Genomic DNA, 71367 nt, shown 5'->3' with positions numbered 1-71367 from the left:
TTGTGGTGGACGTAATACACTGCTGGGTCCAAAAGCTCTTTATTTCAAGATCGAGAAGACTAAGAGAAATTACAATCAGAATAAATCCGGAAAACTGGAAGGGGTGGGTACTCTTAATGAGTTGGCAGATAGACCGTGAAATCCCACCCTGAACAGCAGGAACAACTTGGCTTCGCAGTGTTACCTTCATTTGGATTCATGGAAGAATAAATCAACAGGGTTTGAAGTGCCTCAGAGCAAGAATGAATGTGACAAGCACAGAAAGGATTACTGAAAGCATGAATCCAGCTTTGTGTGGCAGGGTGACTGAAATCTACTTTATTCACTTTTGAAGCATTCATGGGGGAAAAAAAGAAAAAATATATAGTATAAGCAGATGTTTCTTTTTCAGTGTTTTTAGCAAACAGTCTGGGCAATTGGACACAGTTGCTTCCCTTGGTGTGTACAAGCCATCATTGTACTGCGGTTGATGGACTGTTGGATCACAATGTGGGAACTTGCCTCAGTGTACTTCCTCCATCGCACTCCATGGGCTGAATTCAGGATTTAGACATTTTGTGAATCCTGATGTTGCTGGGGAGAAGAAACCTTCTGGCCCCAGTTTAGAGAGATGAAGTTACGGTCCCATGACCTTGGTCAAGGGATCAAATTGTCTTCCCAGCTGTAGTGGGCTGAGTGGTGTCCATGCCCAACCTACTTCCGTCCTGTGTTAAAGCCCTGACCCCCAGTACTTCAGAATGTGACTATATTTGCAAATAACGCTTTCAAAGAGGTGATTAAGTTAAAATGAGACCCACCTAAATGTTCAGCACTAACCTGCAATTGAGCAGACTTCCTGTGTCTACTCATACAATAGGAGATCAAAAATATTTGCTGAATGAATGAACGAATGAATGAAGTAATGGACATCCCTCTTCTTCAATTTCTTTATTTCTCTAAAACACACATAGTTATAGGGACTCCATCACAGGGTTGTGGTTGGACGTGCCTGTCAGGGGCTTAGAACATTGTGGCTCATCCCCGGTTAACCCCATAAAAGCATTTACTGTTATGACATTTACTATTAAGCTTTGTATCAGTTTTCATCTTTTGGTGGCTTTCTAGACAATGATCCTTAAAGTGGGCAGTGAGATCCAGCGTTGAGCATCATGAGTATACTGCATGCATTTCCCATAGAACTTGGGCTGTTTCTCTCTGTTAGACCCAATTTGTCTGCAGTCCAGAAAGTCACACAACTTAAAAATTGGTGAGACAGGTCCCATCACATCTGGCTCATCCTTTAATGGTTGGATTAGGTTGTTTTATGACTGGTGTTTTATATCAGGGGTGGGAATGGAGGGTGGCAGGAATAAACCGATATTCTTTACTTCCCCCACTGTCTATCCCCAGAGTCCCAGTGAGTGCATCAGACCCAAAGAGACAGGACTCAGCCTGGACCGTGCACTGGGGGTGGGGGGTGGGAAAGGCCAAGTCCTTGAATGCTTCAAGTACAAAGAGTGGTAGAACTTTCACGATTTTTATCCTGACAGCTCTTCTACCACGGGCTAGATCTGACTTCTCCTGGCTCAAAAAATTTCCTCAGCTTCACATAGTGACCCTTATTTATTCCCCCTTCCTAGGAAATCATATTCCACAGGAAGAGCCCCAAGTGAAACTCGCTGAGCCAACCTCTGTGCTGTCTATATTTCATGATTATGGAGCCAGCCTGCTGCATGCTCCATTAATCTCTCCAACCAGCCTCAGACTTGGACTGCACTGAAAGTGTTTCCAATTTTAACCTGTCTGCCTTCCATGAGGCTTTGTTTATGCAACTGGCACTGTCTTGGGGACCCCCATGCCCCTTTGGTGTCCCCATGTCATTTCCAGTTCATCATTACATTATTATTCATTTGCAACTTCTCATTGTTGATTACCTCTACATTTGCCCACATCCCGCACCCCCTTTAGGTCAGGAGCTTGTGGATGGCACACCTGGCATTGTTTGCATGGTCTGTAACCTGTCCCCAGGTGTGAGCAGAGAGTGCTTAAGTAACTAAGTGATGGGCTGGGAGGGGCTTCTCCATGTCCATCTTCACGTTTGGTCCTTCTGTCCATCCGTAGCACCTCTATTCTTGATGTTTTTCCCCCCTCCATGATTTTTTCTGAGTTGTCAGTGTAGTCGAGCACAATGAAATGGACAAGTATGCCATTGAGAGGGAAGGCAGACAGGGGGAGTGTTTGATGTTTTTAACTTTGAAATGCTCTGTGCCACCAGGAAAAGCAAACAGGGCAACTTTAGCTATTAGGTGGGTGGGGAACACACCCCACAAAGGACGTGTGAGCTCACAGCAGCAGGCATTATAAGAAGAACTGAGACAGGTGCCAACAAGGGAGAGAAAAAGGGGCATTTCTCCCAGCCAACTGTCAGCCCTGAAAACTGGGGGTGCCAGGTGGGACAGCCGCTGACAAGGTAAGGGAGACAGAGACTGATGGAAGAGAGGAGGAGGAGGACATCTAGAAAGTGCCGCTGGAGTGAGCCTCCCAGCCTCTTGCTTCTTCTGTTGAGGATGCTCCGCACAGCGGCGCATGGATGGCTCCCAGGACTTGGGACATCCCACAGTGGGCTCAGGCACAGAGGATGGCTGGCCCCAGGGCTCCTCCCTGCCAATTGGAATTTCCTTCTGTGACCTAGAGTCAAAGAACTTTTCTTCTAGTCTTTTTCCAATGGGCTCCTGATAGAATCATAGAACCATAGGATGTTAGAGCTATAAGCAAGTTAGGAGGTTTTCTGATAAACCCCTCCTTCTGTGGTGCCCAGTAGCAGCACATGCACAGGTTGGGACGGGTGACTACCTACCGTATCCCACGGCTTGTCACTTCTGGGTTTGTTTTCTAGTCTGCTTTTACTGAGATGTGACATAGATGAAAATGCACAAACCTTGGGCACACAGCTCAGCTTGTGTTTCATCGTACCTATGTCGTCAGCACCCAGACTAGGAAACATAACATTCCCAGCACCCTCAAAACCCTCCCTGAGCCCCTTCCCATAGGCGACCCCTTCCCACTCCAAGTAACCTCTATCCTGATTTCTAATAAGATAGATTCGTTTGCCGGTTTTTGAAATGTATGTAAATGAAACCAAACAGTGAGGCTTCTTTTATCCTTGGCTTCTCTCACTCAACATTATGTTTATAAGATTTATACATGTTGTTGCATGTAGCGATAGTTTGTTCATTTGTGTCATCACGTACTATTCCATTGTGTAAAATTTACATTTTATTCAATGTCTTTACCCATTATACTGTTGAAAGCCATATGGGTAGTTTCTCATTTGGGGCTATTACAAATAGCACTCTAAACATTCTACTGCATGTTTGTTGTGTTGCTATTGTTGCTGATTTTGCATGTAGACAGGTGTAGTTGCTGGGTCATAAAATATGCCTATGTTCAACTTTAGTTGGTCCAGTCAAACAGTTTTCCGAAGTGGCTATACTAATTTGCACTCCCACCAACAATATTTGAGCATTCCAGTGATCTCACCCATGGTATTGTCTGTCTTTTCCATTCTAGCTCTTCTGGAATGTGTGTTACAGTTTGCTTTTGTGACTCAAAGATTTGTTGGAGTAAGGGGGTGCCTGGCTGGCTCAGTTGGTAGAACATGGTGCCTCTTGATCTCAGGGTCATGAGTTTGAACCCCATGTTGGGCATAGAGTTTAATTAAAAAAAAAGATTTTAGAGTAAGATTTTTTTTCCTTAGTTGAAACATTCCATTACCCGGTTAGTATATACTCCTTTGGTTTCTGATGCCTAGTACCAGAGCAATCTACAGGACTCTATCAATTAGGAAGTATTTAATGCCTAAAATGGAATGATACGAAACAAGTATGAGGCCCTCAACGAGCTCACACTCAACCTGGGGAGATAAGAATCCTACGTATGACACTAACTGGCCACATCAAAGTCCCAAATTGTTTGGGACTCATGTTAGATATTCTCTTAATGTTGGTTAAATGTTGGGTACTAATTGTTAAATACAAACAGTAGAATCAGTCCCTGAATACAGAGAGGGGAGACATGATAGAGCACACGTGCTAGGATAAGCTTCAGGAATGAAATGGGACATCAGCTGGGCCTTTAAGTGTAAGATGTTTACAGGTAGAGAAGCTAGGAAAATACTTCCTGACATTTTCTGGGTGGATGGGCATGCACATTCATATGTATGTAACACTGAGCAAATGTCTTAATAGCAACAATTACCTAAATTGCCAGAACCTCGAGGAGAGTCTTAGGGATCAGCTCATTGAGTGCTTCAGAGTCAGTGCCATCCTTTAAGGTTCAGATTGTCCTCTTATATCCTGCATTAGCTGTGACTTCAGTCATTTAGACCAAAAGGGCAAATTGGGGAAGTGGCAGTGGGGGGGGGGCATTTGAAAACATGATTTGTATACTGTCATCAGCAGTTCAGAGTGGAAATAGATTCCACAAAATCTATTTCCCATCTCACATCTTAAAATATTGAATTAAATCTCTCCTTTCTTGAAGGCACTCAAAAAGAAGAAATGTTAGCACAATTACCTGTGACTAGAAATGTCTCTATGATTCATTTAACTGGGTGGGTATCTTTTCTTATCCCTTAAGTTGAAATTTGACAGATAAGGCAAATACTAATTTTCACTTTTGTCTTTAAGAAACAAGACCTCAGACTATCTCCCGCAGAGAAACTACATTTCCCAGGCTTGCTTGTATCTAGGTGAACACATAAAACTAAGTTCTGTTCAAAGTGATATAGAAAGAAATATAGTTTGAGACTTCTGAGAAGCCTACTTAAAAGACAGTGAGATATGCTTCCTCCTCCTTCCTTCCTGCTGCCAGGAATGTGGATATAATAGTTGGAACTCCAGCAGCTACCTTGAACCATGAGGTGATTTTTTGAATGGAAATGGAAAAATAGAGCAAGAAAATAGAGCAAAACAATAGAGGGAAGATTGACCCATGAAGACTTTGTGGAGCTGCCCTAGCCAGCTGATTTTCAGTTGTGTTTTATATAACAAACCTTTGTGAGTTCAAGCTACTGCAAATGAATCTCTGCTGTTAGCAGTTGACCCTGATTCCCCACTGATGCAGATTGATAGAAATGTACACTCCGTCTTTCCCAACCTATAGATTAAGACTAATCAGTGGGTCCTGATGGTGTCTCCCTCTCCAAAGGAATCACAGTGGAGAGGGATATGCACCTAGCCCCATGTCTGGCTCCCTGCACTACTCATGAATGTTACTATCTCGTCAGTCCCGTTTATTCCCCTTTCTTCAGTTCTGGGTTGATCTCAGGAACTGGGGAAAATAAGAAGTATTCTCTCCTCACATAAAGACTGCAGACCTCTGTGATGACCTTTATATTAGAGACATCCCTGGCCCCAGAAGCTTGAGGCACCTTGAGAGCGTTACAACTATGTCACCTTGACATCCCACCAAGAAATGTGAGAAAACTCTTCCCCTAGAAAGTTCAGGGGGCTGTTTGTATTTTCCAAAGTGAACACAAGAATACCTCTGGTCCTGGGGCTCCTGGGTGGCTCTGTCAGTTAAGTGTCCATCTCTTGATTTGGGCTCAGGTCATGATCTCAGGGTCATAGGTTTGAGCTCCACATTGGGCTCTGCACTCAGCACAGAGTCTGCTTGTCCCTCTCCCTTTGCTCCTCCCCCTGCTCATGCACTCTCTCTCTCTCTCTCAAATAAATAAATAAATTCTTTTTTAAAAAAAGGAATTTTCCACTCTCTTTTCAAGAGTAGAGTCTACATCCTCTTCCTTTGAAACTGGTCAGGTCTTTGTGACTGTCTCAATTAACAGAGGATAGCAGAAGGGATTCTACGTGACTTTGGAGACTGAATCATGATGGTAGCATAACTTCTGCCTGGCACACGTGCACGAGTGCGCGCACTCTCTCTCAATCCTTTTCCTGACACGTGCATTTCTAGTTCTGAGCCGCCATGTAAGAGGTCCACTCCCCTGAAGTCACAGTGCTGAACTGACCACACAGAAGGGGAGAGAGAGCGATGCGCAAGAATGCCCGGCACTCCAGTCCTGTGGCTGATCAAGTCTTGCCAACCCAGGTCACGGACATAGGAGTGAGGAGTCTTCGAGATGAACCCAACCCCAGCCACTGTCTGACATGAGATACCCTGGCAAGAGCTGTCTAGCTGAGCCTAGTCAACCCCCAGAGCTGTGAGAAAGAATAATCAAATGATTATTGCAGTCTCAACTAAGTTTTAAGCTGATTTGTTCACTACTACAGAAAACCAGAGCAGCCCAACAAGTTGAATGTCAGGCTCCGAGCTGCCATTCATTCATGCCCCACATGCCAGGCTTAGATACTCCCCAGAAGCATCTCTGGTAGGTGGTCCTTCCTATTTCACCTGAACTCCTCCAGGGACAGGGACTCAGCACCCAGGGACAGCCTGCCTGATTCCCACTGCGCTCTACAAGATGAAATGTGTCTCCCTATGACTTCTACCTCTTGGTCTCAACTGAGAGCTCTGGGACTGTTCAGAGCAAGCCAGATTCCTCCTCTACAAGCTAACCTTCAACTATATAAAGACCTCTTTCTTGATACTTATGAATTTTTGTTTCTCTAAATATTGCTCTTTTTTCCCCCCTTTTTGGTGTGTGTTTAACCACTTGCTGGAAACCCCCAGAGGCGCTAGGAGTGAGAAGAAGTGATGTGAGGCTGTAGAGAAATCTTCAGAGGGCAATGATGTAATAGAAGATAAAAACGAAGATTTTATATGAATATTATGTATTCACCAGAATTATAATTATGCAGGGGCGCCTGGGTGGCTCAGATGGTTAAGCGTCTGCCTTCGGCTCAGGTCATGATCCCAGGGTCCTGGGATCGAGCCCCACATCTGGCTCCTGGCTCGGTGGGGAGCCTGCTTCTCCCTCTCCCTCTGCCTCTCCCCTGCTCATGCTCTCTCTCTGTCTGTATCTCTCTGTCTCAAATGAATAAATAAAATCTTAAAAAAAAAAAAAGAATTATAATTATGCAAAATAAGCACATGAAATAGACCATGAAGTAATACCCCCCGATAGAAAAATCGTATTAAAAGGGTGATTTTTCTGCCCGATTTTCAGTTTCCTATACTGTCACTAAATCACCTCCAAAGAGGGACATAGTATGTTGTGGCCTAAGGAAGGTGGAGATGCTAATGAAGGAGCTATGCAGAGACGTGTGTGCGCCACACTTAAGCTCTCAAGGGCTTTCCGCACATCCACAAAGAAATAAAATGATGGTATTCAGTGCCCCGTTGGTCTGCTCAAGGTCAGATGGTCCAGCTGACCTTTTAGCCAGCTGCCAGCAAATCACCCCAAACAGGTAACCCAAGGTTCGCTGTTCCAGACCATCCACAGTTTTTCTCTTTTCTTTCTCCTTTCTTTCATAAATCCTCTTTTTTTGCCTTGGCTCATTAACAGCCTTTGGATCATCTCCCTGGCAAAGGGTCAATTTGCATGCCAGAAACCTAAAAAAATCTCTGAGTAACTTTTTTGACTTATTTTAGCATTAAAAGAAAGCAAATCTTCAATGGAACTTCACTTTCTAACATCAAAGATAGAAAGAAGTTGATCAGCACTGTTTATTCCAGTTTATTTAGCATTGCTTTCCAACTCTTAACATTCTGCTATAGTCCGCTCATTGTTCCTGAATACAACCTATGAATGCGTTGTCTGTCTGTTCCCAGAGCTGCTTCTGTGTGCTTTTCTTTGAGCTTCCAGGCTCAAATTCCCCCCAGTTCTCTGCATTCCACAGAGCCAGGGCGTGTACCATTTTGTACATTTCATAAAGTGCCTTTTGGATCAGTTACACTTTTGAAGTGTCTCCTTTCCTCAACAAGTTTGTCCTGCCTATGAGAGAAGAGATAGTGTATTACACACGCCTGGTGTCTGCCCTTAATACATATATTTGATTCCTATAGAAAGAACCCCTTTCGGTCAAATACCACCATGAGAAGAAATGGAATCCACCATTTTTAGCACCTACTATGTGTCAAACATGTAGTAGGTTATTTCGTATTACTTTATTTCATATACTCCATGTGTTTTGACAGCATCCTCCTTAGGTGGGAGGGGCAAGAGAAGTCCCTCCCAGTTTACGGGGCCAAGTTGGTCATAACCACCAGAACCTACGTCCCTTTCCTTACTAGATAATGCTCTGGGTGCAGGGGCCTCAGAATCCTCTGTCTAAATGGCCCGGGTCCTTGGGGCACCTGGGTGGCTCAGTCGTTAAGCGTCTGCCTTCGGCTCAGGTCATGATCCCAGGGTCCTGGGATCGAGCCCCACATCGGGCTCCCTGCTCAGCGGGAAGCCTGCTTCTCCCTCCCCCACTCCCCCTGCTTGTGTTCCCTCTCTCGCTGTGTCTCTCTCTGTCAAATAAATAAAAAACAAAATCTTTAAAAAGATAAAAAAATAAAAAATAAATGGCCTGGGTCCTCTTTTAGGGCTTCCACGGACCTCTTCACATCCAAGCGCAGACTTTGTCCAAGGTGACTTCTTGGGGCGAGGGCAGGGGCAAATTAAGGAGAGACGAATAGAGCTTAAACTTGCCAACAGGACTCTATAGAGAGTGAGAGAGTAGTTTCCAGTCTTCCTCCTTTATGTGTGTGCGTGTACATCTGAAAGCCAGGAGCTGACAGGCGCAGGATAGGAGTGTCACGACTTAGGCCTCACCCGTTCAGCTCTTTAATTGGAAAATACCACATACTCTGCCCATACACATGGGCCTGAAAGGCCCATGACCATCAAAATTGAACCAAGTTTTACTGTTGGGGTTTATGCTATGTGAGAGCAGGAAGGGGCTCTGAAGAAACCATTAGGAGCAGCCATTCATTTCATAGATAAAGATACTAAGGCCCTGAAAGGATAAGCTGACTGTTCAGCTTACACAACTAGTAGCATGAACCAGGGCCTTGACTTCAGGGATGTGCTGGAGCCAGCTTGTTCCAGCTTGTAAGCAATCAATTTTTTAATTTTCAGGAATTTTTCAAGCCTGTGATCATGGTAGGAGTATTTATACCACAGGAATCGGCCAACTCTATAAATCAGGGCTTTCCTTTTCTCTCCTCCCCCTAGAGAGCTAGTTTTAAACATTTAGTAGCACAACACTGGCCTTGATTTTCTCTCCTATGTCTTGAGACCTTGAATGGAGGTCCTCTGGGCTCTAGGCTTTTCTCTCTGTTCTCACCAGCCAGTTCTCCTGTATTCCCTTCCTTGTCCCTCAGCAGGGTACAGTTCCCTCAGCATAGGGCTTCCTGTCCAGATTTCCCTTCAGAAATCTCTAAGCTTGTCTGTCCAGCTACCTGCTTGACCTCCCCACCTGGGCATCTCACTGTCATGTGAAATTTAACCTATTTAAAATAAACACTGGATTCCCCAGCTGCTTTTGCCTCAACACCATTCACTACTACTCCCCCAAGGATGCACACTGGAATCGAGAGGTATCTCTGGTTATTCCTTTCTTCTCTTTATTGTGGATTCAATTATGGCCCCCAAAAAGGTGAGCTGAAGTCCTTACCCCTGGTATCTGTGAATGTGACCTTGTTTGGAACTAGGGTCTTTGCAGATGTAATTAGTTCAGGTGAGGTCACACTGGAGCAGGGTAGGCCCTTTATCTGACATGACTGGCATCCTTATAAGAAGAGACACAGAGACGGACACACAGAAGTCCCCTTTGTGCTGACTGAGGCAAAGTGATGTGTCTAGGGGCGCCTGGGTGGCTCAGTCGTTAAGCGTCTGCCTTCAGCTCAGGTCATGATCCCAGGGTCCTGGGATCGAGCACCGCATCGGGCTCCCTGCTCGGCGGAGAGCCTGCTTCTCCCTCTCCCACTCCCCCTGCTTGTGTTCCCTCTCTCGCTGTGTCTCTCTCTGTCAAATAAATAAATAAAATCTTTAAAAAAAAAAAAAGTGATGTGTCTACAAGCTAAGGGACACCAAGGATTGCTGGTAACACCAGAAGCCAAGAGAAAGACATGGAATAGATTCTCCTCTAGAACATTCAGAGAAAGTATGGCTCTCTGACATCTTGATTTCAGACGTTTAGCCTCCAAAACTATGAGAGAATAAGTTTCTGTTATTTTAAGCCACTTAATTTATGGTAGTTTGTGTCAACCAAGAGAAGAGGCTGAGCTGAAATAAAACAGAGGCATTTATTTGGGTCTCAGAATTATAGTTTGGGGAGCAGAGATTCAGGTAGTAACCCACATTGTGTCCCACTAGAGAACAAAAGCCAGGAGTTTTTAAAGACAAAATGGAATGCTTCTATAGATTCTTTATAAAGATTTTGATTGGTGTTGGTGGCACAAAACATCTTGGTAGACATAAATAGTTGCTAAGGCCGTCACTAAGCAAAAGTCTGTTACTGTAGCAAGTTGCAGAGTCCTTGGAATATTTGGGATTTGGACCAGTTCAAAAGTTCATGGTTCTACCCAATGAGAACGTACAAAGGGCCCATTTCCTTAATGGCCTCCTGGCTCCTAAGACCCCTTGACATAACTGACTCCATTTTATTTCAATTTCCACATTTGTTACAGCAGCTGTAGGAAACCAATATATCTCACAATCCTTACCCTCTCCATGTTCAATTCACAGCAAGATCTCTCAATTACATCCCTAAATGAAACTCAAATCTGTCTACTTCTTTGCTGCCATATTAATTCAGGCCACCCTCATCATCAGCATGGACACTGCAACCATTTCCTAACTGGCCCAGACTTGACCCCTCCAACTCATTCAGAAAGATCCATTCAAGGCCTCCGATCATGTTACTCTCTGCTTAAACATCTTGTTCCCACTGCTCTTAGAGCATTTGGATGACTTAACATGGCTTGCAAGATACTACCTTTGAAACTCAAAGATACTATCTTTGAAACTCACCCTTTCCCTCACTCTGCACACTTCAGCTCCAGCTGTTTTTTGTTTTGTTTTGTTCCTCAAACTTGGCAAATTCCTCTTCACCATAGGGCCTTTGCAAAAGTATTTACTCTGCCTACAGAGGTCTCCATTGTCTTCCTCCTACTTGCTCCCTTCTGCCTGTCTTTCTTACCTTTAGTTCTATAAAGTCTTTCCCTCCACCTCTGTGTTTTTTCTTTCTTTTTCTAGAAAATTGTATTTTTGAAGATAGTCATAAAGAAGATCTTCATATCACCCATCTTTTGACGGCCTAAGACACTGTGGCTCTGAACGCAGCCCAAGTATCCTCAGAAGAGCGCTCCCAGGAGAAATGAGTTTGACCCCCATGCCATCATCAAGCCCTCTGACCACCAAGTCGGCCATGAAGAAGACAGAAGACAATGACACACTTCTATTCGTTGTAGATGTCAAAACCAACAAGCGCCACATCAAACAGGCTATGAAGAAGCTCTATGACATTGATGTGGTCAAGATCAACACCCTGATCAAGCCTGATGAAGAGAATAAGGCATATTTTCAACTAGCTCCTGACTATGGTGCTTTGGATGTTGCCAACAAAAGTGGGATCATCTAAACTGAGTCCAGCTGGCTAATTCTAAGTACAAATTTTTTCACCATTAAAAAAAAAATGGCTATAATAGTATCTCCCTTCCCACTAGCTTTCTACTATGTGAATTTGCTATTCCCACACCAAGAAATAGAATCCAATTTCTTTCTCCTTGTATCTAGGCTGGCCTTATGACTCCCTTGTTAACCAACAAGAAATTGCTGAAGGTTTTGTTGTGTGACTTTCCTGGCTAGGTCCAAAAATGTCATGAAGTTTCCTCCTAATTTCCTTGAGACATATGGTCTGGGGGAACCTGGCCCCTAAGTAAGAAATCCAACTACCTGGAGACCACCAGGCTGGAAGCACCATGCATGGATGCTCCAGGTGCCAGTCCATGTGAGCTCAGTCCTTTGGCCCCTCGTACCACCAAAAATGTGAGCGAAGCTGTTTGGATCCTCTAGATCAGTCCATCCATCAGCTGAGTCCCCCTAAGTGACTGCAGTCGCTCCAGGAATAGAAGAATCACCCAGCCATACTCTGACTGAATTCTTGACCCACAGAGTCCATGAGCATAGTCTCATGTAGTTTGTTATGCAGCAAGAGTAATGGGAACATCTCCACAGTAGCTGTTCACAAGCATTTACTTATTGGTCTGACACCTCCAAGAGATGGGAAGCTCCACGAGACCAACTAATATGTCTGTGCTGCTTACAATCACATCTTTGGAAGCTAGCACGGGATTTTCTAGGTGTTCAATAAAGATAAGAGTGTCCCAAAGTCTTAGTCCTGTTTTAAGCTATTTAAAGCTTAACACTGCACAAAGACTTCTGGGATACCCTCTGCTGAATGAAGCGGGGAAGGAGCTCTTCTACTCTTAGCCACCTATAATGGAATTTGACATTTGCAATTTCAGTCACGAGGAAATAACTTAGAACTAATTTCTTTCAGACATTTCAACTGACCGGTCTTATTCAGAATCTTCTACTGAATCGACAAAATGTATTATGTTATATTAATATCTCTCAGGAGCTGAAGTAATTTGGTAACATTAATGTCAGAAAGTAGCTTCATATTAAAACTGGAAAAATAAAAGACTGATAAAGGAGAGACTATCCCCTATCAACAAGAGATAAATATTCTTATTTTTTCACCATCCATTTTAATAAACTCATTAACCTATGTGATGTTTCTGCCAGTGGATATTAAGGAAATTTATAATAGTTGAATTGATCCCCATTCACCTTAAACAAAATAGGAAGTACTAGCCTCATTTACATAATTGTTTTGGATTCTTTGGACAGAAATAATTTCCAGGGTTGTCTTGTCCAAAAATAATCTGCAGTTCAAACTAGAGACTTCATTTTTTTTTTCTTTCAACTTCTTTGTGATAAGAATCCAAACTGTCTCATGATGTTAAAGCTTACCTGAAATATTTTATACATATCTTGGTCTCCTGTTGCAAGATGATTCTGACCACTCTAAAATTAGACTGTGAGCATGACATCTCTTTATTTCTTTAGAACCCTTCTCTGAAGGTCTGTGAAAATGCTATCAACCACAGATTCTTCTCTCAGCTAGGCTTCAAGATATTTTCTTATATAGTCATCCAACATATGCGGCCAATAGATCTAGGATTAAATTATTATAGAAAGGTCACTCAAAACGTGGATCATATACATTTGACCCTAATGTGGAGGTTAGGGGTGCTGAACCCCCATGCAGTTGAAAATGCACATACAACTTTAAATTCACCCTAAATTTAACTACTACTGTTGATCAGAAGCCTTACTGATAACGTAGTTGATTAACAGATATTTTGTATGTTATATGTATGATATACTGTATTTTTAATAAAGTAAGTTAGAGAAAAGAGAATGCTAAGAAAATCATAAGGAAGGGGCACCTGGGTGCCTCAGTTGGTTGAGTGTCTGACTTTTGGTTTCAGCTCTGGTCTTGATCTCAGCGTCCTGGGATCGAGCCCTGCGTCAGGCTCTGCGCTCAGTGTGGAGCCTGCTTGAGATTCTCTCTCTCCCTCTGCCCCTTCCTCCCTCCACCCCCTATGCTCTCTCTCTCTCTAAAATAAATAAATAAATCTTTAAAAAATCATAAGGAAGAGAAAATACATTTACAGTACTGTACTGAATTTATTAAAAATTATCTGCAAAGTGGACCCACGCAGTATAAACTTGCATTGTTCAAGGGCCAACTGCAGTTATAAATTAATTACTTTGATTTTCCTTCAAAAGAAATGAGCCACCTCAGCTACATAACCTCTTACGCACTCAAAAACAGTCCATAATTGTGAAACTACTTGTGTAAAACTCTTGAACTTTCTTTTATTTTTTAAGATTTTATTTTTTTAAGTAATCTCTCCGCCAACATTGGGCTCAAACTCACAACCCTGAGATCAAGAGTTGCACGCTCCACTGACTGAGCCAGCCGGGCTCCCCAAACTCTTGAACTTTCTAAGAATTATTTCTCAGAGATGTTTTCAATTAGTATATAAGTCAGGATTGGTTAGGCTATGCCACCTTAACAAATACCCCCTAAATCTCAGTTAATTATGTCTTGCTTATGTTACATGATCAATTGGAAGCGGCATATGTGTGTGTAGGGGAGGTGTCTAATCAATGAAATCCCTCAGGGACCTAAGCTTGACAGAGGTTCCATCTTGGGATATGTTTCCAAGATCACAAAGCCAGGAAAGAGGGCACTTGGCAAATCGTGAACTACCTTGCTGCCTCCTCATGTCCTCAGACTCCTTTAGCCAAAACAAGTTACACTACTATGACGATTTTCAAAGGGTGTGGAGAAGTTCAAGCCCGCCATGAGCCTGGAAGGAGATAAGAACCAGAACGTTTGTGCACAGGTATAATGAGTACCACGAATTAGTAGGTGACCCTGGGCCTAAGGAACAATGAAGCGATCTCGTCATAAGGAATATAAATTCCAGACTTTGTCACTCTCACCTAAGATTTATTTCCAAATGCCCAGTAGAAGGCAGTTAAAATAAAGCTTCAGATAAATAGACCACCTTTGAAAGAAAGAGTTGATTTCCTAAACAGTATCAAGACATCTTGACTGTCTTGTTTGCCTAAGAAGATAGTAGTCTGTATCTGATAGTAGCTCTGTGGCTTCAGAGCTAACTATCGTGAATACTGGATAATCTATGGATTAATTAATTCTCTTAAAGTGGAAATGCTTTGGATCTTGCTACCTAAAATATCATGGGGGACCTGCAGCATCAGCATCACCTGGAAGCTTGCTATAACTGCAGATTCTTAGGCTGCATCCCAGATCTACTCAATCAAAATTTGATTTTAACAAAATCCCTAGGTGACCCATGTGCCCACTGATGTTTGAGAAGCACTGGATTAGGATATCTGGAGTAAGTCCTTGAAATCAATGATATATCATGTATGAAATTCCATAATTGAGGTCTGACGTTTAAAAAAGAACTTTCCTTTTTGAAATTTGGATTTTCCAATTGTCATAGGGTTTAGGACTAAAAAAAATTACATTTTAAATCATAGAAGCAAAACCTGCTCTACTTAAAAATTGTTATCTGCATAATATTTTGCTTGTTAGGTGGGCCTAATGAGACTGGCATCTTATTTTTCCAGTCTCGAAGAGAATGGCAGCTTTGTGACGTTACTTTCGCAGACCTCAGGGGAGGTCAGATGACAGCATGCCAAGCACAACTTGCACATATCATAATATTGAACAACAAGAAGTTCAGGTTCCCCCCCCCCCTACACACACACACCATTTCTTTGGATTAGTTATCAGGTCTTAAAAGGCAAACTACTGTTTCCAAACTTTAAGGAACACATATATTATTACAGCCTAGCTCAGATTCCACCTGCCTGGGGGAGAGGGTATTATTCTTGTGGATGTGAATGACAACCCATTATTACCATTAACACAGTAGTACATATCAGAGGTGATAGTCACTTCTGTTTTTTTTTTTTTTTTCTTCCCTGAAAACAAGAATATTTCCAAAAAGAATGAAACGGAAGGGCTGAAGTAAGCTGAAATAATCGCACAAAATGATTTCCTCCCTGAATTGCGAGGGTGGGGGTACTTTTTAGGAAGTTTCAGCAAACATAATCTCAAATAGCTAGGAAAAGGAACCCTAATTTAGTGCTCAACAATCATGCCTAGGTTTGTTTAATGTTTGGTGTGAAAATAATTTCACCCTACATAAATTTCTTAATGTAATTGCCACCTGGGGAGAGAAAGAAGCTACAAACAAATGGTCGTACATTTTGTGGCTCTATCTAACATAAATAAGCTAAAATTTATCCACCAGTTTTATGATGCATTTTCCTCTAAACATGGCTCCATCTCAGACTACTGCAGCAAGATACTGAAAACCTTTAATGAGAAACATAAAACATGTGCAGATAAGGTAAGTAAATATTTGTGTATTCCAAGTCACTAAGAGACACCTCAGTTATCATTTAGATGTCTTGACACTGTTTTATTCCCAATTGTTTGTAGGCATTTTTCTGCTACCCCTAAAATAAGCGAGTTTCATCATCAGTAGACACGTAAAGCCTGGCCAAGGTGTTACAGTGCTGCCTCCAGGTTTATTTGATAAAAAACCTGTTTCACAAAAAAGTAAATCATGTTGCTTAACTGAAATGTGAGAGACTGGACTGAGCAGAACTCCGAGGAAACCCATTTGCTCTTCTATTATTTTTAAAAACATGTAAGTTTTTGACACTGATTCCTGATCTGATCCTCAAGAGGTGAATTTCATTATAAAGGAATGACAGTTCTGTTATAGAACTCAAACTTGTCTGTGCATCCAATGCGCAGCCAGCCAATGTCTGAGACACTGACTCAGAAGCAAAGAGAGCTTTGTTATCAGAAGGGCAGCCCAAGGAGAAGGCAGGGGATCATTCCCAAAGCTGCCTTGCCCAGTTGAGGCTAGGGACAGTTTATATATGTTTGGGGAAGGAGGTGAATACACAGAGGAAGGTGAAAGGTTTCTTGCAAACTTGAGTGGGGGGGGGGTGCCTTGAAACAACCTGGAGGTACCCATTCTTTCATACAATGAGGCACCCTTTGGAACCTGGAGATCAGGTAAGCAGATAAGTTCAATACAAATGTTAGCATCATCGGATCCCCATCAGGTTACTACAATCAGTGGGTAAACAGGGAGTAGGAGCGGAAAAAGCAAAGTTAATGGTTGGTAAGAGGTGCATAAAACATAATTAAGTAGGGAACAAAACAGAACGTGGAGATAAGTTAATAACAACTAATGCAACTATAGTTCTGCTTATGCTTTCAAAGTAGGTCCAGGAACCAGGTGTCCAGCCTCAGCTGCTTTATAATACATCTGACCAAGGTTTAGATATTATAACGCTCTTGAATATAGTTCTATAACAAGGTTTCTCACAAGACCAGAAAAGATCCTCTCTCTCCTTCATTCCTTTCTCACTCCTGCTTTCAATTACTGGTTTCTCAAAATCATTCAGGAAACTATGGAAGACAATTAACGGGCTATTGGAAAGCACAGAGCAACTGCCCAAGGACAGGAAAATGCACTAGCTCTTTTGAGAAGGACCTGGGAAATAGCATGCAGATCATTGTCACTGAGTTGGCATTAGATGATTTCTTTTTCACAGCGTAAGGTATAGTAGCCATTATTTAGCTGTTAATGAAACACGATGCACCGTCTGTCTTTAGGTCTCTGTGTTTCCTGTGGTATTTTCTTCCCATCTTGGCAAAGTCCTACATCATTCTCTTTTAATAGTTATGATGAGTTTTTGGCCAGAAGCACTTGCATAATACTGCCAGGTTATAGCTTATTTTCAGAGAAATAGTTTAGCCATCCTCAGCGTCAAACAGAAGCAATTAATGGCACAGATGTCCTTATTAACGTGCAGGGCACCCCGTCCTTTGTTATTCAGAAATCATTTTTAATTAGTTTATATTCTCTTTTAATGTGTTAAGGATATGCCCTTTATATTCCCTCATAATCCCTTAACTGAGACAGAACTAGTTACATTTCTTCTAATATATATATATATATATATATATATATATATATATATATAATGCTTTTCTGTGATTGTTTATGTCCTACACTTACGTGCATCTTCGTAAAATATCACATTTGTTTAGTGCTGCTAAATTTTCCATGAAGTTTCATCCATTCATGCAATATGTTTATTGAGTATCAGTTACTTTTCTAGTTACTGAGGGTACTTGAGTGAACAAAGTAGGCAAAATCCCCACCCTTAAGAAGCTTACATTATTTTCAAGTTGTTCCACCTTCAGGTGATCTTTTAAAAAATAAAAATCCCCATCTTATAAAACCAACCTATTTGGCCTCTTCATATGTACAAATCATAGCCAGCATTTAGAAATAGCATTTATAAAACATTTCTTTTGTGTCTGACAGTGTGCTAACCACTTTACATTTAGCTTACTTAATCCTCACAATAGCTCCAAAATGAGGTATTACTATGATCCTTAGTTTACAGATGAGGAAAAGAGGCTCAGAGAGATTAGTTAAGGGGAAGTTCAAAAATAAAGGGAAACCTCACCAAAGTGGACTGGGGAGGCTAGAAAGGGGAATACCACTCAATGTCAATTACAGGAAGAACTGTCAATTACAAACTCCAAAATTAGTGTCAATTACAGACTCAAGGAAAGAATTCTCAGTAGGAAACAATCATCAATTACAGGTCCCAACAGAAAAAAGATGTACACTGCATCTCCTCTACGAAATTCATTACTTCTGCAACTCAGCCAATGAGAAACCCTAATTACCTGGAGATCTTTCTTTCAAAACAACCCCTCCCAATTTCCTCCTTCTTCTCCATACAAATAACATTTCCCTACTGTGTTTGTGGGGTTTGCCAATGGTTTGACTGTAACTTGCTTGTCTTGCGTTTTACATTACCTGCCATTACCGAGTAAACCCACTTTTTTGATGGTAAAATAAGTTTTATTTTTAAGGTTATCGGAAGGGGTGCCTGGGTGGCTCAGTCGTTAAGCGTCTGCCTTCAGCTCAGGTCATGATCCCAGGATCCTGGTATGGAGCCCCACATCGGGCTCCCTGCTCAGTGGAGAGCCTGCTTCTCCCTCTTCTGCTCCCCCTGCTTGTGTTCCCTCTCTGTCTCTGTCTGTCAAATAAATAAAATCTTCAAAAAAAAAAAAGTAAGGTTATCAGAAGATACAAGATTAGATTTCCCTTGGCTTATAACAACCGTTTCATATTTCAGATGATACTTTACATATATTTGGTGAACAGAAGAATGACCGCATGTACTTTTTTGGATTCCCATTCAGCTAAGCATCAACATCAACAACTTCTATCATCCTAGAACAATCTAGGCATTTTGTGGGGACAGCAGATGGGAAGGGGGGTAGGGATTTTTTTTTTCCCAGTGAATTTAGGCAGATGATCTTAGGGGTGCTTGCTTGGCCATCATTGGAGGTGGTTGCCTTATCAGGTGAGAGCGAATGTGAGACATCAATTCCCTCTGCTTTCGGGACTCAACCTGAGTTGCTTCTGGGATTCAGGCTCATCAGCAGAATGGTGAGAAGCGTTCCCTCAAGAGCACCAGGAATCAGAGGACCCTTGGGGGTAGGTACCAGGTGCCCTCAAGGTGATGTTAAACCAGAGGCCACCAGAGCTCTGAGAAGGACGAAACCAAGGAACCTTCCCAGGTAGTTGGCATGAGGGGCTGCCTATGAAGCTATATAGGGTCTGGAAAGATGAAAGGCACTGTCGTGTGGGGTAAAACCACAGAAAGTCGTGGCTGCGTAAGGAAACAGATAGCCTCACTGCACGACCCCAGGAATCCAGTTTAATCCATGAGGTTCCTACAAGATCCTTCCCGGTCCCCAGCCACCCTTCCCGCCAGCCAGGTATGCGCATGCGCAGAGAGAGAGTCCAGCTGCGGTCGCAGGAGCCGGAGGGCATCGATCGACTCTAAGCTCGACTGCTCGAATTGTCGGCGCTTGATTGAGGCGCGTGGTAGCGTAACTTCCGGTAGCGGCTCCGTTTCCGGCTTTCGGTTCGTGGGGGACCAGCGTAGGCCTCAGGTGAGTTGGAACGCGTTCTCGTTCGCTGTTTCCGTTTTCCGGGTTGTCGGCCGCCTCTCGGCCTGACGCCAGTTTGTGGGAGCAGGGAGTGGACGGGACGCGGTGCTGGGAACGGCGAGTGTTTGCTCCCGGGTTCGCGGAGGGGTTGGCGAGAGGGCGGGAGGAGTTGGAAACTAACGCACTGGTCCTGCTAGGCCTCCGAATTTAGGAGAATTGTCTCTAGTGGGAAGGGTTGGGATCGGCGATCGCTTGGCCGCTTCCTGGGGCTTTGGTCGAACGTGCCACGGCTAGAGAAGCGGGAGGCTCCCTTTGGACTCCAGGTGCCCTTGCTCTAGTCCAGACCACTCTCAAACCTCGCGTGAGATCTTGCAAGAGCCTCCCCTTTGAGAGCTCCGCCTTCAGTTTGACGTCTCACTTTCTTCTTGTCGTTTTCGCGACCCCAGCCCTTCCAGGTTTCAGGTAAGGGGGGGGGGGGGTCGCAGATCTCTGAGAAGCGTTACCTTTCACCTGTTCCGCACAAGTGCAGTCCTTGTCTGTAGGCTTTTTCCTTAGCAGGCTTCCTATACTGTTCACACACAGTGGGTTTAAAATTGGTGAAATGAAAGTATATGGGGGGGGCACCCAAGGAAATAAAGCAGGGTCACAGTTGGCAACTAAAAACGGTGTAAAAAATGAAATAGTCAAGTGAGTGTGAAAGAAAAGTGCAAAAGGCGAGGAAACAAGGGTGGAATTCCCAAGTCTGCTGTTTATTAGCTAACGATTAGTCTAACGATAGGCAAGTCCTTTACCTGTATTAGCCATTAATAACAGCTACTCGAAGTGTTCACTGCCCATCTGAGAGCTGTGCCAGAACTTTGTCATCTAGTCTTCTGAGTTCTAGTAGGTAAGTGTTGTTACACCAGCCCCATTTTACAGCCGTAGACCTGAGATTAAAGAACTTGCCTTCAGTCAAGCAGCTAGTAATAAGCATACATAGGATTTGAATTCAGAGGAGGCTGGTACTAGAATCCGAGCTCTTAACCATCATGCAATACTGCTCTCTCTGAGCTCCATAATTTCAAGTCCGTTAGAGTTGTGTGATGGTGTATATAAATTAAGTAACTGATAGGAAAGCACTTTTTAAGTGTACTCGTGAAGTATTGCTTGGCAAACATCGTTAATGTGTTAATGATTTTTACTGGGCACACGTTTGCTAGTTTCTTTCTCATTTCTCTTAAAACCTAAAATATTATTTTAAAAATAATTTAATTAAGTGGGGCGCCTGGGTGGCTCAGTCGGTTAAACATCCAATTCTTGATCTCAGCTCAGATCTTGATCTCAGAGTTGCGAGTTCAAGCCCCACGTTGGGCTCCATGATGGGTGTGGAGCCTACTTAAAAAAATAAATAAAATAATTTCATTAAAAAACAAAGGTTATTTTGTTAGGTAAAAAAAAACTTGTTTGTTGCAAGTGAAAGATAAATAAAAAAATAAATGTATTGGGTGAAATAATGTTGTTAAAATCTGCCTAGATACTGGTGCTCCACCAAGTTTTGTGCCTGAGAACTATTTTTTTGTTTAAAAAGGAGGGCTAGCAAGTGCTGGAGAGGTTTTAATGACTACTAACAAAAACTGATATTTTCTGACATTTGGGATTGAAAGAAAATTGAGAAGTTAATAGTCCCTGTGTTAGGGGTGCCTGGGTGGCTCAGTCGTTAAGCGTCCTCGGTCCTGGGATCGAGCCCCGCATCAGGCTCCCTGCTCGGCGGGAAGCCTGCTTCTCCCTCTCCCGCTCGCCCTGCTTGTGTTCCTGCTCTCGCTCTCTCTCTGTCAAATAAATAAAATCTTTTTTTTTTTTTTTTTTAAAGATTTTATTTATTTATTTGACAGAGACACAGTGAGAGAGGGAACACAAGCAGGGGGAGTGTGAAAGGGAGAAGCAGGCTTCCTGCCGAGCAGGGAGCCCGATGTGGGGCTCGATCCCAGGACCCTGGGATCATGACCTGAGCCGAAGGCAGACGCTTAACGACTGAGCCACTCAGGCGCCCCAAATAAATAAAATCTTTAAAAAAAAAAATAATCCCTGTGTTGTCCTTATACGACACAACAGTGTGAGTTAATGCTCCCTGTTTATAACAGAATATTTACTGTCTCCTTAGGCAGTTTGAACAGTTTAACTCCAAACATGGATATCAGACCAAATCATACAATTTACATCAACAATATGAATGACAAAATTAAAAAAGAAGGTAAGTGCTTTTAAAAACCATTTGCTCACAACCCAAGTGCATTTAATTGCTAGCATCTTAAAAACTGTACTGCTTCAAAACTCACATAGTAATCTTTGTCAGTACCTGAAATAATGGCTTGTTCCTTTTGTGTGAGAATTTTAAGGCTTTTTAAAAACAAAAATAGGTAGGGGCTGGAAATTTGGTGAATATGTTTTCACTCAGATAAAATGGTTTGAAACAACTTTTAGGGGCGCCTGGGTGGCTCAGGTCATGATCCCAGAGTTCTGGGATCGAGCCCTGAATCGGTTCCCTGCTCTGCGGGAAACCTGCTTCTCCCTCTCCCACTCCCCCTGCTTGTGTTCTTTCTCTCGCTGTGTCTGTCTCTGTCAAATAAATGAATAAAATCTTAAAAAAAAAATACAACTTTTAAAATTAGATAGCCAGTAGTATAATGTGATTTTATTAAAATATGTAACTTTAAGTAAATGCATGGTGGGGGGCACTCATTGCAGTGTCATTTTATGAAGAGTTTTGCCACTGTTTCTTTAATAAATAAATTGTTTTCCCCTCTACTTTTGCTCAGAGTTGAAGAGATCCCTGTATGCCCTGTTTTCTCAGTTTGGCCACGTTGTAGATATTGTAGCTTTAAAGACCATGAAGATGAGGGGGCAAGCCTTTGTTATTTTTAAGGAACTGGGCTCATCCACAAATGCCTTGAGACAGTTACAAGGATTTCCATTTTATGGTAAACCAATGGTAAGGCAATCTTATATTTTCGGTTTAATCACTTAATGGTATGTTAAGTTTGTAGATATGCATTTGAAACTATGGGCTGTTCCTTTCTGTTTTTAATTGTTAAAGCAAGTTTGGGTTTATTTTATTTACACATTTGTATTTATAGAAACACAGTAATAGTAGAGTTTATAATTTACTAATTTATGATAGTTCAGATGGGCAATAACAAAATATAATATTTTTTAAACATTGTACACCTAGATGTAAATGTTTAAAAAATAGTGGCAGTATTGGCAATATTCTCATCTCAAAAGAACTAGATGTTAACTCAAGATTAAAAAGAAACCTTTTTTGTAAACTTGTAAAACAATACAAAACACAAAAATCATGGGTCAGAGAGGAAATCAATTTGAAGTTTCAGAAAATAGCATAGCAAAATACATATCAGAAGCCATGCAGTCTAGAAAAAGCAGTGATCTAAGAAAAATTCATAGGTTTAAATCATAAGTTTTATTGATGAATAAACAATGAGGGACAGTGAAATAGTCATGCATAGAAAGTTTTAACCTCAGGAATGATGTGAGATTCACATTTAGCTGCTGGGTGAAGATTGGGTTGTTGGAGGGCCAAGAGGGACTAGGGAACTCAGGAGGCCACTCTCTAGAAATGATTGGCACTGGCTTCACTTTGCCAACTAAATATTTTAAATCAATGGAATCGTGTACCTACAGAGTACCTTGGGTACGGATTCCTAGTGCTTTTTCCTGAGACTAGAATGGGATGAGAAGAGACCTTGAGGAGAAAGCCAAGGCCCAGAGTTTCCAGGCCCTGGATCCTCATTCTGACTCTACCATTAACTGGCTGTGTGCCTATGTTCATTTTCAGTACCTATAAAATGTAAGGAGATTGGCTATCCTTTAGGCTAATTCAGAGGTCAGCAAAAACTTTATATGAAGGACTGGATAGTAAATATTTGAGGCTTTGTGGGCCACAGTTTCTGTCACATATTCTTGTGTCTGTGTGAGTTTTTTTTAACAACGCTTTAAAACTGTAGGGAAAAAAGTCCTTAACCTATAGGCCATATAAAAACAGGCCATGGGCTGGCTGGATTTGGCCCATAGTCTAGTGCAGATACTGGTCTAATCCCTTTATTTTAGAAATGAAGAATCGGAAAAAAAAAAGATAGAGATAGAATGAAAGAATGAATCAGGCACAGAAAGGTTAATTGCCAGTCTAGGTTATATTAATACAACCAATGGCAGTACAAGGCCTCGAAAGCTAACCTGACACCCAGTATTACGATTTTTCCCCCCAAACTAGGAGTTGGCACACTGTCCTAAAGGGCCAGATAGTAAGTATTTTAGGCCTTGTGAGCCAGATGATCTCTCCTGCAGCTGTTTAACTGCCTTTATGGCAGCAAAAGCAGCTGTAGATGGTATGCAAGTGAACGAATGTGGCTGTGTTCCAGCAAGACCTGATTTATAAAAACAGGCAGTGTTCGCTGTGGTCATTGGTTTGAGGGCCTTTATATAGCACATTTAATTCAGGAGTGGGCATTTTTTTCTCTGTTACTAGAGCAAGTTTTCTTCTCCTTTTCTATCCAGTTCCCCTTTTCCCATCACTTCCCATCTGATGGGCACCAGCTGTGTGGAAAGGCCCACCTCAGAAAACTAGGATTGTGCCTTCATATACTCTTTTTAATAAGTTGGAATTGCCTGAAACCAGTTTGTCTGTCTTAGTAAGTATGAAGAAATAGTATAATGGAGATTGCAGTTGGCAAGAGCATAAGACTGGGTTTTAGTTAAAATCGAAAATTAATATGGAGGAACGATTTCTTCCTATAGAGGATTTTGTTTTGTTGAGTTGAGATGACAAGTTTGCATGCGCCAGTTACTCAGATACAGGAAAGCTAGACGTTTTTGGCACTGGCTTCACTTTGCCAACTAATTATTTTAAGTTAATGGGAAAGGTCCAGTAGACTGATAATGCACTGGAAGTGTTTTATGAGTTCCATTTCTACCTTCAGGAAGGTAGCAGATACTGCCAAATTTCCAGCATCCTGGAAGAGGAAGAAGAATGTTCTTTGAGCTGTCTTGCTTTGTGTTTATTCAGGTGGTTTTAGTTGCTCTTCTGTTTTAAATCCCAACATACCAGATCAGAAGTAAGCAAAATTTGCTATAACTTGGAACTCATGACAAAATTACCCAAATTCAAGGAAATTTGGTTATTTAATACCAAAAATACCTCAGTAATGTAGAACCATCTTCCTGAATGGCTTCTGTTATGAAACCTTTGGCATAAATGTAAACCTTGCTCCTTCTCTAAGCTGTGGGTATACTTTTTTTTGTCCCTTATGGGTCTTTGGTCTCCAACCAAGGTTTTTCAGCATTGGTACTTTTGACATTTTGACCTGAATAATTCTTGTTGTGGTGGGCTATCGTGTTCATGGCAGAGTGTTTAGCAGCATCCCTGGGCTCGATCTACCACATGCCAGTAGCATGACAACCCAGACTGTCTCCATTCAATAGCACCAGTTGTCCCCTGTGGACAAAATCACCTCTGGTTGAGAATCAATAGTGTAGACCAGCCAGCTAAGAATGATGGCTGAGATCAGGGATTTTTCACAGGTGACTGTGTCATAAGGACAGGTCACCCAAGATCTGTTCAGGTCAGGGAGAAGGTTGAAGACACAGGGGAGATGGCAGGGGAGTCCTTGGGACTAAGAGTTAGTCTAAGCGGGTGCCTGGGTGGCTCAGTCGTTAAGTGTCTGCCTTCAGCTCAGGTCATGATCCCGGGGTCCTGGGATCAAGTCCTGCGTCAGGCTCCCTGCTTTGCGGGGAGCTTGCTTCTCCCTCTCCTTCCCACTGTGCTCTCTCTCACTGTCTCTGCCTCTCACTCTCTCAAATAAATAAAATCTAAAACAAAATTAAAAAAAAAAAAGAGTCGGGGCGCCTGGGTGGCTCAGTTGGTTAAGCGACTGCCTTCGGCTCAGGTCATGATCCTGGAGTCCCTGGATCGAGTCCCGCATCGGGCTCCCTGCTCGGCAGGGAGTCTGCTTCTCCCTCTGACCCTCCCCCCTCTCATGTGCTCTCTCTCATTCTCTCTCTCTCAAATAAATAAATAAAATCTTTAAAAAAAAAAAAAAAAAGAGTCTAAGCATTCCTTCTGGTTAGATGATGACATGCCAAGACCAGCAGTTGCTTACAGGGATAAGTCCGCTTAGAAACCCTATGGTACAGTAGCCCAGAGTAGCCAGAGAAAGCTTTGCATACTGAGGTGAGGGTAGGATGCTCCCCTCTTGTTTCCCCAGCACACTCATCTCTAGCTGGGGAAAAAGAGAGACTTGCTTTTGGTTTTAACAAATTTTCTTTCAAACCCATGTTGTTTTAGGTCACTTGTTTCCTTTCAGACTGAGATGAAATTCTTGTTCTATAAGGCAATTTTAGATAGTAATTTTGTAGGACTCTTGTGTTTTGATATGGTCAGAGAGGTTGTTTCAGCTCATTCAGCTCCAGAGAAGAAATGTTTCTTGGAAATGGAAATTGCAGTTTGCAAATAGATACACCCTAGAAAATGGTTTAACTCCTAGCAAAAATTTGGGTGATTGGTGTTGAATCTAGCTGTGTAATAATGCTTTAGACCAGGGCCATGCTACTCAAAGTGTGGGCCCCATCATCCACTTTGTGCCTGTTAGAAGTGCAGAATCTCAGGCCTCGCTCAGACCTACTGCATCAGAATCTGCAGTCTTCCATGTAGTTAGAATGCGTGTTAAAGTTTACCAAATGCTCTCCTAGACAAGGGTTTTTAAAAGCTCTCCTGTTGTCTTGCTGGCATACTGTTCTTGCTGGCCGAGGTATAGGAAGAATCAGCAAATGGCCTGGTTGCACTAGCTGAGATGCTAGTTTGTTTCTTTTCAAAGCATTTTGAAGTTTAAATTGTTGCCACTATTAGTCATTTCATTTAAAAATCCTAGATCAGATTCAAAGGGAAATCATTCTCAATCTTTACTTTACCTGTGGAAATAAATTCCATATAATACATTCCACAGCTAATCGACACATCTTGACCCTTTTATTGAGAGTCCTTACCAAGGAGTAGACAACTTTCCAGTGCTTTTTTCTGTTTCATGAAATTGAGAGAAGCAGTGGTGCAGATGTTGCAAAGTTCTGTTTCCCATATGAAAATCTCTGGGTTTTCTTCTAATAAGCAGTTGAGTCTAACTTTGTCTAAGTTGTGAATCATAGACCACAATTTATTTTCATTTGGTGCTCAGTGTATTTGACAGATTTCCTGAGGGATGTGTTTAAAACCAGCTTGTAGTGTGTTTGTGTAATGAAATTTGAAATACTACTGAAGAGTATAAACAGCTTTCAGCATAATGAATAGTAACCTGTTTCCAAATAATTAAAACAGCGAATCCAGTATGCAAAAACAGATTCTGATATAATATCTAAAATGCGCGGCACTTTTGCTGACAAAGAAAAGAAGAAGGAAAAGAAAAAAGCAAAAACTGTGGAACAGACTGCGACCACTGCAAACAAAAAGCCTGGTCAGGTGAGATGAACAAAGTTCCTAGGTTTGTTGGTGTTAAGAACTTGATAGGGATGTCCGTTTTCCACTTAAGGGATGATCTTTGGGGTGTGTGTGTCTGTATGTGCCTATGTGTGTGTTTAAAAGGTGCAATTTCAAGAAGCTGGAATTGGTTGAGTTCTAGAATTCCAATATTTATATTTAAGCCCCAAATTAAATCTAAACCCTTATAAACGCAGATTTATATTAAACAGTTTTATTTGAATTTGTATGACATTTAGTTCCATCATTCGTCAAAATATGTTAATATTTGCTGGCATCTTTCTCAAGTTCTACTGTCAATAATGCTATAGATATTATCTTTTATCTTGAGTACCCCACACAAAGCTGCTTTCTTTGAACAGTTCAGGAATTCAAAAATCTAATTTAAAATGCCAGATAAAAGTGAGATTATCGTCCAAAATGAAGTTACTTTTGGATTGAAAGTCATTAGAAATCAGTTTCAAGAAGTACAGTGCTTGACTTTTGTCTGATTGTTAAAAAAAAAAAGACTGGTTCTTGGTTTTTCCGTATATATTTCTCCACAATTTTAAAGGTTAGAGATTAAGTTTTATGATTAACAGTCTTTAAAATTTTGGACTAGATCTTTCAAAATTAACTGACAAGTTAAAGTTTGACTCAGGTACCATGTAAATTCTTAGAATAAGAAATCTTTTTAAATTAATGTGTTTTTTTAAGGTTTTAATTCCAGTAGAGTTAGCTTAAGTGTTGTTAGTTCCAGGTGTATAGTATAGTGATTCGACACTTCTGTACATGACTCCGTGCTCGTCACAATAATTATCCTCCTTAATCCCTGTCCCCTATTTCTCTCATCCCTCTACCCATCTCCCCTCTGGTAACCATCAGTTTGTTCTCTGTAGTTAAGGGTCTGTTTCTTGCTGTGTGTCTCTCTTTTTGTTTTTCCTTTGTTTGTTGGTTTTGTTTCTTAAATTCCACATATGAGTGAAATCATACGGTATTTGTCTTTCTCTGACTGATTTATTTCATTTAGCATTATGCCCTCTGGTTCCATCCATGTTGTTGCAAAAGACAGGATTTCATTCTTTTTTATGGCTGAATAATACCACATTGGATATATACACCACATCTTTATCCATTCATCTATCGATGGACACTTAGGTGGCTATTGTAAATAAAGCTGCTATAAACATCGGGGTGCATGTATCCCTTTGAATTAGTGTTTTTGTATTCTTTGGGTAAATACCCAGTAGGGCGATCGCTGGATCATGGGGTGGTTCTATTTTTAATTTTTTGAGGAATCTCCACACAGTTTTCCAGAGTGGCTGCACCAGTTTGCCTTCCGACCAGCAGTGCAAGAGGGTTCCTTTTTCTCCACATCCTCACCAACACTTGTGGTTTCTTGTGTTTCTGATCTTAGCCATTCTGACAAGTATGGGGTGACATCTCCTTGTAGTTTTGACTTGCATTTCCCTGATGATGAGTGATATTGAGCATCTTTTCATGTGTCTGTTAGCCATCTCTTTGTCTTTGGAGAAATGACTGTTCATGTCTTCTGCCCATTTTTTAGTTGGATTATTTGGTTTTTGGGTGTTTCATCAGTTTCTAATATACTTCGGATACTTAACCCTTTATCGGTTATGTCATTTGCAAATATCTTCTCCCATTTAGTAGGTGGCCTTTTAAAAATTAATGTTATTTTTATGCAGTAATTAAAATTATAATCACCTGTTGCTGTTTTAGAGCAATCAGAAATTTTAACTGTTTTTTATTTCTTTTGTTTAGGGAACACCAAATGCAGCAAATACCCAAGGAAATTCAACACCAAATCCTCAGGTAATCTTTGTTTCCATGGGTGCTTGCTTTTTAAAGTAAAATTATAAACCAATAAGAATAATATACAACAACTTGCCTGTCTCCAAAAAATGAAAATAATTCCTTTTACAAGACGTGAAATTAGGGGCGCCTGGGTGGCTCAGTTGTTAAGCGTCTGCCTTCGGCTCAGGTCATGGTCCCAGGGTTCTGGGATTGAGCCCCGCATCAGGCTCCCTGCTCCACGGGAGGCCTGCTTCTCCTTCTCCCACTCCCCCTGCTTGTGTTTCCTCTCTTGCACTGTGTCTCTCTCTGTCAAATAAATAAATAAAATCTTAAAAAAAAAAAAAAAAAAAAAGACATGAAATTATATAACACTTTAACATAGAAACTCACTTCTCAAGACATTGTAATTTTTTTAAGGGGCAGAAATGAAACCTGACTTTATTCCTTGCTTTCCATAATGTTTCGATGATGGAATCAAAATGACAGATTTTAAACTACAAAGGCTGGGAGCAAACTATTTTCACTACAGTATGTACAAAGCCCCCAGGACTTTATAGACACACAGGTTGGGGAAATTGGTCAGGTGAATGGGCTCTCTTTCCCTACCAGTTGCTCAAAGCACTGAACTGTCTTTTTTAAATAGAGCAAGGTTGTTTTATGGTTACTCTTGCTCCGGCTTCTGAGAACAAATATATGTCTCTTTATAGATAGGTTTTAGAAACCTCTTAGCAAATCTCCCTGCTGGAGGCTTCAAAGAGAAAGCCTCAATTAGGTACTAATGGTTTCCTCTTGGTTCCTTGGATGCTCGAGTCTGACAAGATCCTTAAGTCCGGAGAATTCCTTGCACCTCAGAGCTTTCCTTCTCTGATTTGAAGTTATGTGCATTTTCCTATATTCTCTCCCTCCCTCCTTTGGCAATTATAGTACAGCTTACAAATGCCAGCACTTAATTCTCTAAGCCTTAAGTTCTTCACACGTCCTCTTTTCTCTTCATGAAAGTAGCCGCCTGAAGACAGAGAGGCTCTTAGGTACAGGATGACCCTGTCCCTATAGTTCCCCATAACCCCAGCTTAGGGTATCAGATAATTAGTTTAACATCTAATAATACTTGTTTCTACTTATTGGATGTAACTAGATGCTCTGTATATCTCATTTACTTGCAGAAAACATTAAAAGTCACCAAGTATTGGCTCTAAGTGGTAGTTCCAAATTTTCTTAAATGCTGGGAGATTGTAAACAATAACTCCGAGGATTGAAACCTGAGTTATTATTCGGGTAACCAGCTGAAGATGGGTGACACTGCTGTCTTCTCTAGTTTTGTTAGGATCTTTCAGTTATGTAATCTAGTTGACAGTCCTTCCAGTACAGCTGACTCTGGATGCTTAAAACTTAAACATTGTTTTAAATACTATTAAATACTTTAAACTTAGTAAGATTTGTAATCATCCAAATTTGTATTAAGTGACTTGAATGTCTGCGTAGTTGCTGTTAGGTTTATGTTTATTTCTCCAGTGTAATTGTTTTTCAGCGTTAGTGTTCGCTGTAGTGCTACAATTTCATAATCCTTAATAAACTGGAATGTAGTTCTCTGAAGTTTAGATTTTAATGTAAGAACCGAATGGTTTACTATACTTTTTATACTTAAAGCTAACTTGCCTTTTTTCTTTGTAATAGGTCCCTGATTACCCTCCAAACTATATTTTATTCCTCAATAATTTACCAGAAGAGACTAATGAGATGATGTTGTCCATGCTGTTTAATCAGTAAGTTTTATCGTAAACCAGTCTGTGTTCTGAAAGCCTCCCAACAGGACAAATAGTTCTTCTATGGGTTGAATCCTTTTGTGTATCACAACAGTAATTCCTATAGCGTCCTTGATTTGGTCTGGGATTAATGATGTGAATTGAAGCCAATCTGCAGATTTAGCAAATAAAAAGCTGAATTACCTCTAATGTTTGAATTACTCTTAATTGATGAGTATAAGAGGAAACAAAGCTTTGATATAGTGACAAAATTGAACTAGCTTACATTATACCTGTACTTCTTTCATTGTATTATTATTTGTATTTTAGACTCTTTCAGCCTACTCAGGATTCTTGGTAGGATATGATACTTTTCCTAGACCAGTATTGGGAAGTTGCTGATTTAAACACAGAATAAGCATTCATGTATTTGATATCCTTTATATCCTTTATATATTTATGTATATAAATTGTTTCTCTTGTAGGTTTCCTGGCTTCAAGGAAGTACGTTTGGTACCTGGGAGGCATGACATTGCTTTTGTTGAGTTTGAAAATGATGGACAGGCTGGAGCTGCCAGGGATGCTTTACAGGGATTTAAAATCACACCGTCCCATGCCATGAAGATCACCTATGCCAAGAAATAACATATGGGAGAGTTGTCTTTAAAGCACTTGGTGTTATTTATAGTGTTTGTTTTGATAACATTTGGTCAGGCCATTTTTTAATAGTTGGGATGAGGGGGAGTGGAAGTGAGATTTTTGTGAATGATTTTAAAAAATACCTAGGCTTTGTTTAGCCTTAGTGAACTATGAAATAAGAAGGCCTCAATTTTGTATAATAAACTTTTATTTGTATTCTTTACCTAATACTTCATTTATTCCATTGTCCTATCATCAAATGTTTATGCTAGTCTAGAGCACCTCTTAAGGTATATAAAACTGTAATAGGATGCTTTCCTAGTATTATTTTGGAGCAGCTAATGGCAGAGAAACATTGAATCTTTTTTTTTAATATTTTATTTATTTATTTGAGAGAGAACACGAGCGGGGGGGGAGGGGCAGAGATAGAGGGAGAGAGAATCCTCAAGCAGACTCCCCGCTGAGTACGGAGCCCGAGGCAGGGACGCAGAACTCGATCCCAGGACCCTGAGATCATGACCTGAGCCTAAGTCAGCCACCTACTCGACTGAGCCACTCGGACGCCACCATTGAATCATTTTAACAAAAGGAGAATTAGATCAAGTCCTTGATTAGACTTCTTGTAGTTTTTTTTTTATTCATATGGACTGCCAATCCTGGGGGTGGGTGGGTGGGTGTGTGTGTGTGTGTGTGTGTGTGTTGCATTAATGGTAAAAATAATTGCCCTAAGTGTTAGAAGAAAATGAGACCTGGACAGGAACCAAATTTGAACTTTGTGCTCTTCAAATAAATGAGCATCATTTCTTGGTGCTAGTAGGCATTTCACAAAGCTTTTCATTCAGCATTTAATTGGATAAAGGCCATTTTGGAGTAACTTCTGTTTTCTGGGAAAACAAGGAAAGGGAATGCTGTCTTTCAACTTCTTATTTCATGCTCTTATCCTCTTGATGCAGGATTTTTCCTAAGGAATACCTGCTTGTCTAATAATCTAACCTTTTCTTTAGGAAGGTTTCCCTCCAAGGGAAACAATTTACAATCTAAAAAATTTTTTAAGATAAATAGGCTGACTTGTGAAGAATTGCCAATTCTAACCTTGATATGTCTTTGTAATTCTCAAACACCTATGTTTAATTCTTAAACACCAAAGCTCGTTTTCTTTAGCTTTTGATTTATACCTGAGGCTGTGATTCAGTCCCCTGCTAGTAAAACCATGGGCATCTTTAGAAGTGGACAATTTTTTGCACATACAGCACACATTAAAGTGACACTTGATCATTTTTTCATGTTTTTCTTTGAATATTTCCTTGAACAAAAGTTTGAATTTTTATTGTATACTTAATGGGAAGACTACTTTTTAGACTTATGTAGATTTTTGTCAGGTCACTCTTATGTATACATGAGGAGGAAAAAGCAAAATAATTTTTATTCCTAAAGCTGCCACATTTAGAATCTCTTTTTAAAAGATTTTATTTATTTCAGAGAGAGCACAAGTGGAGGGAGGTGCAAAGGGAGAGGGAGAAGCAGACTCCTCGCTGAGCAGGGAGCCTGACAGGGCTGGATCCTAGGTCACTGAGATCATGAGCTGAGCCAAAGGCAAACGCTTAACTGACTGAGCCACCCAGGTGCCCCTAGAGTCTGACTTATTTGAATAACTAACTTAGTTTTCAAGTTTATGTACTCTTGTAAAATGTATTAAGAATGAATTACTAGAAAAAGGACCATACTCTTGAGATGTTAGAGCAATGCCAGTTGCTATTACATTTTCTAACCCCTTCCTCTCAGTGACTGTCCTTACCTTGTCTGAGAAAAGGGTTTCACAGACATCCCTGCTTTGAGGGTCTGTATGAGAGGAAGTAGAAAGGGCTGTGTAGCTGGAGTGGGGCGAGAGGGAGGGAGGGAGGGGAGAGTAAGATGGGACTATGTAGACGTTTTTAAGGACTTGCTTAAATTCTGAAATGGGGAACTCCGATTTTTTTTTATTTTAATTTTTTATTTTTTTAAAGATTTATTTGACAGAAACAGAGAGGGAACACAAGCAGGGGGCGTGGGAGAGGGAGAAGCAGGCTCCCTGCTGAGCAGGGAGCCTGATGTGGGGCTAGAGTTCAGGACCCTGGGATCATGACCTGAACCGAAGGTAGATGTTTAATGTCTGAGCACCCAGGCACCCCCCCCGCTTTTTTTAAGATTTTATTTCAGATTTTTTTAAATTGAGTTATTTACATGCAATAAAATTCACCCATTTTTAGTGAGTTTGGGTGAGTGACCCAATTTGATGGGTTTTGACAATTGTATGCGGTTGTGTAATAACCATAATCAAGATACAGAGCCTTCCATCACCCCTCAAAAACAAAGACTCCCTTTGCCCCTTTGCAGTTAATCCATTCCCCACCCCTGACTCTAGGCAACCGATGGTCTGCTTTCTAGCACTGTAATTGTCCCCAGTATAGAATACTTTTGGGGCCACCTGGCTGGCTCAGTCGGTGGAGCATGCAACTCTTGATTTCAGGGTTGTGGGTTCGAGCCCCACGTTGGGTGTAGAGGTTACTTTAAAATTAAAAAAAAAAATCATTAGAATGCTTTTGAAGGTCATCTCTATTGAATGCATTAGCAGTTCTAACAGTGGATGGGCATTTGGCTTCTTTTTAATTTGGGGCTGTTAGAAATAAAGAGCTTATGAACATCTGATTACTTCTGAAAGCTTTTTATTTTGATATAATTTCCAATTTATATAAAAAATGCAGAAATAGTACACAGCTCCCATAAACGTTGCTGAAGCATTCAGGAGTCGTGCCACCTTGACCCTTTATTACCCCTTAATACTTCAGTGTGTATTTCCTAATACAAGACCACTCTGCTACATAACTGCCATATGACCAGCAGAATCAGGAAATAACATTAATCCAGTATCCAATCTGATTCACATTTTGCTGATGTCCCTAAAATGCCCAAGAATTCCAATCTGGGATCATGCCACATGTGGTTGTCTCTTCAGTGTCCTGTGCATTCCTCAGCCTGTCCTTACCTTTCTTAATGGTATACAGAGATATCGTATGTCTGTATTTGTGGCTGTTATCTATACAGTTATATGAAAAAGGAATTTACAGCAGTATCTCTAATTGCAATCCGACAACCCTGAGTTTATTCTGGGCTTCCCCCTTTCCCTTTGTTTTTTAAGATTTTATTTATTTATTTGAGAGAGAGAGAGCAAGCCCGTGTGCACAAGCAGTGGGGAGAGGGAGAAGCAGTCTCCCCGCTGAGCAGGAGCCCAATGCGGGACTCGATCCCAGGCCCCCGGGATCACGACCTGAGCCAAACCCAGGCACCCCAGCCCTTCTTTCCTTCTTTGTAACTCCTCCGCTCCCAGTGATCAATGCATTTACTTACTGCTTAAATCTCCTGGAATGTAATCAAACTCTGAGAAGCAAGGCTACAAGAGGGAAGAGGGGGAAGAAAAAGGGAGCTAACTACCCTTTGAAAATGATTTGATCATGCTGGGATCTTGGGCCCATCTGTGGGAGTTGCCAGTTTTGGAGGAAGTAGATGTTGCGCTCATCTAATGTGGTGGTTCTCAACTTCAAGTTTAACTTTAACTTCTGCTGCGGATTCGAATCATCTGGGAAACATTTCCAAATGCCCATGCCTAACCTACACCCCATATCAATTAAATCCCAATCTCTAGGCGTGAAACCCAATCAGCAATATTTTTAAGTTCCCTGAGTGATTCCAATGTGAGTTAAGAACTAACAAAGCAGATTTCTACCTTTTGAAATAGGTTATAATGATTAGATCTTTAGTTCAAATTGTATTTTTCCAAGGCAGCATATTGATAAGAAGAAGATGGTGTAAAAATGCAAAGTGTTGTGGGGCACCTGGGTGGTTCAGTTGGTTAAATGTCTGACTCTTGGTTTCAGCTCAGATCATTATCTTGTGGTTGTGGGATCGAGCCCCATGTTGAGCTCTGTGCTCTGCACAGAGTCTGTTTTAGATTTTCTCTCCCTCTTGCTCCTGCTCACACTCTTTCTCTCTCTCTCTCAAATAAATAATCTTTTTTTTTTTTTAAAGGAAAGCATTGCATCACATCTCCATTTTGAGCTTTTGAAATTTAAGGTGTAAAGTATTTTCTGTTTGGGTATTTAGCAAGTATTTTGTCCTTGGAAATATTGTATCCAGTAAAGATCTAATGCAGAATGTGAAGCCCTGGCTTAAAATTTGTGCTGTAATTGATTTGCCCTTGAGCAGTACTTCTCAAACTTTCATGTTCTTCCAAATCACTTTTGTAGCTTATTAAACTGATCTAGCAGGCCTGGAGGAGAGGGGTGGGTTTTTTTTTTTTTTTTCCTTAAGATTTTATTTATCCATTTGAGAGAGAGAAAATGAGAGAGAGAGAGCATGAGAGGTGGGAGGGTCAGAGGGAGAAGCAGACTCCCTGCTGAGCAGGGAGCCCAATGCAGACTCCATCCTGGGACTCCAGGATCATGACCCGAGCTGAAGGCAGTCGCCTAACCAACTGAGCCACCCGGGCACCCTGAGGGGTGGGGTTTGAGAGACTTTATAAAGTGATGCTGAATGTGCTGATCTGGGGACCATGCTTTGGTGGCAAAACCCCGGAGTCTTTGCCCTGATAACTTAGTCGGTGAGTCTTGATTTTGGGGTGTTTTGAACCTCTTTTGAAACTTGATAAAACCTAAGGGCTTTCCCCAGGAAAAACAAAATTAAAACAAAAACGTGCATATATACACCTAAGCATACAACTTCAGGGAGGCCATGCATTCATTCAATGAATACTCATTTTTCTTTTTCTTTTTTTTTTTTTTTAAGATTTTATTTATTTATTTGCCAAAGAGAGAGACAGCAAGAGAGGGAACTGAAACAGGGGGAGTGGGAGAGGGAGAAGCAGGCTTCCCGCGGAGCAGGGAGCCCGATGCGGGGCTCGATCCCAGGACCCCAGGATCATGACCTGAGCAAGAAGGCAGACGCTTAATGACTGAGCCACCCAGGCGCCCCAAATACCCATTTTTCTGGGTGCTAACGATAGAGCAAAGGGCAAGATTGACAAGGTCCCCACCTCCTGGAGCTTTCATTGTGGTGTCTGGGGACAAATCGCCACCACGTAAATAAAGAAGGCCTGTCGGGTAGTGATAAGTGATGAGGCAGTGTACCACGAACGCACAATGGATGGATTGAGTTGGAGGAGTGCAAGAATGGCTTTGTGAAACCGGTCTTCTGTCTGTCTGGGGAGACATCTTGTCCAGAGACCTGAGGGCCAGTCTACGGAACTAAAGCTTCCCCAGCAATCAGCTCCAGAGGGCCTAAAGTAGAAATGAGCCTCGCAGTTTCATAAGACAGATCAGCTGGTATGGCAGGTGCAGAGTGAGTGAGGGAGAGAGTGACAGGAGGTGACTTCAGAGGGGCAGAGGGACCAGATCATGCAGGGCCTTGTAGGTCACAGCAAGGAAGCTGCTTCTACCCCATCCACTGCCCAAGCCTATTTTTACACCTTAAAGGAGCCACGGCCTCCATTTTAAGAACTGCAGATCGAGAACTAATTTAGGAACAAAACCAGAAAGATGTCATTTGGAGATTAAAGGCACAGAGAATACACCTGAAAATCCAGATGAAGGAGGTGAGCCTGCTCAGGACAGAGCCCTTCTCCGGACCCCCAGTATCCACAGGGTCTGGAGCCTGCCTCCAGGGACAACTGCTGGCTGAGTAATAATAAGTTTAAGTTCCAATCTGCAAGCAAAATGTTAGTTTCCATCCTGTCTCCGCCCACTGCAGAATGCTAGGACATCCCAGGCCTGCCCGGGGACGCACTCAGATGGCTTGACATCTCTTTTCTTTACTTCTCCACCTTCCAATAGCCAATAATGGCTTGGTGTGAGCACCGGCCTTAGCTTGCTAAGTTGTTGTGATGGCTCGGTTGTGGCTTTATTCCACATTTCACTCTGCTCCAGGGGGCGGGGGGCTTGGACAGTGTTGCAATCCCCATTTCTGTTAAGTGCCTCTTAAGTGGCAATTGTCTTTTAGCTCTCCTGTGTTGAGGGCTGGCTTGAGACCATCACAGTCTGTAAAAGAGCTGCCTGATCAGGATTAAGATTTAATCAATGCTTTAGTTTTCCCAGAGACCCTCTTAGGCCCCTAGATTATAAGGAAGGAAAAATGCACTGGCAGCCTGCTTTCGGAAATGATTTCCAATTCATATTTTCCTTGAAGTGAAACAGGAAATGAGGAATTTAAAATCTCAATTCTGGGGCACCTGGGTGGCTCAGTCGGTTGGGCGTCTGCCTTTGGCTCAGGTCAAGATCTCAGGGTCCTGGGATGGAGTCCCGCATCGGGCTCCCTTGCTCCGTGGGGAACCTGCTTCTTCCTTTCTCTCTGCCTCTCTCCCTGCTTGTGCTCTCTCTGCCTCTCTCTCTCTCAAATGAATAAATTAAAAAACCTTAAAAAAAAAGGTGGTTCTGGCCTTTGCTGGACTGTAGGGGCTGTAGTTTCTTTATCTATAATGGAGATATTGAATTAAAGAAGCTTCCACATCTGGGCCAGCTCTTTAAAATATGGTCCTCTGAAAATAACACACTCCACCCCCAAATAAAACCTTTTTTAAAAATAATACTATAAGTATATTTTGCTTTGCCAGTTTATCCCCAGTTTTGTACAAAATTATTTTGTTAAGTTGAATGCTTGTCCCTCATCTTGTGAGGTGACTGCCTGTTGGAGGGAGGGAGGAGGAGGTTCTGCTCTGAAATCTCATCATCAGCCAAGTCGGACAGGGCATCTGGACAGGGACCTCTATTCTAGAAACAGTTCCGGGGCGGGGCGGGGCAGCGGTGTGAATTTTGTGAAAGAGATACCAGCCCCAAACACTAGAAGAAGCAGCAACCTATTGTCTTGTCTCTCCTCATAGAAAGTAAATCCTTGGGGCCAGGGAATTTTTTTTATTCACTGCTGTATCCCTCGTGCCTGGAACAGTGCCTAGCACACAGTAGGTGCTCAGTAAATATTTGTTGAATAGATGGAGCTGCATATTGGCACTTCAACTTTGGTGATTTCTAGCAGTACTCCTCTTTCCGTGGGAAAGACTCCCAGAAGCAGGGAGAAGGACGGTAACAGGAACCTCTAGCTTTCTCCTGTCTCCACCCAGGAGCATTTTGAGACTGAATTTCAAAAGTCCCAGAGAGGAAGAAAAGATTGTTCCATTCTTTCCAATTCACCTATGTCCCCCTTTCTGCATTGAAACGGTCTAGATCTGGTAACGGCTCATGTGTTACAAACTATGTCTGCCTCAGGACAGACGTGACTCCCGAAAATCGTATCATGGATGATTTGTAAACTTAAGCATCCTTGATTTATCTATTCTATAAATCCACATGTTTATTAATTGGATTTGTTTCAAGGAACATTATGTGTTCTAAGGATATAGATCTATATTTTCAGCAGATTCCTGTAGTCAGTACATCTCTGCTCCTAAGTGGAAAGAATAGGAAAATGGAGCCAAAAAATTGTTTTAAATGATTTAAAATTCTCCTAGTTCTTTCCACAATGCCCTACTAGTTCAGTGTACCACAGCTAAAGTGGCTTTACCAATGGTGGACCGTTTGGATATCATTTGTGTATATATATAAAAAAAAGACATCGAGTTTGAGTCTCTTTGGAAAACCAGATGCAAATTAGCCCCTGGAGCTCAGGAGCTCTTAAGAAAGCAGAGGAAGGAACGGTGGGCACCTTCCCATTGGCTGGGGGGACTCACCCAGATGTCTGGCTCCCACATAAAAGACAGGAACCACTGCAGTCAGTTCCCACTTTCAGTTAAAGGACGACAGCAAAACAGCAAAAAAAGGAAGATGGCCAGACTATTAATACTTTCCCTCCCAGGTCTTGTAGCCATATGTGCCGTGCACGGAATATTTATGGACAGACTGGCTTCCAGGAAGCTCTGTGCAGATGACGAGTGCGTGTGTAAGGACATTTTTTATGCCTTTTTTTTTTTTAAGATTTTATTTATTTATTTGAGAGAGAGAGCATGAGAGGGGGGAGGGTCAGAGGGAGAAACAGACTCCCTGCCTAACAGGGAGCCTGATGCAGGATTCGATCCTCTGACTCCAGGATCATGACCTGAGCGGAAGGCAGTTCCTTAACCAACTGAGCCACTCAGGCGCCCTTTTTTATGCCTTTCATTATCTTTCTATTATATAATTGAAAAAAAATGGGGCGCCTGGGTGGCTCAGTCAGTTGAGCAGCTGCCTTCGGCTCAGGTCGTGTTCCCAGAGTCCTGGGATCGAGCCCCATGTCTGGCTCCCTGCTCAGCGGGGAGCCTGCTTCTCCCTCTGCCTGCCGCTCCCCCTGCTTGTGCTCTCACTCTGTCAAATAAATAAATAAATAAATAAATAAATAAATAAATAAATAAATAAATAGAAAGAAAAAGAAAAAAAAATCCACTAACAGCAGAACTATCTAATTGGGCTTTAAGTGAATCTTCTCTAACGTGTATGTCGCTAGCACTGCTTGGTCTATACATTCGGTGTCTTAACTACCGAGAATTCACTTGGTTGAGATTTTCAGCTTTCATACGTTGGCTATATTACTCGTCTTGAACTGAACATTCGGGAGCTATAAACTGGGAGTTATTAGTCTCTCTGATTTCCTATTTCTGATATGTTTGGCCTTTTTACTGTTAGAAAATCCAGGAGACTAAATAATGTAGTCATTTCAATGTTTCTTTTCTTCCAGATACTATTTCCCTCTCCAGAGCTCAAGAAGATTACAATGCCCCGGACTGTAGGTTCATTAATGTTAAAAAAGGACAGCAGATTTACGTTTACTCAAAGCTGGTACAAGAAAACGGAGCTGGAGAATTTTGGGCTGGCAGTGTAAGATGAGATCCTTGCAAATATACACACATCTTGACATAGGTTGCTCTTAATTTTTTCTTTCTGACCTACCTCCAGTACATTTTAGTGTTTGAAACGAGCTCTCAAGAATAATGGAGAGGTTTAGATGCAAGTGCAGAAAATCACATGCGTTTGCTTTTGTGGCATTTTGAAGAAACAAAGAAAATTTCATAACAAAACCAGATGTAGGTTTATGTGATGTGTTGGCAAGAACTAGTCAACCACGTGGGGGGCTTGAACATCTTAAAGAGTTTGAAACTTACTCAAAAATGTTTGAACGGATTTGCCAAGGAAAAGGCATGCGTGTTGGCAGTCAGGCTCCGCTTCAATATTTTAAAGGAAACCAACACCCGCTTCAGTTCCAGAGAATCTGCTTTCTTCAGTGAAAACCTGCAGGGGTGGGCCCTAGGGAGGGATGAAGCAGGGCTGATTTGCTGTCGTCATCTGCAGCCCCACAGACACCTTCTCAAGGAATGAAGAATTAAATCCTAAATTCACTCAAGTATCTGTGCACTCGAATATTTAACAACCAAGAAAGGCCAGTTCTTTAAAATAAAAGTATCTATTTAGTTTTTTAGAAACGCACTGACTTTGTTTATGGGTTCCAAAAAGATTTTGGGCAGCTCACAAGATTGCATAAAATAAAGAAATGCTCAGTGAGACCGGGAAGACCCGGCCACAGGAGAACAGAGACACACTTTCTGTGGGTTGACTCAGTTGCTGTGAGTGAGCTTCAAAGTTGGATCTGAGGCCCCTGGAACCCAGAGGGGAAAATGGAGTCATTGCAATTCTGTAATTCTCATTCACAGCAAATGTGATGCCAGGGGGTTTCTAGAAGTGGACTCCCAGCTGCAGCCCCCTGACTGTTACTCTTCTGGGCACTCAGGTCTACGGAGATGACCGTGAGGACGAGATGGGCACCCTGGGCTATTTCCCCAGCAGCTTGGTCGAGGAACAACAGGTGTACCAAGAAGCTACCAAGGAAGTCCCCACCACGGTAAGTGTCTCAGAGCGGGCTGGAGAAGGACCCAGATCCTGGGCTGATACAGGCAGGTGTTAAAGATGCATCGTGTCACTTACAAGACGACCGGAGCAAACCCCCCTACTTGTAGCGGAGGCTTCCCCGAGGCAGGGAGGTTTGCAAGAGCATTTACACCTACTCTCAGTGTTGAAAGGTTACCAAACTTTCTCCACCCACCCCCTTTTGTTTTTAGATACAAGTTATCCTAGAAAGGAGTCCATGTCACAAAGAAAGAAACGAATATAGTATTCACGGACTCTTAACTGATGGTTACATTTATTTACTAAAACACTTGGGCTGGGAAAAAATCAGCACCTGTATTTAATCAAATCAAAACACTGGAAAAAAAAAATCTTTGGATGCCTTATTTCTGTGGTAGATAGATTCTACTTATGTTTGAAAAAGAAATTATATTCTTTCCAGTGCCCTGGGGTCTTGCAAGCCCCAGAAGAGACATAAAAGATTCCCTTTGAGCTACTTGGCAGGGTGGTTGTTTTGAAGAGATTCTCCTGGAGCTAATTGCTATGTGAAATAACTTCAAAACATTGCCCAACCCACACAAACGGGACTTGCTTGTCATCGCTTCTGAGCACTGAGCTTGAATGTGTCAAATAACCACCAATTAAAAGTGTATTTGAGAACCTTCATTTTAAGTAGTTTTTGACTTAAAGTGATAATTATGTCATACTCTTTGGACTTCAACCTTATTTTAAATCTAGATTTCCCTTTGATGACCTATAATTTTTAAATAAAGAAACTATATTTGTTTTCTGGCCCTTGTGTGCTCAGTTCAATCTTTTTTTTTTTTTTCTCTAGGATATTGACTTCTTCTGTGAGTAAGAAATTAGACAAACCTGCAAGTAAAAAGGAAACACTAAAAACTAGGAAAAGCGAAATAAGAAAAAAATACGTGTCCCTAATTCCTGACTTTTGTTTCAAGGCTTTGTTATCCTTACGGGAGGGCTGGGCCTTGGTGGCCAGAGGTGGCACATGAAGGAGGGGTTTCCATTCAGTTTTCTGCTGGCCTGGTCTTCCCACCACCTGGGGCAGGGCGACGTTTGGCTCAAGAGGGAGAATTGAAAGCAGAAATTCTATTTCAGCCTAGAGAATCCTCTCTTACACAAGAATGTATACAGAGAATGGCTCACTTTTATTATTTTTAAACTGTAATTCTTACCAGCTCTTTGGCTTCTTATACAAACTTGGTAGGTCACAGATCTTCCCTTTGGACATGCTGTTTTCTAATTATTTGTCTCACTGGCCATTTGGAGTGTTATAATGTACCCAAAGGGACTATATCCCCAAGGAGTATTCGAGGATTGTTGTTACTTTTAATATTGGTTGCCTTTGGGATGTGAAGCTGGTGGGAGTGGACGAGCTGTTTGGGCTCAGAGATGTTTGGACTATGCCTCTTTCTCTTAAAAAAAAAAAATCACAAATTATTTCAATGGAATTTTATCTTCTAGTGATCAATTTACCGCTCCCCAAATTTTAAGTAAGTGTGTGTGTATGTAATAAGGGTGGAGCAGCTTATGAAATATTTGTAATGGGATAGTTTCCCCATCATATGTGCTGTCACTGCAAACATTTGAGCTTCAAGTCAAAAGACAGGGGGAAAAAGTCTGTGGGTTATTTCTCGACTTCTCTTTCAACTTTGAATTTCCTCTTCCTGTGCAAAGTCCCCCAGCCAAGGATGATGTGTGAATAAATCTGTTGAGGGGATTGGTGGTCCCAAAGGATATACAAGTGTCTCTACATTTGATTGGAAATTTGCTTTGATTGTGTATTCCTAGTATAATTCTTTTTATGTAGTCATGAGTCTTTGTTTATATGCAGTTAAAATGCCTGTACTTTGACAATTTCTGAATTAAAAATTGTTTTAAAACATTTTTCACCTGGGGTCATCGAAAGTCTGGAAGGCACTTGGAAATAGGGTTGGTTCCTCAGTTTTCCATGGTCTGTTCATCCCACCAGCATGAAGAGGAGGGCATTTACGATAAGTCAGAGATGGGGACCCCAGGGTCATTTTTCCAGGGGTGTCCATTGTGATTTGGGGTGAATATATTTTTGCCAAATTCCCATGGGGTTCCATCATGTGAAATGGTACCCTCAAAAAGCCCCCCAAACCCAAACCCACTTACTGCATTCCATAAAATGTTTCAGGCCAATCTAGGGTGGTCAACACAATTTAAGGTAAGAGGTATTTATCCTCTGTTTCTATCTACCTCTCACTTGCTGGCTCCCCCATTCCAGGTACCCCATTATCCCTCAAGATACCCAGCATCCCCATGACACTCTCCATCTGCCAAAGCCCCCATCTGTCTGGCCTCATGCTTCCAGCCTTCCTCCCCAAGCACAGGGCTTCAGGCTGTGGTCCCTCCTGGCCACACCTGCCTTCCCTTCACCAGAACCAATCTCATCCGGACTTTTGGGGTCACTGATTGGTTTCCATCTTCTGGGGGCCTAGCCGCATCAACAGAATGAAAGCACCTGCAGGGAGCTAGCCTTTCAGTAGGCAAAGGGCCATCCCTGGCCCGGGGGCAGCGTGGGCCTCACTTGGGTGCGGGTTAAGAAGGCAGAACGCCAGGGCCCACCGCAGACTTTCTGAATCAAATCTGCATTTTCACAAGACCCCCAGATTTGAGGTTCATGGATGCATTGGAGGGAAAGAGAAACCTCCTTCTACCCTCCTCGGGTCTCTGGCTGGGCCTAAGAATTAAACTGACATAGACAGATCACCAGGAGAGAAGCGGGTGTGTTTAATTTCATATTTTTACATGGTGATGGGAATCTTCAAAGGGAAAATGAAGACCCAGAGAAGCCACTAGAGCCACGTACTTATATACCTTTTTCGACAATGAACAATAAAATGTGGGACATGACAAGACAAAGTGGCTTGGGCGCGGGGCAGTAAATCGTGGGACGGTGACCAGGAAACGCACACGGATAGCCGTGGAAGATAAGGGTGATTGCAGCAGCTTGTTTGCCTGGGTCCCTTCCAGCGCCGACTCCCAGGGCCTGGCCATAAGAGCGTCCTCTTCCCGGCGCACCGAGAGCACCTTCCTCGTGGGAAATTTTACGGCCTGTTTTTAGGTAGAAAGCAGGGAGGTCAGAGAGCCCTTCCTGCATCTGCGCTTTCTCTCCCGCCTTCAGCTCAAAATGATCAATATGCCGAAGCAGCGTCTTTTGGGGTAGCGTGTTCTGAACCCCTTGGACATTAAAGGTTATGAGAAACACTCATTTTAGTTCTCTCCTTTCCTCTGACACAGAAAGAAAGAAGTGAAAAAAGCGAGAGCACCTGGGAGATGAAGCAGCTTTGCCAAGGTTGAACGGGCACGATTTCCACATTCTGAAACCAGTATCCCCCCGTGTTGTAGGCACCGGCTTGGTATCTATAAAACTCTACCTTCCAGAAAAGGGGTCCATAGGGTGGAGAAGTGAGAGTCTGGGGGGCAATGAGGCCACTTGGGGAATCTTCCTTCCTTCCCACTACGAGCAAGGGTATCTTCTACCTCTAAGAGATTCTCAGTCCCTGACGTTGTTGCTTTGCAACCTTGAGAGCTCCTGAGAAATCTGAGACCAGGCCCTGGGAGGGAAAGAGGTAGACCACTCCAGATGGGCAGGTGGCAATTTCCTGAAGCGAGGGACTTAACACGCAAGGCTTGTGGGCGGCTGCAAGACGAGTGAGGAGCCTCGACTGACCATTCCCGTCCAGCTCGAGGGTCAACTGGTGGTCACGTCCTCTCCATGACCTCCTCCAACAGACATTAAAGAAAACAAAAAACCAGGGCGCCTGGGTGGCTCAGATGGTTAAGCATCTGCCTTCGGCTCAGGTCATGATCCCAGAGTCCTGGGATCGAGTCCCGCATCGGGCTCCCTGCTCCTTGGGAGCCTGCTTCTCCCTCTGCCTCTCTCTCTCTGTCTCTCATGAATAAACAAATAAAATTAAAAAAAAAAAAAAAACCCAAACAACTGGGCCTAGGGATCCCTGAGGGAACTCCAACTTGTAGGTTTCCTCTATACTCCCAAGCTGAGGCTGTGTGTGTGTGTGTGTGTGTGTGTGTGTGTAGTGTTTAAATATTTCCATGTAGCTGTACTGTTTCCTCTTGGGAGAAAACTAAGGATTTCACCATCCCTTGTGTATATACAATGGAATATTCCTCAGCCATATAAGAGAATGAAATCTTGACATTTGCAACCACATGGATGGAGTATTATGCTCAGTGAAATAAGTCAGTCGCATAAAGACAAATACCCTATGATTTAATTCATGTAGAATTTACAAAACAAAACAAAGAAAGAAAGAAAAAAAAGAGACAAAGCAAAAAAGACTCTTTTTTTTTTATTCTTTTTTCAAAAAACAGACTCTTTTTTTTTTTTTTTTTTTAAAGATTTTATTTATTTATTTGAGAGAGAGAGAATGAGAGACAGAGAGCATGAGAGGGAGGAGGGTCAGAGGGAGAAGCAGACTCCCTGCCGAGCAGGGAGCCCGATGCGGGACTCGATCCCGGGACTCCAGGATCATGACCTGAGCCGAAGGCAGTCGCTTAACCAACTGAGCCACCCAGGTGCCCATGAGCCACCCAGGTGCCCCAAAAAACAGACTCTTACCTATAGAGAAGAAACTGGCGGTTGCCAGAGGTGAGGCGGGTGGAGGGATGGAGGAAAAACGTGAAGGAGATCAAGAGTACACTTATCGTGATGAGCACTGAGTGATGTACAGAATTGTTGAATCACTATACTGTGCACTTGAAACTAATAAAAAAAAGAGTTTCCTCATCCTTGACCTCACAGAACATGGGAAACAATAAGGGCAGTGGATATGGGTAGTGCAGTCAAGTAGCTTTCAGAAGCCAATTTAGGGCAAATGGTGAGACGTTGCCTCGAGCAGAGCTATTCAAAGGGGTTACCAGTGCAAGACGAGAGAAGCACTGAAACCCATCTGAGGTGAGAACAGTCAGGGCGTGGAAGACCCCGGCAGGCAATAAAATGAAATGAAATCTTGTTTAAGGGAACTGTGTAACTGGTGGCTCAGAGAAGTCGGGCAAGCACAGAGCCCAGGGCAGCATGGAAAAAGGTAGGCTGTCTATTTCTTTCAGTGCTGTCATTCCCTATGTGTGCATGCTTGAATAAGGTTCTGACCTTGCTGGACCTCTGTTTCCTTGGCTATCAATGGGGTTCACAGCATCTTCCTTGCTGGGTTGTTGCGAGGCTTAAATATAATATAATATCAGGCCCCTAAGAGTGGGACCCCTAGGTGGTAGCTAGTATTATCTGACCCAAGAGGGCTGGAGAGAGAAAGGCCTTCCCTCAAGGAGCTGTGCTATAATCTGCTAGATGCTTCACTGATAAGAAATTGTAATTTCCCCTTCAGATCATCTGGTATTTCTACATCAAAGATATTTCCAGATTGCATACACTTTTTGTGGTTTCGTTTCTTAAAAAACAAAACAAAACAAAAAACCCCAAAACACCTGAAATTACCTGAAATAGTGTGGAGTGTATGAGTATAATTTTGATTGGAAGTCCCAGTTCTGGCCACTGCCCTTCATTAACACCAACATGTGAGGGTCATTTACGTCCCACTGAGGGGCCCCACACCTTGTAAGAATCAATATAGTAGGTTCTTTATATATTTGTTTATCTTTGAGACCTACGGCCAGATGGATGTTACTGTGTAAATTCATCATATTTAGGCTCAGCAAAGTTGGGTTGTCTCATTTGCATCTAGCCATCCTGGCAAGGGTGTAAATAACAATACCTCTTAGGAAAGCAGCCTTGGAAGGGGTGCGTCTCACCTTGGTTTTCCACAGCTTGATGGCACTTGCTCTGACTGCAGGGGTGAGTACTGTTCCTCTGCTCTCCTGATGCTGGAAGTTCACGTGTCTGGCCAGACATTTTGACCCTCATTCTGATGAGAGCCTTGTACGAGATCCAAAGCACATGGCTCCCAGAGGAGAGAAGGCCTGAGACTGAGGTACTGTGGCTTCTACACTTTCTCTAAAAAAGTATGCACAGGTGTGGAATGCATGCTAATGAGAAGTTTATCCCAAATAGATTGCTAGGGGAGTGATTTCTTTTATTTATTTATTTATTATTTTTTTGGAGCGGGGGAGGGGCAGAGGGAGCGAGAGAGAGAATCTTGAGCAGGCTCCGCATGCTGAGTGCGGAGCCCTGGGCAGGGCTCGATCTCACTACCCCGAGATCATGACCTGAGCCGAAATCAAGAATCGGTTGCCCAACTGGCTGAGCCACCCAGGGGCCCCAGAGTATGTGATTTCTTATTGGCTACACCTTTGTTATGTTAAATACTCCTACAATAAATACAAGTGATTTTTATAAATCCAAGTAATTTGAATGGGCTACATTTGGTGGGTTCCCCATGTTATGTCAAAGCCAGTGGAATAACCGTAACATGAATTGTTGTAGCCCTGAGACCCCTTGGGGCTCTTGCACGTCACATGGCCTGATGGCTCAGGCTCTCTTGTTTGTGTGGCTATGTTCGTGTCACTGAACCTCTTGCCTCCCATGTAACTCATCTACACGTGGGAATAAGAATGCCTTTGAAGATGAGAATAACTAACTTTGGGGGGTAATTATGAGGATTAAATTAAATGAGATACAGTATGTAAAATCACCCAGCCCAGTACACAGTACACAGTATACAGTGGGTGTATAATAAATGGTAGTAAAATTAACTTCAAAATGAGAGGTTTTTAAAGCATTTTTGAAAATTTTGAAGAACTTCAGTTCTTTATTAAGTGAATCAAAAGTATATCTTTAGCATCTTTTCTTTCTAGAATACTTCTGTGTTTCCTCCATGGCTTTCTTGAAGTTGTATGCAAGGCATACTGCAAATACTTAGCATGGATATACGAACACACGTGCACACGTACGCACACGCAAAACTTGACAAATGCTGTATCTGATGTCTGGGATGGCACAGCTCCCCTGCCTTCATTATCAGGGGAATGTCTCTGGTGCTCTGTCAAAGAGACATTTAAGAAACACCTGGCAGGACAGAGCCCCAGCGCTCTCTGACTTCCAGCCCTTCCCTCCCACATCCTCCTCTATCCTCAGAGAATGTTGCAAATGGCAGCCGACCATGGGATTCTCGGCGCTATCTGGTGCCCAGCCAACAGCGACTGACTTGACTGAAGATACACTTTCTGAGTGTTTGTGATGGGGACAGATGCTTGGGATGACTAATAAGTGGCCGGGGGTTGTTTTGAGTATTGCAGTCCTGCAGAAATTATGAACATTGCCCTAATTATCGAGTCTATAGATCTGGAAGACACTTCATTTTCAGAGTACAAGCTTTTGAATTCCCTTTCTTGGCCACTTCCCCAGAACAAACATCAGCAAATGGCAAGAAAGGGTAATTGAAGGCAGGGCTTTTTTTTTTTTTTTTCAATTTTATTTATTTATTTATTTATTTATTTATTTATTTATTTATTTTATTTATTCATGAGAGACAGAGAGAGAGAGAGAGAGAGGGAGAGAGGCAGAAGGAGACGCAGGCTCCCAAGGAGCAGGGAGCCCGATGCGGGGCCCGATCCCAGGACCCTGGGATCATGACCTGAGCCGAAGGCAGATGCTTAACCATCTGAGCCACCCAGGCGCCCCAAGGCAGGGATTTGATTATCCCAGGAAAAGTGCTGGGAGCTCCTCCCTGCAAGTCAGGCACCATATTCCTGCTAATAGCAATTCTTTTTGTTAAAAGTCATACCTCTTGTTCAAGAGGCAAGTCGTTGGGAATGCTACTTGTCCTTTCTGCAAACCTGTAAGAGAGGTAAATAAGAATCCCCAGCAGATACTAAGATTGGAAACCTCTCCTTTCCGTTCCCGACCATGAACTTCTAAGACCATTTCCTAACCAGGCCTAGCAAGGGTTTTCAGACTTGCTTTGGGGACATGGAGTAACTGGGATGATGGTTGGAATGTTGGTGGTGGAATAAGAAGTAACATTCCTGATGTTGGAATGTCAGGCCTCAAGTCGACTTGACCAGAAGCATCCAAGTTACTGGGGCCCTCGCCCCGTGCCCCAACTGCTTTTGTGAAGACAGTGTGTATGAAAAAGTTTTGAGTCACAGCTGACTTAGTTCACTGTTCGCAGTGTGACTAAATTCAGCAGCAGTTTTTTGTGCAATCAAGTTTTAGAAAACCCCAGCGGATTTCATAAGCTTCGAAGAAAGATAAGTCAAGGTGGTGCTGCCTTTAGCATCCCCCACTCCTGACCCTAGATAAATGGGGGCATTTACTGCTTCTCGTGTTTATTGGCTGAGGAGACGCTTGTGCCCTCATGGATCCGATTTAATACAGGGAAATATTAAGCGCCTTTGTGTAGTATTTAAACAAATCTCTGGAAGAAGTGGGTATTTCAGCTCCAAGTGGAGAGAAGAAATAAAAGCGAGCACCAGGAAGAAAAATCTCATTTCTTCAACAATCAGCCTCATCTATCTGAAATGGTGAGGGAAAAAAAAGTCAGAGAGAAATTACATAAGCTAATACTATTCCACGTTCTATCCTTGAAATACAATTTTGCGGACTGTAAAGGCCTTCCCCTGTTACAATGTCTGACTGCGTCACCGGCAAATACCATCACAGATCAGTAATTTAATCGGGAAAAAGGACATATTGATCTGCATGCTTTAGAGAATCCATCCTCTAACCCATCATTAACAAAGACAGAGAATGCTCCCCAAGCCGTGATTTAAATATTTTTCTAAATGGAAATGACTTTTCTGTCACACGTGAGCAATTGTTTTAATCATTTCTTGGCCAAGTGTGCACTGCACTCAAGTGAGCGTGTTTGAGAGGTAAAGATATGACCCACGGGTCCCTGCCTCTCATCTTTTCTTACCCTCCCTTCCCTTCTTCCTCTTTGCTTCAGCAGGGGTATTTATCCTGGCTAAAAGCTTCAGTCCAGTTGGGAACGTTAATCCCTTTGAACAATTCTGCGTCAAGCTGCGGGGGTGGAGAGCCCATGTGGGCTTTGAGATTTCTACAGACCAAAGGCAAAAAGCCTGAGGTGTCAACCGTCCCTGGCTGTCCATCCACCCACCTGGCTGGACCCCCAGTCACTCAGGAGTTCACAGTTCTTTCTTCTCTCCACACCCCCTTGTGGCAAAATGACTTAAGGCTCTTTTTTTTTTTTTCCTGCTCCTAGATCTTTCCCTGAGCCTTCTGTTACTACTAAAGCCACACGTAGATTAGCAGACAAAACTTGAGCCTTGACTCCCAGGGGCCTCAAGCAGACACATTGGTTTGGGCGCCAGCCTCAGGCCATGAGGGACTGCAGGCAGAGAAGGGAGAGTGGGTGGGCTGCATAGTCTAGCAATGCTGGTCTGTCCTGCAGGAGAAGGCGACTCGAGGTGAGATGTGTCCCCCAATCCCACTGTTACCTGAAGCAGGCAGATTAGAACCGGTATTTCTGAGCACCACCTGTACACCAGTGTCTTGCCTGAGACTCTTGCATGAGACTCTGTCAGCGCACGCTGACATGAGGATTTGTGTAAAGTGATTTATGGAAGCGTGACTTCCAGGGAAACAGGTCAGGGAGAAGGGCAGCAAGGTAGGGAATGAGCTCAACAAGGGTGTAACCTCCAGCAAGGCCCCGCAGTGTCCAGCTTCTGCCTGATCCCACCGGGGCCTCGAAGGGCAGTAGGGTACACCTCAGAGGTTGTCTGGACCCGTCCAGAAGGCTGAGCTATCTTCTGGCCCATCGTTGACTAAGGGTTGCGGTGGGGCGAATCCAGCCTCAGATTTCCTCCTTGATCAGCTTCCATGGACCCTGAAACTTTTCTGATGTGCAAGGTAGCAGTAGTGGGGAACTTTGGTGGGACCAGGGTGACACCTAGTGGTGAGCTTTGGATCTGGCACTCAGAGAGACCTTTCCAAACTTGAGTCAGCAACCCCGGCACGTGAGCACACATACTTCGTAGCACTCAGAATCCTCAGTGTCAGGGCCACTTCCTTGGGCTGACTCTCCAACCTCACACCTTCCTTCCAACACTCACAGTCTTAAAATCTGCTTGTCATATGCCATAGATACGGGTAGTAATACACCTTTACTGCTGACCTTATAATAAATTCAACTGATCTGAAAATTCACACATTAGGGGAAGCTGACATTTCACTTTCAGACCCATTTCGTAGGTTTCTCTGCAGAGCTTATAGACCGTTTTGGTTGACTTAATTCATTTGAAGAGAAGCAGCAATAGCATCTTGAGCTGGGAGAGCAGAAGCTCCTCTAGGAAACAACACAACTCCCAGCCGCCTCTAGGGGCACCATGGAGTGGCTGAAAGATAAAGAACTTGGTGTTCCAGATCACTCACAAAGCATTAAGCAGGGATCTGCAGCTAGACCACCTGGCTTCAAGCTCACAAGCTGTCCATGACACCATGCAGAAATAGGAGTAAGAAAAAAAATTGGTTTCTACTTCTTCTAAGAGGGTGGTTATCTACCCGTGGTGATTTTGACCTCATACCCCTCCCATCCACTGAGGACATTTGGCAATGTCTAGAGACATTTATCACCCCCACCCTTTGGGTGGGGGGGTGGAGGGGCAGAGGGGGAGGGAGGGAGAGAGAGAGAAAGAGAGAGAGAAAGAGAGACTCTTAAGCAGGTTCCACACCCAGGACAGAGTCCAACGCGGGGTTCGATCTCACATCCCGGAGATCATGACTTGAGCTGAAATCAAGAGTCCGACGCTTAACGAACTGAGCCACCCAGGCACCTGAGACATTTTTGACTGTTACAACTGGAGCAGGGTGCACTACTGGCATCTAGTGGGTAGAGGCTAGTGATGCTGCTAAACATGCTCTCCTATCCAAGAGTGCCCCCAACCAAGAATGATCCAGACCTAAATGTCAGTAATGTCTAGGTGGAGAAAGCCTACTGTAAGGCGTGATATTAATCAGCAGGTGAATTTTGGATGAGTGACAAATGCTAGGAAGGCCTAAGCAATTATCTGGCTGTGTTTTGGTTTTCTGTTTCTTTTTAATCTTTTTAAAAATTTTTTTATTTTAAGTAATCTCTACCATCAATGTGGGGTTCAAACTCACAACCCAGAGATCAAGAGTTACATGCTCTATGGACTGAGCCAGCCAAGCGCCCTATTTTCTGAATTGTAATGAACCATTAGACAGAGCTAGATTATCCTGACACATACACGCCACATCTTCTGGAGCTATGACAGCACAGAGAGAACCTCCATTTTGCAATCAGCTTGTTACAAATGAGCATCAGCAATTCCCTTTCTTCATAATTTGAAACACGGTCCTTTTGCTTCATGCTCTAGCTGTGCATGGCCTCGCTCCTGATGTAACATTTCACCAAACACCCTTCATCAGCTCCAGAAAGGCTCAGGGCTAGTGAAGGGCTGACACATGATGGGGACTGAAGGCTATTTTGCATTTCTTCCTACAGCCCTTTCAGTCTCCTCTAGGAGATTGCTTAATTGCTTTTCAAACAGCTATCATGTCCTCCTAGCTTTACAGCTTCTTTCAGAAGATGATTACAATGTCCTATAATTTTTCAAGCAAAAATAGTGCTTCCTTACCCCTCAGTAATGTATGCACTGTCAATTTCAATAGCATCAGCTGTCTTACCCGACATGAATCTCTTTTCCCCTTTATTCCCTCCTTTGCTATTGTCATCTTGTTTAACCTTTTTTCAGAGAGCTTCCTAAGCACACAGATATATTTATGGAGTATCTTTACATTTGTGGATACAATTGAGGGGGAGAAGACTATATCACCCCAAAATGTACCTCTTGGCATATCGATTATCTCAAATTAAAGTTACTTATAAAAGGGCCAGTGCAAGAAGGACACTCTGACCCTCCTCTGTCCTGCTAAAAGCAGGAAATAAATTCCCCATGTGAAGCATAGCTTTCCTGCACCTGGAGGGGAGGAGGCATACTGATCACCAGAAACAGAGCATTCAGCGGGAAGTCTGCATAAACAAGGCTGGCTACCGCCTCACTAACTAGCTACATCAAACCCAAACCCCTTGGTTTTGTCAAATTTTCACAAATGGTTGTTTATTTGTCTAAAAGGCAAAAAGCTGCCAGCTTTGGTCACTTCTCTGAGTCCTACACCTCAATGAGTTCCTGTGTGTACAAAATTAAATCTGTTTTTCTTCTCTTAATATGATTTACGTCAATTCAATTATTAGGCCAGCCAAAGAACCTAGAAGGTAAGGAGGACAATATTTTCCTCCCCCACACCATTAAAATTTAAACGCGTGTGTTTAGCCTAATGTTGACATTTCTCATTCATTGGAGCAAGAATTTACTTAAACATTAATAACTATACATGTAATGTACTTTTCAGTGCATACTGCAGTTCCGAGAAGGGGAGAAAGATGCTGTGCACTCATCTATTAGAACTGTGAGTTTGTTTAAAAGAGATATGTAATTGGAGACCTAAAGCCTAATTGGAAATGTGTTACTTTATCTCATACCTGAAGCCCAAAAGAATGTAGATTTTGGAAGGAAGTCTGAATTTAACCCCTGCTGCTAATGGCGGACAACCTTGAATGGGGCTTGTGTGATCTTCTTTTTTTTCTTTTTGAAGTTGCTAATGAATTTTTTTTTTTAAAGGTTTTTTATTTATTTGACAGAGAGAAAGACAGCCAGAGAGGGAACACAAGCAGGGGGGGTGGGAGAGGGAGAAGCAGGCTTCCCGCAGAGCAGGGAGCCCGATGCGGGGCTCGATCCCAGGACCCTGGGATCATGACCTGAGCCGAAGGCAGACGCTTAACGACTGAGCCACCCAGGTGCCCTGAAGTTGCTAATGAATTTAAGTTTAAAAGAAAGAAAACATTCTTGCCCTTCTCTTCAAACGCTGCTGCCCTCATGTGACATAGTATTGCTTTTTTTTTTTTTAATTCCATTTTTCAAAATGGACACTCTGAGCAACAGGAAGGTATACAATGGCTAAAATACACATGAGGGGTTGGAATTTGGGTTTGGGTGCTCCAGATCCCACATTCCTGAGGCTCCTGACCAGGAAAGGACACCCACAGGTGAAAGAACCAAGTAGTTGTGAAATATCAGCTTACTTAACATTAGGCAAGCCTCAGAAGATGCCCCTATTTCCTGACTTAGGGCTTCTGGGGCACTGGCTGGAAGGAGAGTGTGGTTCAGACTGGCAGGTTTGCGTAAGGTTTCCTGGTTCCTGCTGCTCTGAGTCTTAGTCACCGGGGTCTGTGGCACAGGATGCAGCTAGCCATGGGACAAATAGCTGATCCCACTCCAGTGTAGATGGAGAAGTTACCACAATAGAGAGGAAGAAGAGCAGATGCTCTTGACACCTGGTCCAAGACAATTTCATCTCTGCCTGATGGCCTTTATAGTCCCTGGAGTTTGCTCTCTCTCTTCTTTTCTTTCCTTTTCTTTTCTTTTTTCTTATTTATTTATTTGACAGAGAGAGAGAGAGAGAACACAAGCAGGAGGACTGGCAGGCAGAGGGAGAAGCAGACTCCCCACTGAGCAGGGAGCCTGATGTGGGGCTCAAGGGATTATGACCTGAGCTGAAGGCAGACACTTAACGGACTGAGCCACCCAGGCATCTCTGCTCTCCCCTTTCAAGGCAGTCTGGAAGTGCCAGGGGATTAACACCTCCTGGGAGGAGCCCATAGCCAATGACTGATGGGGGTTGGTGTATAATATATCAGCACCCCATCCTTGGAGGGGTTAACTCTTAGGTGCTTACAGTACACTGTCTCCCAGACATGCCAAGTGAACCTGAGTTCCACGTGCCCACAGGGGTGACGTTCTTGATAGAATCCCCTCTGTGCCTGTCGTGTCTTCCTCACCTCACTTTCCCAGGCCCCCACTCTGAACTCTGGAATCATCTCCCCAAGGAATTACTTCCGCGAGTATCCTTGTTTCAGGGCCTGTTGCTAAACCAAGACAAAACATATGTCCGGTCCTGTCCTGAGCAGGCAGGCCCCGTGTAGGGAAGCTGGATGCAGAGCACCAGGTGGGAAGAAGGCCTGGCATGCAGAGGTGAGCAGGAGACAGAGCAGGGCTGTATGTCCAAGCCCAGTGGTCCCCATCCACTCTCAGAACGTGCCTCACTGAGTGTCCCGGAGTCTGACCCATACGATTTGTAATTCCTTCCTCATTGGGGAGGAGATGGTGGGAGGCACAGTGATACAAAGTTTGAGATTTCCCTCAGGTTCCCAGCCCAGCCCACCACTGAGAAGAAAGAGAAAAGCCCAAACAAAAAGATTCCCTTCTGGGCTTCTGGGTGGCTCAGTCAGTTAAGCATCTGCCTTCAGCTCAGGTCATGATCCCAGGGTCCTGGGATCGAGCCCCACATTGGGCTCCCTGCTCAGCGGGGAGCCTGCTTCTCCCTCTCCTGCTCTCCCTGCTTGTGCTCTCTCTCTCACTGCCAAATAAATTTAAAAAAACAAACAAACAAAAACAGATTTCCTTTGCTGCCTCTCAGGTTTATCCCTGGCTGTTCCCACGTCCCTGTGGCAAACATTCCAGGCTGCCCGTGCTCAGAACTCCCCGCAAGCTCACCTCCCTGCGAAAGGATGGACTATTATTCGCCTCTAGTTCATATTCAAAGCTGCTTATGCCATTCCCAGCCACCCCTCCTCGCTTTGGCATTCATCTTGCTAGGACTTAACTATTCAAACAAAACAGTTCTTAAATTCTTCCACTTCCTGGTAGGAACACGACTCAGAGCTCTGAAAAACTTGTAGTGCAGCCTTTCTGGTGTATTTTATTAAAAGGTAAGATTATGCTCGAAGCAAAGGTTAGGCAAACATTTGCTGAACGCCTCGGTCCTCAACCGGCAGGGAACATTTCCTCAAGTCGGAAGCTGAGTAAAATGGCTGCCAGGTTAAGAAAGGTCTTTACTTAAAGGTCAAGCCAAAATATAATGGGAAAGATAAAAACAGTTGGAAACAGGCTTTTTTTTTCTTTCTTTTTTTAAGGGAGACTGGTTCTAAGTGGGGATTTGTTTCTGCTTTCAAAGTTTCAAAAGTTCATGGTTTTAGACATAATTATTCTCTGAAACAAATGTGTAATTGAAGAAGTGCAGCCCTGACCCTCAGTGCGGCCTCAAATTTAAACGGGAGGAAAATTATGAAGTACGTGGGGGTGCCGTCCTCCCCCTTTCCAGCATGACCCAACCAAGTGCTCTGCTCCTTCATGGCACCAGCTCCCCACATGCTCTGTCCAGATTGCTAGGCCCAGGGTCCCATTTCCCAAAGGGACAGGTAGATTGGGGACTAGAGTAGCTATTTTTTAATTTTTAATTTTTAATTTTAGAGAGTGAGAGTGAGAGAGTGTGAGCAGTGGGGAGAGGGACAGTGGGAGAGGGGCAGAGAGAACCTGAAGTGGGCTCCACGCTGACATGGGGCTCAATCTCACGACCCTGAGATCATGACGTGAGCCCAAATCAGGAGTCGGACGCTCAAAAGACAGAGCTACCCAGGCGTCCCTAGAGTAGCTATTCTTGAACCTGTTATGGGCCAGATACCTGACCTTGCATAGGCATAAATAGTACAGTGCCCTTCTGCCAGAGGGAGGGATTACAGAGTCTGGCAGGTTGCTGGGGAGAACACCCAGGTTTGGGAATCTCCCCAATTTTCCTAAAGCCCCACATGCAGGAGATTTCCAGTCTCCAGGCCATGCAACCTTATTTCATAATCAGATGAATGAAGAAGTGGGGATGCCGTATGGTGCTCTCCCAAGCCTTGGCCATGCTCTCCCATAGCAACCACAGCACCTTTGCTCATCACTCGATCTAATCAAACCCTCTCAGAAATCCAGTGGATTCACTACGTGGTATAAAAATGACACTTCAATATGCCTAGCTTTGAAGGATGGTTTTGCCTGTCCGAGATTTATGGCAGGCAGTTAGTTAACTTCTCCAAGATTCATTGGTTCTAGTTACATTTTTGAAAAACTGCTTTATTGGTTGGTAAATAGTCACAGTGTCCCTTCATGGACACCCCTATCTCACAAGCTCCTCCTCTGGGATCACCAGGACCTCCCACAGTTACAAGGTTAATTAATGCCCAGAACAGCATTTATCCTCAGGATTCTGGTCCATTCTGATGGGCTGGTGCCCACGCAATCTCAGTTGTATTAATCCAGTGGGACTCGGCTCTCTGCATTTCCCTTCTCCCTGAGATCTGCCTCTTCCACTTCTCACCACCTCAGAAGCTCTCTGATGGCTCAAACATATTTCATATATTTGTCCAGCTTTTCTGGCTGCTCTTGGTGAGAGTAATGTTGTTCAGTAAGCTAGTCTATCACTACTGCAAGTAGGTGCCATCTATGGACTTCTTATGTGAGACAGATAAATCACCATTTAAGGGGCACCTGGGTGGCTCAGTTGTTAAGCGTCTGCCTTTGGCTCAGGTCATGTTCCCAGGGTCCTGGGATCAAGCCCCGCATCAGGCTCCCTGCTTGGTGGGAAGCCTGCTTCTCCCTCTCCCACTCCCTCTGCTTGTGTTCCCTCTCTCGGTGTGTCTCTCTCTGTCAAATAAATAAATAAAATCTTTTTTAAAAAAATCACCATTTAAGCCGCTGAGAGTTGGGTTACTTGCAGCTCAATGAATTCCTAACTGATAAGCTTGCTATTGCCAGGACCATGTCATGCGTGTGGCCCACGCTCAGTTATCCGAGTAACAACTTGGGCATGTGGTCTAAACGAATGAGACTGAGAAGCCTGGCTTGATTAGAGGAGAGAACCATAAAGAGCAGAATCTTACTTCAGGGTAGTCTGAGAAGGATAATTTGAATTTCTTCATTTTGGAAAAAAAAAAGAGAGAGAGAGAGATCCATAACACGTACTCAGAGGATCAAAGGGTTATTAGAGAGAAAACTTTGGAAACTGCTGAGTGGTAATATTTCTAACCCAAGTTAATAACTTGCTGGAAACCCAAGAGGAAGGCATTTCATCTTAGCTTTGCCATTAAGCACAAAGCCGAAGCTCTTGGAACATGATTTATAGCACTCAGAGCTCTGTGGATTTCATTATAAAGTACTAAATAAAGCTTGGCACCTCTCAAGGTGTCCCATAGCCTGGGCTATGGAGAGATAAGGGGCTTTTGCCAAGGTCAGACTGTAGGCAGCAGGGAGCGCACGGATATGAGTTGGTTAAAGAAGAAACACAACACAACACAGCACAACACACACACACACACACACACACACGATATGGGTAGTTGGTCGGAACACTGTCTGAATCTCATGCCTGCTGTGGCAGATTATAATTTCCAAAGATGGTCCGCTCAACATGTTCTTCTTATAATGGACATAGGTCCTCTCCCATCAAGAGGTGTGTGTGGGGGGGTCTCTCTCCCCGACTCCGCACCTGCTGGGCCTGTGACCATGAGGGAGGGGTAAGTCATAAAGGGCAATGCAACTTTCGCTTGGCCCTCACAGGATCCTTGAGCTGGGGATCTGCCGCCAGCGACATGGGAAGGCCACCATCGATGTTCTGGCCGCAAACCTAGCCGACCGTCAGCACTGACCAGCTAACATCAGTATCATTAGCAGCAGACATGGGAAGGAGGGAGGCTTCGGAGGATGCCAGCCGTGAGCCTTTGAGCGGCTCTGGTGGAGCCACGTGGTGCAGACATGAGCTGTCCCCACGCAGAACATCCCAAACTGCAGGTTCACTGGCAAAAACACTAAGTTTAGGAGTGTTTACTTTAAAACACTAAGTTTAGGAGTGGTTTGCTAGGCAGCAATTGCTAGTTCTCCTTCCCTGCCTCGGAGTCTACTGCTAACAAGAGTGGCTCAGATATCACTCATGACAGAGAACGTACCTGAAGGCACAGAGTCTACCAACGCATTAGCTGATCCAAGTGAGTACAAGAAGGCACAGCTCCGGGTCTTCAGAAAGCCTCAATCTGGCATGAGGCCTGACTTTGTGGGGATGATTGGCAGAAATACTGCCTGTGGTTCTGGCCCTGACCTTTAAATGGTCCTGGTTTTACTTTCCCTGTTGGTGGCTTTGTTGAGAAACAATTCAAGATAAAAGTCAAAGAACGGGCGCCTGGGTGGCTCAGTCGTTAAGCGTCTGCCTTCAGCTCAGGTCATGATCCCAGGGTCCTGGGATCGAGCCCCGCATCGGGCTCCCTGCTCTGCGGGAAGCCTGCTTCTCTCTCTCCCACTCCCCCTGCTTGTGTTCCCTCTCTCGCTGTGTCTCTCTCTCAAATAAATAAATAAAAATCTAAAAAAAAAAAAAAAAAAAAAGTCAAGGGATACTTGGCAAAGACCACCAATGGGATTCCCTAAATCTGTTTTCTCCTTCTTCCTTTAGGAGCAAGTTCCTGAATTTGAGCAGCGCAGAGACCACTCAGAATAAAGATTCCCGCCGCAGGGGCATGTGATGTGCCACGCCATGCCTCCGTGGTCCAGCCAGTCTTGCTGCAGCTGTGGACATGGGTCCGTGCACTGGTCTTCTTAATTGTTTTCTCCTCTCTGCCATATTCATTTTTCTCCGCTTCTTTCTTAATGGAAAGAAAAATGCATGTAACCTAAAATTCACCATCTTAACCATTTTAAAGTGTATAATTTAGAGGCATTTAGCACATTCACAATGTTGTGCAATTGTAATTATGATCTAATTTTGGAGTGTATCACCCAAAAAGAATCCCTGTACCCCATTCTGTAGTTCCCCATTCTGCCCTGCCCCCAGCTTTTGGCAAACATGACTCTACTTTCTGTCTTTATGGGTTTGCCTATTCTGGACATTTTCTATCAGTGGAATTATGAAATATGTGGCTTTTTGTTGTCTGGATTTTTCACTTAGCATGATATTTTCAGGGTTTGTCCATGCTTTAGCATACATTAGTATTTTATGTCTTTTTTTGTGTTGTGTAGTATTCTATTACCACATTTTATTTATCTGTTGATTAGGTAATGGACATTTAATTTGTTTCCACTTTGGGGCTTATATAAATATTCACATACAAGTTTTTGTGTGGACATATACTTTCATTTCTCTTGGGTACCTACATAGGTCTTATAATCATACTATGTTTAGCTTTTTGACAACAGCCAAAATGTTCTTCACAGTGGCTGTACCATTTTACTTTCTGACCAGCAATGTATTAATATTCCAATTTCTCCACATTCTTTCCAATACTTATTATTATTATTATTGTATTATAGCCATCCTCATGTATATGAAGTGGGATTTCATTGTGGTTTGGTTTGCATTTCTCTTGTAACTAACAACACTGAGCATCTTTTCATGTGCTTATTTGCCATTTGTCTGTCTTCTCCAGAGAAATATTCAAGGGTTGTGCTCAGTTTTCAATTGAGCGGTTTATGGTTTTGTAGGATTTTTCCCCCTATATTCTGGCTTCTGGACTCTTAGCAGATACATGATTTGCAATTATTTTCTCCCATTAGATGGGTTGTCTTTAAAATTTATTAGTAGTGTCCTTTGAGGCACCAAAGTTTTCCATTTTAATGAGTCAAATTTATCTCTTCCCCAAAGTGGAAACTCAGATGCTGAGGAAGCTACTGGCTGACCTTGTGTTGATAGCTTGTGCCTCCCCATTCAGCAGGTCATGATCTGCATATTTTTCATTTAATACACCATCTATAGACCCTCCCCTGACATAATTTCCTTTTAAGAGTTTTATCTCTTATATTTGGATCTTTGATCTATTTTAGTTAATTTTTGTATATGGTGTGAGGTAGGGGTCCAAATTCATTCTTTTGCATGTAGGTATTCGCTTGTCCCAGGATTATTTGTTGAAAATAATATTCTTGGGGCACCTGGGTGGCTCAGTTATTAAGTGTCTGCCTTCGGCTGGGGTCATGATCCCAGGGTCCTGGGATCAAGCCCCACATCAGGCTCCCTGCTCAGTGGGAAGCCTGCTTCTCTCTCTTCCACTCTCCCTGCTTGTATTCCCTCTTTCACTGTCTCTCTCTGTAAAATAAATAAATAAAATCTTAAAAAAAAAAAAAGAAAATAATATTCTTTCACCACTGAAAGATCTTGGCACCTTTGCTGTAAATCAATTGGCTATAGATGTTTGAGTTTATTTCTGGACTCTCAGTTTTATTCCATTGATCTATGTCTACCTTTATGCCACTAATACAGTTTTGATCACTGTATCTTTATAGTAAGGTTTGAAATCCGGAAGTGTGAGTCGTCTAACTTTGTTTTCCTTTTTCAAGATGATTTTAGCTATTTGGATTACCCTACAATTTCATAAAAAATTTAGGATCAGCTTGTCTATTTCTGTCAAAAATGCAGTTGGAGGGACACCTGGGTGGCTCAGTTGGTTAAGCGTCTGCCTTTGGCTCGGGTCTGATCCCCGGGTCCTGGGATCGAGTCCCGCATTGGGCTCCTTGCTCAGTGGGGAGCCTGCTTCTCCCTCTGCCTGGTGCTCCCCCTGCTTGTGATTGCTCTTTCTCTGACAAATAAAAAATAAAATCTGTTTAAAAAATGCAGTTGGAATTTTGATAGGAATCAAATATGTAGATCAGTTTTGGTAGAGTTGCTGTCCTAAGAATATTAAATCTTCCAATCCATGACCATGAGTTTTTTTCCCCTTTATGTACATCTTCTTTAAAATCTTTAAACAAGGGGCGCCTGGGTGGCTCAGTCGTTAAACGTCTGCCTTCGGCTCAGGTCATGATCCCAGGGTCCTGGGATCAAGCCCCGCATCGGGCTCCCTGCTTAGCAGGAAACCTGCTTCTCCTTCTCCCAACTCCCCCTGCTTGTGTTCCTGCTTTCACTCTCTCTCTCTCTCTGTCAAATAAATAAATAAAATCTTTAAAAAAAAATCTTTAAACAATATTTTGTAATTTGAATGTGAAAGTTTTGCAATTCCTTGGTTATTTATTCCTAAATATTTTATTCTTTTTGATGCTATTATAAATGGAATTATTTTCATAATTTTATTTTGATTTGTTCATTGCAAGTATATAAAGAAATTGATCTTGTATCCTGCAACTTTGCCAAGCTCATTTACTAACTTGAACACTTTGTTCATGAATTTTTTAAAAAGTGTTTCTATATGTAATATCATGTCCTCTGTGAGAAGAGTTTTATTTTTTCCTTTCTAATCTGGATATACCTTTTACCCTGTTTTTTTCTTGCCTACTTGGCCCTGGCTAGAACTTCCAGTACAATGAATAGAAGTGGGGAGAGTAGACATTTTTGTCTTTTTCCTGATCTTGCAAGGAAAGCATTCAGTTTTCCTCACCATTAAGCATGATGTTAGCTGTGGGTTTTTCACTGATGCTCTTTATTAGTTGAAGAGGTTCCTTTCTATTCCTAATTTGTTGACTATTTTTATAATGAGAGAGTATGGTATTCTGCCAAATGTTTTTTTTCTGCCTCAATTGGGATGATCATGTGATATTTTCCTTCATTCTATGAATATGGTGTATTTCATTGATAGATTTTTGTTATGTTGAATCACTCTTGCATTCCTGGAGTAAATCCAGTTGGGCATGGTGTATAATTATCTTCATATGCTGCTGAATTCAGTTTGCTAGCATTTTGTTAAGGATTTTTGCATCTATATTTATAAAGGATATTAGTGTGTAGTTTTCTTTATTTGTGGTGACTTTTTCTTTGGTATCAGAATAATACTGGTTTCATAGGCTGAATTAGGAAGTATTTCTTCCTCTTACATTTTTTAGAAGATTGTGAGAAAAATTGATGTTCATTCTTCTTTAAATATTTAGTAGCATTCACCAATGCAGCCATCTGGTCCTGAGATTTTCTTTGTTGGAAATTTTGTTTTGTTAAATAATTCAATCTCCATACCAGTTGTAGGTCTATTTGGATTTTACATGCCTTCTTCAGTTAGCTTTGGTAGTGTGGGTTTCTTGGAATTTATCCATTTCATTTAGGTTATTTAATTTGTTGGCACAGAATTGTTTATAGTATTCTCTAATAATTCTCTTTATTACTCTCAGGCTGGTCATAACATCCCCACTTTCTTTTAAGATTTTAGTAGTTTGAATCTCCTCTTTCTCTCTCTCTCTCTCTCTCTGTCAGTACAGCCAAAGGTCTGTCAATTCTCTTGATCTTTTTCAAAGAATCAGTTTTTGGTTTCATTGTTTCACTCTAGAGTTTTTCTATTCTCTATGTCATTCACCTTCATCTAATCTTCCTTATTTCCTTCCTTCTGCTTTCTTTGAATTTAGTTTGCTCTTCCCTTTCTAGTTTTTAAGGTAGAATGTTAATTTGAGGTATTTCTTCTTTCTTGAGGTAGGCTTTTACAGTTATAAATTTCCCTGTAAAAACTGCTTAACTGCATCCCTTATGCTGTGTTATGCCTTCATTTTCATTCATCTCAAAACATTTTCTAATTTCCCTTGTGATTTCTTTTTTGACTCATGGATTATTTAGGAATGCATTGTTTAATTTCTCTGTATTTGTCAATTTCTCAGGTTCCTTTCTGTTACTAATTTCCAATTTCAATCCATTGTGATCAAAGAACATAATTTGTATGATATCAATTCTTTTAAATTTACTGAAGCTTGTTTTATGGACTAACTTGTGGTCTTTCCTGGAGAATGTTTCATTGCTTGAGAAGAATTTATTGTTCTTATGTTTTGGGGTTGTCAGTTAGGTCTAGGTTGTTAATAGTGTTGGGTAAGTCTTATATTTCCTGTTTATTTTCTGTCTGGTTGTTCTGTCCATTATTGAAAATGGGGCATGAAGCATCCAATTATGACTGTTGAATTTCCTATTTCTCCCCTCAGTTTTGTCAGCCTTTGTTTCACATATTTTGAAGCTCTGTTGTTAGGTGCATGTGTGTTTGTAATTATTGTAACCTCTTTATGGATTGACCCTTTTATAATTAAAAATGTCCCTATATATGTGTAGTAACATATTTTTCTTTTAAGGTCTCTTTTATCTTATATTAGTATAGCCATCCCATCTCTCTGATGGCTGTTATTTGCTTATATTTTTTTCCATCCTTTTACTTTCAACCTATTTGTATCTTTGACTCTAAAGCAGGTCTCCTGACACTGAAACTAATATAACACTGTATGTTAATTATGCTTCAATAAAAAAATACAGTATGTCTCCTATAGACAACACATAGTTAGGTCATGTCTTTTTATTCTTACTGCTAGTCTCTGTTTTTTTTTTTTTATTAGATTGTTTAATCCATTCACAATTAATATTATTATTGATACATTTGGATTTATGTCTGCCATTTTACTTTTTGTTTTCTATATTACCCATGTCTTTTTTGTTCTTCTATTTCTCCTTTACTGCTTTCTTTTGCATTAAGCAAATACTTTCTAGCGTAACATCCTAATTTCTCCAAGAATTTTTCACTATTATATTTCAGTAATTTTCTTAGTAATTGTTCTATCGTTTACCATGTACATTTTAACTTATCAGAATAATTCAGATTTATACTAACTTAGGTTAGTATAACATATAGAATGTTTCCCCTAAATAGCTCTATATCTCCTTGCTTTCTTTTGTGCTGTTATTATTATAAGTATTCATCTATAAAATATTACAAACTTAATGATACAGTGTTATAATGATTATTTTGTACCATTTTGTCTATTAATGCAGCTGAGAAAAGAGGAGTGCTAATATATATTCAGAGGGATTATTTCTCAAGTAACAGTCAATAAATATTTGTTCAATGAATGGTTAGTGAACAAGAAACAAAAGAAAATGTAGTTCAAGAAGAAAAATGTGATCAACTGTGTCAAAGGCTGCTATGAGGATGATGAGAGGTGAGAATTGATCACTGGGTTTGGTAACATGGAGGCGTTAGTGGAATTCTGGGGGTAAAAGCCTAGTAAGTGTGGGTTGTAGGACATATGGAAGCTAAGGAAATGGAGAGACATAGGCCACTCTTTGGGAGTAGTTTACTATAAAAGGGAACAGAGAAATGGGACTTAGAGGAAAATATGAGGTCAACAGAAAATGTTTTAAAAGATGAATGATAGTGGAGCATTTAGTATGGTGAAGGTAACTCAATAGGGAGGTTTGTGAGTAAGTGAGTGGGAAGAAGGTCAACATCCAAGTTGAGAATTGTCTGAGGTTGAAGAATGAGCATTTCATCTGTTGGATATCAGGATGTTAAGAAGGAGATGTAGTTTTTTTGTTTTTTGTCTCTGAATTAAGCAAAACCAGAAACAACCTTATATCTGAGGATCATTTAACAAGAGCCACCAGACACATCCCAAAGAACCACTACAAGAGGTGGCTAAGCCAGCCTTATGGGGTGGCCATCATCTCATCCCTACCTGGGGACTATGCTGTTCAATATGGTAGCCATTAGTAACATGCAGCTACTTAAATGTAAATTAATTAAAATTAAGTACAATTTAGCAAGTTCAGCTCTTCAGTTGCACTGATTACATTGTGGATGCTTAATAGCCACATGATGTTAGTATTATTTCATTGACCAGCACAAACATAGAATTATTTCCTGCATTGCATGAAGTTCTGTTGGGCAGCATTGATCTAGAACAGTTGGTGGAGAAAAAAATGGCTAGAGTAGGGGGTTCGCAGCCTATGTGGAGAATGTTTTACATTCGCCCACTCTGTTGCCTTGTTGATTTTTTCCCCCCAATTGTATGTTTGGATGTGCTCCAGATCTGTTGCTTTTTCCTGGGCTGATTGGAGCAGGAAAAAGGAACTGGAGAAAGACTGTGGGTGGTGGGAAGACAGTATGTAGCACTCATACAGGGGTGGAGAAACCTTCTCTTCTAAACATTCCCCCAAACATGGGTTAGTGAAAATTTAGTAGACACGTTGATATCTGCGGGTTCTCTTTTGGCTTTTAATTCTTTGATTACTTTTAAACTACACAATGAAATATATAAACACATTTTCTTACAAGGTACAATTTAAAGTTTTGCCTTAATCTTCATTGTCATTCATCTTGTACAAAAAACTAATTTTGGCATCATTTTGGGCATCAGAAATGAAAGTTAAGGTGCCTGGGTGGCTCAGTTGGCTAGGCGTCTGCCTTTGGCTCAGGTCATGTTCTCAGTGTCCTGAGATAGAGCCCCACTTTGAGCTCCCCGCTTAGGGGGAGTCTGCTTTTCCCTTTCCCTCTGCCCCCCCACCTGCTCATGCACTCTTTCACTCTCTTTCAAATAAATAAAATCATTAAAAAAAAGAAATGAAAATTAAGGAGAAGAACAGAATCTGCTGGGAGAGAGATACTTTTGCAGCCACCATCTGTTTCCAGCTGCAAAGGTGCATACTAGACCCTCTACCACACTGTGCTTGGATGCTCCCAGGCACTTGCTCGCTCTTTTACTAACATGTAACAGCAGGTCTTCAGGAAAAAAGCAATAGCATTTATGCATTGTTTCAACTTTTATTGCATGTGTAGAAGATTATTTTAAAAGTTAGTTATTAAAGATTATATTAAAATCTTATTTTATATTTTCTAGCACTTTTGACATGATTTTAGCAACACTTAATAATATTTTCATTCCCACAATCTCCTTTGTGCTATCTTGAAGTGGATCCTTATGCCTCCTAAATTATTTTGTTCTCTAATGGTGTTTCTGCTGAGAAACTGGGGTATGATAATTCATTCCTTTCATTAGTTTATAAAATTTTTGCTACAGTTATTGCTAAAGCCTGAGTTAATGGAGATGTTCGTGTAATAGGTACACCTGTCAACTAAATAGCCAGGTCTTATTTGAAAATCTTTCAAAAATAAATACTTATTAGACAAATTCAGAATATATTTACTGAGAACCTATTACATACTAAACACTGTCCAGACTCCAGGGATACAGCAACAAAGAAGAGGGAGCCTTTGTCCTCATGAAGCTTCCATTCTAATGAGGAGAGACAGATAATAAAGAAGTATAAAATCTTTGATTTCAAGTCAGGCAGCAGTAAGCATTTGAAGGGGGGAAAAAAAGGTAGGACAAAGAAATAGTAGAAAATGCCTGTGAGTAGTCAGAGAAATAGTCTCTGAAAAACTTCACAGTTATTTGAACAAAAGCATTGGAATCAGTCACACACTTATTTGCATACAGAGCCTTCAAGATAGAAGACAAAGCAAGGCAAAGGTGGAAGAGGACTCCTGCTGCCTGTGGCTGGAGTGGAGGGTCAGGAAGGCAGACGGTAGAGAGTCAGAGGCAAGGAGATGTGTTATTAACCGGGAACTGGATCATGTAGGGTCTTGTAGACCATGGTAAGAATTCTGGATTTCATTCTGTGTGAGGTGGGATTGGCTTCAAAATAATTCAATGAGAGGATGGGAAGGAAAAATTTGGTAGAGGTATGAATGAAACAAGAATAGTCAGATGTAGATAATTGAACGAGAGTTCATCGTTCTTTTTACTTTTGTGTATCTTTACACATCTTTTTTTTAAAAAAAGATTTTATTTATTTATTTATTTGAGAGAGAGAGAGAGAGCATGAGCAGGTGGGGGAGGGGAGGGAGAGGGAGAAGCAGGCTCCCCACTGAGCTCAGAGCCCGACAAGGGGCTCCATCTCAAGACCCTGAGATCATGACCTGAGCCGAAATCAAGAGTCAGCTGCATAACTGACTGAGCCACCCAGGCGCCCTTCTTTATGTGTTCTTAAAACAAAATAATTTTTAAAGCGTTAGAGAAAAGAACTCATAAATCAAACCCCTCCCACTCAAAATCTTTATTACTGCTTATTTTTAATTAATTAATTTGATAATTATATAACTATTAATTATTTCCTCTGCTTCTTTAGTTTACCCTTCCTAGGTTTTTGTTTTGGGTGTTTAGTTAATTTATTTTACTTTTTTTCATATTTTTGAATGTATTTAATAAATTTTTTTTCTGATAGCTGCTTTAGCTATATTGTATAGGTTCTGATATGTCATTAGAAATTATTCTTATATTTGAGAAACTTTGCAGTTTCTCTCATTACTTCAGCTTTGACCCAAGCATTGCGTAGCTTTTTTAACTTTTCAGGTAGAATGAGTTTTTTTGGCTTGTTATTAATTTCCAGTTTTATTTCATTGCGGTCAGAGATCGCTGTTTATATTATCTCTGTATGGGAGAATTTATTAAAGATTCTCTTGTGATTCAAGAGATGGTAAAATTTTATGTCTTCCATGACATTTGAAAAGGTGTATTCTCTATTATGGAGTTCAGAGTTCAATATACGCCTGTCACTTCTACCTTACTGATGAGATGATGTTTAGAACTTCTAGATCCATCTAAAGTTTTATTGGTTCTCCTGGTCAGTCTCATTAAGAGAGAGGTTGTTTAACATTCCTATTATCCTAGGTTTCTGTGTAGTTTTACTTTTATCTCTGATAGTTTCTACTTTATGATACTTACGGGGTGTTTTGGGGCATAGATATTAATAACTCTTATGTATTCTGTCATGATTTGTAACCTCCAGAAATATCTTTCATAGAAGTTTTTGGGTCTTAATTTTACTTTATCAGATATCACTCATATCCCCTTCTTTCTTATTTCTCCTTGCTTGGTGTATCTGCCTATCATTTTACTTCGAATCTTTTGGAATCTTTGCATTTTAAGTGTGTGTCTTTTTTTTTTTAAGATTTATTTATTTATTTTAGAGAGAGAGAGAGAGAGAGAGTGAGAGTAGAGGGGAGGGGCAGAGGGAGAGGGAGAGGGAGTCTAAATCAGACTCCATGCTGAGTGCGGATCCCCACGTGGGGCTCAATCTCACGACCCTAAGATCACACCTAAGCAGAACCAAGAGTTGGGTGCTCAGCCAACTGTGCCAGAGACACTCCAAGGGTGTCTCTTAAACATATTATGGGATTGCTGTTTTTTGATAGTTCATCTGAAATATTTTAATTGGGAGTTAAGTCCATTTTCATTTATGAATATGATTATTATGTTTGGTCTCAGTTATGTTTGGTCACTTAGGAGGAAAGAAATGATCAATTCAAATGTAGCTTTTCCTTGGGCTGAAATCTACACAACTTTGTGGTAGTAAAGCACCTACTTTTGTTGGGCGTGGGGGAGGAGGAAAGTGGTTTTCTAGAGACTGCACTCTTTGAACCGTGCTGTGGACAATGCCAAGACTGGTGGAAAGGTAGTAGCAGAGTCTAGAGGATGAAGGAATGATGGCGTGGTGTGGCTAATGTCTATTCACTTTCTTACACAGTAATAGAATTTTTAGTTGGATAAATTAGAAACGTGACTACCCGGTGAATCTTACTTCCCAGGCCCCCTTGCAATTAAGTGTGGCTTAAACGACTAAGTCCTAGACAATAGGATGTGAGTAATTTGATGTGTGCAGCTTTTTAGTCTTGCTTTTAAAATGTAAGGGCCATGCCCTCCATCCTCCATCCCATTTCCCCTTTCTCCTTTCCTTTTGGCAAAAATATGGATGAGATACCATAACCCAGAGATGCATCTTGGACCACAATCTAAAAACTGCAACTTGAGGATGGCCCAGATTTCTTACATTATGGGATACACTACAAGCTCTGAATCCCTTATCTGGATGTTTATGTGTAAAAGAAATAAACTCTTTTTTTTTTTTAAAGATTTTATTTATTTATTTGACAGAGAGAGACACAGCAAGAGAGGGAATACAAGCAGGGGGAGTGGGAGAGGGAGAAGCAGGCTTTCCGCTGAGCAGGGAGCCTGATGCGGGGCTCGATCCCAGGATCCTGGGATCATGACCTGAGCCGAAGGCAGACGCTTAATGACTGAGCCACCCAGGCGCCCCAAAGAAATAAACTCTTATGTTGTTAAGCTACCACATTTTGTGGACACTTGATTAAGGCACTCTAACACAGATGCTCTTAACTAGGAGTACACAGACCTGTGGGCATTCCCTCCAGTCCTGTGTAGGGCAGTGTGGAAGCTGGAGGAGGAGCAGCTTCCTGGGATCAGGACACTTTCAATTCAATGTATAAGGGTTTCCATTTGAGCACAGAAGACTGAGCACTCTCTTGTGTCTTTCCTCAATCTGAGATGCCCACTGCATATATAAAAGAGAATACAAGTTTGGCTAGCAGTTGATGAATGATGTAAATTTCTATATGTTGGCTAGAAGATGGAGGAGAAAACTGAGTGGACAAAATCACAGCCAGAATAAGTGGAGAGAGGTTGCCTAGAAGAACCCTAGCTAGGTTCTACATTCAGAGATGGTGGGCACCAGAGAATGTGAGGGTGAGAAGTGGGGATAAAAACAAGAGAAGTAATTAACAATTGCATCACAAATAGTCCACCTTCACTCCCCTCGCTCTCTCCCACCTTTTCAGAGTTCAGTCATCCCAGTGTTTACCCTCCCTCACCTCAGGCATATAATCAGGTTTCCCTCAAAAGGAATTGTACAGTAAATGTAAAGATAACTAGGAGATCTGGGACAGGTGTTCATGTCTCAGAATAAATATATACTTATTATGGCATCTGGGGAGCCCCAAGCATAGGTATGTATTATTTTCACTCCAGGGTTTGGTGGATAATGGATCTCACATATATTCACTGAGTTACCAGCCACCTTTCTTTTATTTTAAAATAGTAATAAAATCCAAACATAGACATTGAAAGAAAACCTGTAGCATGCAAGAGAAGGATGGAGAGTAATAGAGGAGCTATTAATAGGAGAAAAAAGATTATTATAAAAACTGAAGAGATGGTAAAACAAACTATTACTGTGAGAGAAATCAGAGTTGACATTTCATCCATAGAACAGGAATAGGATGCTATGAAAATGGAGCAGAAAACAATAAATTGTTGTTGGAGATTAAACATATGGTTGTTGATATTTTTAGAAAGAATATATTTAGAAGTTTGGAAGGTTAATTCAGGGCATCACTCAGAATCCAGAGAATAAAATATGAAAGGAAATGTAAAAGTATAGAGGACCAATCTAGAAGGGACAGAATGGAAGAAAATTTATCAGAGCTGATCAGAGACACATTCTTCAAACAGAAGGGTTCCACTGGATAGTGAGCAGAATAAATAATTATAGTCCCAGTCCTAGTCACATTGCTGTGAAATGTTAGAACATATAGGAAAAAGATAAAATCTTGGGGGTGGGGGTCACAATAAAGGAATAAGACCTAGACTGTCAGCAGACTTCTCATCTGCAACAATGGATTCCAGAAGAGCATGATGCAAAAACTTTAAAGTTCTGAGAGGTATAGACTTCTATTCATAGGTAAACTAATTACTGAATGTAAGTCAAGTTAAAATTCATTTTCAGACTTGTTTAGTCTTAGAAAGTTTTGTGTATCTTTTCTGAGAAAGTTACCTGAATATTTACTTCAAGGAGA

General features: G+C 42.0%; 2 protein-coding genes across 4 annotated transcripts; both read left to right on the top strand.

The window, feature by feature from the left end:
- Positions 1–19398: 19398 nt before the first annotated feature.
- SNRPB2 (small nuclear ribonucleoprotein polypeptide B2) lies at positions 19399–31461 on the top strand. Of its 3 annotated transcripts, none has more exons than XM_078056898.1 (7): positions 19399–19547; positions 21685–21774; positions 22340–22512; positions 26905–27045; positions 28825–28875; positions 30532–30620; positions 31085–31461. In XM_078056898.1, exons 2-7 carry the CDS (start codon positions 21711–21713, stop codon positions 31242–31244), a joined length of 678 nt encoding a protein of 225 aa, XP_077913024.1. In that variant the 5' UTR covers positions 19399–19547; positions 21685–21710; the 3' UTR covers positions 31245–31461. The 3 variants fall into 3 exon arrangements, with proteins under 3 accessions (XP_077913024.1, XP_077913026.1, XP_077913025.1); XM_078056900.1 differs by having other exon boundaries at positions 19430–19547; positions 21689–21774; XM_078056899.1 differs by lacking the exon at positions 19399–19547 and adding an exon at positions 19600–20006.
- A 7419-nt stretch (positions 31462–38880) lies between these two features.
- OTOR (otoraplin) lies at positions 38881–43032 on the top strand. Its single transcript, XM_036120518.2, has 4 exons — positions 38881–39194; positions 39966–40105; positions 41013–41123; positions 41964–43032. The coding sequence occupies exons 1-4, from the start codon at positions 38990–38992 to the stop codon at positions 41985–41987; spliced, it is 480 nt and encodes a 159-aa protein (XP_035976411.1). The 5' UTR covers positions 38881–38989; the 3' UTR covers positions 41988–43032.
- Positions 43033–71367: the final 28335 nt, after the last annotated feature.

Source organism: Halichoerus grypus, chromosome 10, assembly GCF_964656455.1.
Source record: "Halichoerus grypus chromosome 10, mHalGry1.hap1.1, whole genome shotgun sequence".
NCBI classification, from domain to species: domain Eukaryota; kingdom Metazoa; phylum Chordata; class Mammalia; order Carnivora; family Phocidae; genus Halichoerus; species Halichoerus grypus.
Note: the sequence above shows the minus strand (reverse complement) of the source record. Positions and strands in the feature narration are given on the sequence as shown.

Excerpts from the sequence above, each read along its gene's own strand:
- SNRPB2 (XM_078056898.1), top strand. The coding sequence starts at position 21,711 with ATGGATATCAGACCAAATCATACAATTTACATCAACAATATGAATGAC. Across the intron at positions 22,513-26,904 it reads CATTTTATGGTAAACCAATG|CGAATCCAGTATGCAAAAAC; the intron begins GTAAGGCAATCT and ends TAATTAAAACAG. Across the intron at positions 30,621-31,084 it reads TTGTCCATGCTGTTTAATCA|GTTTCCTGGCTTCAAGGAAG; the intron begins GTAAGTTTTATC and ends TTTCTCTTGTAG.
- OTOR (XM_036120518.2), top strand. The coding sequence starts at position 38,990 with ATGTCTGGCTCCCACATAAAAGACAGGAACCACTGCAGTCAGTTCCCA. Across the intron at positions 40,106-41,012 it reads GAGAATTTTGGGCTGGCAGT|GTCTACGGAGATGACCGTGA; the intron begins GTAAGATGAGAT and ends CTGGGCACTCAG. Across the intron at positions 41,124-41,963 it reads CCAAGGAAGTCCCCACCACG|GATATTGACTTCTTCTGTGA; the intron begins GTAAGTGTCTCA and ends TTTTTTCTCTAG.